We start from the raw sequence: 63,283 nt of genomic DNA, 5'->3' as shown, positions 1-63,283 counted from the left end.
ATGGTTAGAACAATTTATTTAAACTTTCACAAAACTTTTGGCAAAATCCCTCCTAAGAGACCTTTGAGGAATTGTAGTAGTGAGTGGCTGAGAGTTAAAGTACTGTCATGGGTTAGATTTGACTAAACAAAAAACAAAGAGTAAGAATAAATGGCTAATTTTCAACATGGAAAGATTAACAGAGGGGTGCCCGAAGTTCCATAGTAGGACCAGTGATGTTTGTTTATTAATGATCTGGAAATGGGGAGGGGAGGGAGGGGGGGAGAGGGTGTGTGCTAGTTATTTGATAGAACTTGCACAACACAAAATTATTTAGGTTAGTCAAGACTAAAAAAGACTGTCAAGCACATGAGAAGGACTTTTCAATGCTAGAAAAATAAGCAGCTGTGGCAGATGCAAGTAATTGTGGACCAGTACTAAGTAGCATAAAAAAATAACTGTTGACAAATTATCCTGCACTGGAATAAATAATTCCACACACAGATAGATTCTGAAATCCTGGTTCCACTAAAATTAGTTGAAGTTTTGTTGTTGATTTCAGTGAGGCCAGGATTTGATCCGTGGACATCATTACTGGCAGTGCAATGCTAACCTCTTCTCAATGTGAAGCAGTGGCCAAAAAAATTAAATAAAATATTAGGGTGCATAAAAACAAGATGGAAAATAATATGGAAAAATATAGTATAAGATAAATCAATCATTAAATATGTATTTGGGTTAACGTGCAGTATTTATGTTTGAAATCCAGAAAGTAAGACAATTTTGAACTGAGTTGATACTTTAGTAAGCAAGTAACAGCTTACATTTCTGAGTTTTTAAAATAACTTTTGGTTTAATCGTTAATGAGATTTTTTATAATATTTATTAATCTAAGGTTGATTTGCAAATCGATGAAGGCCTCTATTAAGGATCCATAGTTAGATCTAAATCAACTCCTCAGGACAGGAGAGAAATAGGATTAAAATAAATTTACATCTTTGTGATAAAGGGCTTTGATTTATTGCAGTTTGATAAGTTTTTACATCCTATGTTAAATTAATTCATTAATGTTTTTACACACTTGCATATTGCCATCTTTGTTTTCATTTCTGTAATTTCTTTTTTATCTCTAAATTCTATTTTGATTAATGAAAACTTGTAAATGTAAACTCAACAAATCCTTGAGAAACATACTATAGATAGCTAAGTAAATAAAATTACTTAACCAATATGTGTTTTACTCACTTAACGGTACTGTTCTCACAGGAAGAAGAACATCCATATTTTACAATGAAGTTAAAAAAATTATAACCCTCATGCTTCAGGACATATGTCAGTCCCTAGATGCCTGAGATTAGGAAGAAATTCATCTTAAATGCAAATTATTCCATAAATGAGACCGGGTACCAGACTACATGAATCACTACTTTGATTTAGTACAGTAATTCCTACATGTCTTATGTTTATTAGTAGAACTGGTAGAATACTGCAAATACAGTGAGTATTCCCTCAAATGCTGAATGGCTGTTCATTTTCACTAGGGCTGGTCGAAAACTTCCATCTAAACTATTTTTCAATGGAAAACTGGCCTTTCAATTACATACAATTTTTCATGGAAAGTGATTTTTCACAGAAAGTGGCTTTTGGCTACAAATTCACAGGTTTTTGATCAAAAAAAAAAAAAAAAAAAGAGAAGAAATTTGCACTGGAAAAAGCTCCTATTTTCCAATCAGCTCTAATTTCAACCCTTTGTTATTTATTATTTGCTAGCATTCATGTGAAAGGTTTCATTCCTATCCAGGAGGAGCGGCTATTCTTTGTATGAATACTCAGACCCCATGCAAAGAAAAGCATGCAGGTAAACAAGAATATTAACTTTTTATTCATCATCTGTTATTCATTACTCTCCCATTTTAGAGAGTAATGAACATATGCAGTTTTGAGGGCAACTATATCATAGAAACATCATCTGCAGCCCAGTATTGTGGAATTAGGCTCTGGGCCACTAGGTTTGCCTGAATTCACTATTTTCATGGCTTTTCTGTGGGATCTTCTTCTCCTATTGCTTTATGTCTGTCTATTGCTTAGATCCCATCACTGTTCTGCTCTCCAACTGTATCAAGTTTAAGCTACTTGTTCTCCCTTTCATGGCTCTGAACATCTCTGTTTCACCTTAATTGGAAAATGAATGGCTGAATGTGTAATATGTAGGTGGCTATAAAACATCAGGCTCTCCAGCTATTTTGCCATTTTGTTTTCTATTTTTAAAATGTGGATTCTCTTAGGAATTAATTCTGGGCCGTCAGGGCCGGCTCCAGGCACCAGCCTACCAGGCATGTGCTTGGGGCGGCACCTGGAGGGGGGCGGCGCTCAGGCCCGAGAGCGGGGCCGCGACTGGGCTCGCCGCCCTCCCCGCGGCGCTCCGGCTGGCCGGGGAGAGCGGGGCCGCCCTCCCCCGGCGCTCCGGCTGGCCGGGGAGAGCGGAGCCGCGGCGGGCTCGCCGCCCTCCCCCAGGCGCTCCTGCCGCTGGGGAGAGCGGGCCCGCGGCCAGGCTCTCCGCCCTCCTCCCAGCGCTCCAGCAGGTCGGGGAGAGCAGGGCCCCGGCCGGGCTCGCCGCCCTCCCTGCGGCGCTCCGGCCGGCCAGGGAGAGCGGGGCCGTGGCGGGCTTGCCGCCCTCCCCCCTCCCCGGCGCTCCGGCCGGTCGGGGAGAGTGGGGCCGTGGCCGGCCTCGGTGCCCTCCCCTGCCGCGCTCCCCGCCGGGGGGAGGGCGGCGGGAGGCTTTTTTGCCTGGGGCGGCAAAAAAGCCAGAGCCGGCCCTGTGGGCCGTAAATGTTCCAGAATGTAGAAGGAGTAATGCAGCTCCACTGTATGACAAAAAGGATGACATGAAGCGTCAGAGAAGCAGTGCTCAGCAGTTGGCCATAGAGAGAAATTTGGGGCTGGGAAGGGGAGAGGTTTGAGTATGACTAATGGATTGATGAAAGAGAGGATATATTGGCTCCACAGAAATTTCCCAGTGGGCCATGGATGGTAGAGAGCGGTGTGGCTGCTCCATTCTCTGCTTTTGAGTTGAGGGAAGATTTTTATCCCCTAAGACTCCATGTAATTTCCTTGGGCACAGCCCATTTACTCAGCCTGTGCTTGGGAGCAGACTGTAGCTCTTGAGCAGTGGCAATGATCACAAGACACAGGAAGTGGTAGGACAAATATAAAATACTTTATGGGTAATCGGAAGTCCAGCCTATAATAATACAATAAATTACATAATGACAGTCCTGTAACATTCTGAAGTTATTCAGACAGAACTCCCAGAGGATCAGGCCAGAGAACAGTACAATTTTTTCTTTGATTTTTTAAGATCTATTAATAGCTTAATACTGCATATAAAACAGTTGTAACACGCAAGAAGGAAATCAATGGAATTAATCAGCAATTAAACCAGCTATTGCTTTTCATGACACTGAGAACTCTCTTGACGTTAGGATCAAACTGGAACTGTCTTGTTCCTATGAAGAAATAGATGTATCCTAGAAATAAAAATAAATTGAATGGTTATATTTCATAGGTGAAATGTTTTCCAACAAATATTTCTATAAAGCAAAATATAAAATTGACAGTACCTACATATTCATTTGTGTTAATTTCTGATCTTAGTACAGTAGTGAAAATATGAATAATGATTGTCTCTTTAATGATTTCTTCAACCTAGAGAAGCACAAATATTCTAGCATAATAAACTGTTTTTAAAGATTTGTTTTACTTACTACCATGCTGGAAAGCAGCATCAATATTTTTGCTAATTCCTCGGAACTCATTGATTATCTTCTTTGGATAACCCTGATCCATGGACTGCCTGTTTTCATCATATCTGCATAGAAGAAATATATTTATAATGTATGGTAAATAAATGACATTTTAAAAGTTGAAAACAAACCCTGATACATAAATGAGACTATTCTTGGTAGAAAATCCACTAAGAATGAGCTAAACTAACTGAACCCTTAAAATCCTTGCTATTCTGTTTTCAGGTTTGCGTACAAAACTTCCATTGAGCTTTCACCTCAGGAGTGCATGTGTGCACATGTGTAGGAGTTTTGGCTGAATGGGCAGGGACAGGCAGGAACTGCGTGTCTGGTAAAGATAAGCGAGAGACTGAGCTGGTGAGTTTACTTGACAATTTTGCAAGGCTGCCCCAAATGAATAAAACTCTTCTTGCCTATATACAGCTTTGGCCACCCCATCCTAGCCAATCAGTGCTTCTTGGGAAAGTGAAGCACCAACACTGGGAAGCAGAAGGCCTGTATGTGTAACTCTGAAATCATATTTGTCTTAGTGTCAACTGCCTAGCAGATATATTATTTATTAAGTAAAAGTCATGTGTATCTTTGAGGGGTTTACTGTTATATTATGCAGGGGTGGCACCAGCTCCCAGTGGAGGAGCTGAGGTGGGCCAGACAGAAAATTGCCACAAGGCCCTGCCCCCTCCGTGGCACTTCCCCGGGGCCAGGTCAGAGGCTGGAAGCCAGAGCCGGGCAGTTCAGGGTGCTGGCTGCTCGCAGCTGGTAAGAGCTGCCCAGGCAGGGGGAACCAGCTCGGGGGCCGGCAGAGCCCTCGGGGAGCAGCAACTGTGGGGGGCCGGGAACAGAAGCCCAGGCCAGAGCGGTTCAGTCTGGGCTATTGTGGGTAGCCCTGGATCCTGCACCTGCCCTGTGCAGCGTGCCCCAGCAGGCAGGGACACAGGCTGGGGACTGCTCTCAGACACCCCAGTACCCCTCCAAGGCTTACTTCGCTGCTGCTGCCGGAGCTGGGCACCCAGCCAGCAACTGCCACTCTCTGCACTGTGCCTTCAGAGCTGGATGGCTGGAGAGCAGCAGCAGCTACGGGGTGGCTGCCGGAGGGCAAAGGCAAATTTTGGAGTGGCTATAGCCCCTGCAACCCATCTCCCCCCAGTGCCCCTGATATTGTGATTCCAAGAGCTCCATTCCACTGAATTCTAAACTATTTTCAGATGAGAAGCTGAAGAGCCATTGCAATGTGATGCAGGTATTAGTTCAGTGGAGTAGTTTATTGCAAAAGATTGCTGAGCTACTATGAAATATAAACAAACCGTAACCACAAACTACTGCATAAACACACAGCATAAACCCATTTGACTGTTCACACTGAAGGAACAAAAATCCAGTATATTAATACTACTTTTAGCTTGAAGTTTGAGAGAAGTGGGAAGTGGCGCGGGCCGAGGGATGTTCTGGCCGCCGCTTCCTGCAGCCCCCATTGGCCTGGAGTGGCGAACTGCGGCCAGTGGGAGCCGCGATCAGCCGAACCTGCGGATGCGGCAGGTAAACAAGCCGGCCCAAAGCGCCAGGGTGCTTACCCTGGCGGACCGCATACCAAAGGTTGCCGATCCCTGCTCTAGAATGTAATTACATCCCTGCCACAGATTTCTACAGGATGGTTCGAAAAAACCTATAGAAAGGTTAGAATTTTCTATCAGACTCCTTAGGTTTTAAAACTAACTTCCATCGAACCCTATTCAGTTTTGTGGAATCCAAATGGTTTAATCTCTATTACATTTTATTTTATGTTTCCATATTAATCCTCCAAGCCTAAAGAGAGAATATACCTTAAGTCTGTTGAACATGAAATCTTACCTCCAGTACTTGCCACCTACAAAGAAGTATGTTTTCCCTGACTTCTCATCATTGAAAGCTGCATTAATTCTCTTAACATTTTTTGGGAAGCCCAAGTCATAGATGCTTTTTGGGTGGTTATACACTAAGTCATACCCACTGAGGACCCAATATTTGTTCTCTGCAAAGAAAAAATAGAATTAAATGTTTCACCAGCAGCTTCTGCTCATACTAAACAACATCAGATCATTGCTTCTTGCTTAGTACTTTCATTACAATGATGATAACAAAGCAACTTAATTTTCAAGAGACATGCATAGCTGAGTAGTGATTCTGAGATTTCATTCTCCCCTTTACTTTCAGTAAATTAAGGAATGGCGCTGATCTTTGTATTTTAAACATAGCATAAATCCTAGGGGAGATGTCCTTCAGGTTCAGGAATTAGACCTTGGAGCAATGAGTCCAAGAAGAACCCTTCCCATACACTTATACACGTTATACATTTTGGGAGAAGACTCTTAGATTTCTACAAATTGTTAAGTAATCCACCAAGAGCAGTTTATTGGGATGCAGAAGATTAACAATACTTGGAATGTGTTCAGATACTTTGATGATGGAGGCATATACATGTCTAAATAGATATATATATACAGAAACTTAACTATTAATAAGTGCATATGTCTTATCTAAATGATCAGGTGATCTTATGTATAAAACCCTGTTCTTTTCTCTCTCTCCCTCTCCCTCTTAAGTGTATCGTTACAAGAGCTGGTTGAACTATTTCAAAGGGACAGCTATTCTTATCAACAAATGGCCTTTTTACTAAAACAAAACTTTTCACAAACAAGTGTCAGCATTATCAACATTTTGGGTCGGGAATGGGGATTGTGGAAAATTTTGTATCCCTTCTAATATTCTTGTCAAAATTTGTAATAAAAATATTATTGAAATGCTTCTTAAAATGTTTGCTTAACGAAAGTGGTCTCTTTTGAACACTTCCAAAGAAAAACAGGTTTGAAAATTTTCACATAAATAGATTTTCATTTTTTGACTACCTCTAGTAGTTACCCTCACCTGTATGTCCTGTCTTTGCCTAGATTCTAAGAGCTCTGGAGGTCTTTTGTTCCCTGTGTTCTGTAAGGTGCCTAGCAGACCTTTGGATGTGGCATCAATAATTAACCAATACCCTGCTGAATGCTTTTCAAAACAGCTGCTAGTTCTTTGACTTACTACTGAGAATTAGTGTATTAATTCAAGGCTGCTAGTGATCTAGTCCACAGCACATTTTGAATTTAGCCAAAGTGCTTCTTAATCGACACATGTTATTTCCTATGATAAAACTAGATTTGAAGGAAAAGTGAAGCCATTTTCATATCTTGCTTTTCAGAACATTTACATTAAATAGATAAGGAACCTTTAATTTCACTATTCACACATTTTCGGGGGCTTTTGTAATTTGAACATTTGAGTCGTTTCGTGCAGTGTCATCTAAGGAGAATTGCACAGTCTGTGGAGCAAAGTATTCCCAGTAAATTCATATATCAGAAGAACTAACAAATGTCAGATTCCGTTACCTTTAAAAAGAAAAACTTGATCCCTTTCAACATTTTCATAAGCAGCTTGAATTCCAGATGGCAGATTTGGCCAGAATAAAGAAATGAAATTGAGTTCGACCTCTGTCATCTGAGGATGCTTGCGCCAGAAATACCTGGTTTAAATAAAATTTGCATATTATAAACTGTTCGTGCACCTGCCATAAAGGTAATACAAAAGTGAAGTGTGTCTGATTCTGTCTCTCTTTAGTGTTTGATCCACAATGAGGAAAAGAGTCTGCTATGACTGCTATCTACTAGAACTAATCCTTTAGTAGTTTTGGTGCCGGAGGTCACAGGTTCTATCCCTGCCAGTGACCTACAATGTGGTGGGGTCATGACAAAGTAGTGGCACAGTATGTCACATAAACATACCATTGCAAAACAGTTTGCAGCTGCCCTCTTTTCAATTGAATTTAGACTGGTAACAAACCTATCATTCCACTGATTACAGCGGCAGAGTAGTTGGAATAGAATCTAGGGGGGAGTCCTGAATCACCTTCACCAGCCTTAGCCAGTAGACCACTAACATTTAAGTTCCTCTCCTCTGATCAGAGCTGTGCATAGCAGAATCTGGGTTATAGTTCCCATTGAAAACAATTAGAATTCCTTAGAAACTACAGTACAATGGTTGGTGCCCTTTAGCCATCTCACCATTTGATGCAGCCACTTTGGAAACAGCTAAAGCATTTTGTCATGCCTGAGAGAAATGTTAGGTAAAGCTAGGCACCCATCATCAGAGAATTTGGGCCACCTTTTTTTACGTGATTTTTATTGTTAGCGCTACATTTCTACGTGACTGTTTCCCCCCATGTCTTATGGAAATTAAATGATCTGAAATATTGTTTCCTTTTAAGTACTGCAGTTCAAAGAAGTAACTCAAAAGTTCTTTCTTGTTACCTGCCCTTAAAGAACAGCAGTTCTCCACGCATGCTAGCGACAGCATCAAAAGTCAATTTGGGGTCACAAGTTACTGGTGTTGTGGGTCCAGTTGGTTGAACGGGGTTATCTGAATGTCCTACATGAAGATTAAAGAAAAATTGGCATTATATAATATGGAGAAATACAGCTGAAAACCAACGTTATGAAGGACTTGGTGGGCGCACAAAATCTTCTCATGAAAAATTGGGGGGAGGTGGTCATTAATCAGGGTTCTGCCAGGTAACTTCAGATCTGTAGAGCTCCTAAACTCAGCACAGGTGAGGCTTAGCTCCTACAAAACTACTGAAGTGTGCAAGAATGGGCATGCAGAGGAGCTGAACTTCAGTGAAACCATCTTCATGGCCATTGCCCACCTCTAGTTAACAGGAGCTCAGCAAAACTGGAATTGCTCTGTGCAGCAACACTAGAATGTTTCTAGAATTAGTAGAATGTTTCTTAAAATATACATTTTTTATTGATTAAGCAGCATTCTGCATAAAAGTGAAATTAACCCAGCATATGACTAAATGTTTATTTTTCTTACCATAGACCCTTTGAATGCCGTTAATGTCATCCTGAGGAAGGCGAAATTCGCTAGGCTCAGTGTAGGAATAGGTGGGGTACATCAGGGCACCAGGATCAGTAGAATGAGACAGACCCAGTGAATGGCCAAGTTCATGGGCAGCGACAAAGAACAAGTTGTATCCTGCGGAATTAAAAAAAAAAGTACATTTAAAATAGGTGAACTGTGTTTGACTCTATAGTACAGCTGTCTAAATAGGAAATACCTATACATGCCAGCCCAAAGCATACTAGAGACACTTGAGATTCTTTCAGTAATTCTGCAAACATTATAATATAAAGAAATGTAGAAGGAGAAGATTTTTTATATGGACATATAAACCAATCAGGCCCCAGTTACTGCTTCCCTTGCCCTTACTGTAACCCCCCAACCCTTCAAAAATGCCCCAATTTTCCTTCTTAGACTGGTGTAAATCAGGAATAATTCCATTGAAATAAATGGAGGATCACTGACTTTAATAAAATGATTCCTTATTTACATGAAAATATATGAGAAGAGAATTGCAGTGGTGCCCAAAGACCCCAGTCAGTATCAAACCCCATTGTGCTAGCCCTGGGCATAGAAAGGCACTGTCCCTGTCTTGAAGAGTTTGTGATATTTTCAGCATGGACTGATGTTTCCTTGCTGCCAAAGAAAACTAACTTTTCTAAGCACCACAATTTCTTTAGTGTAACCCATCATAAAACGTGCCAGACTGAAACAACCTAATCTGAACCTCACCAAAACATGTCATATTACAGAGCCGTTTCCCTCAAATAAGTTTGTTGTATAAGCGAGGGAGGAAAAACCAGTCAGAGAGCCAGATTCTGCTACCCTCATTCACACTAATACCTGGCATCAAAGGAACAGCTCATGGAGTAAGGGTCAGGTCCATGTAAGGACTTAGGTGCCTAATTCCCACTTTAGGCATCTAAATCCAAAATTTAGGTGTCACTAAGATCCTCAAAATCCCTGTTCAGCTGCCACTTAACTCTGTAGGCACCTAAGTTCCCCCAGCACCGAAATTTTCACTGTAAAAGTCCCCTAGACATCCCATGTTTCTACATCTGGGCAGGCACATTGCTGCCTCAGGCAGGTACCCAAACACCTCTGGGGGCTAATTCAGTAGGTGTGCTCAGAACATGCCTAATGCCACACAAAATGGCCAGCGAACGAGGAGGAATCTTCCCAGAGAAGTTTTAGCCCTGTGATTAGGGCATTCATACAGGAGGAGAAAGATTCTGATTCAATTCCCTCCTCTGCCTGATGAGAAGGGATTTGAACATGGGCTTCCCACCTCTGAACCACTGGACTGTAGAGTCACGCTCCTCTCACCCTATTAATATATAATTATTTATACACAGTGGATCAACTTCAATAGGGGAGACTGAAAGAGAGTTGCATCAGAATATCCTATAGCCCAGTCTTTTGTGGCTCCGGGCCTAAGTTACAACTTCACATGAGCAAAGATTGCACAATCTGATCCTGTATAAACAGGGGTAGTGATGAATCTCCTACCATTTGAGCCTTTTGTCCAATATTCCGCCTCATCAAAGTGAACATCTCCACCAATACCATTGCCAGGCTGAAAGGCATGAGCCAGGAATCCATCAGGTCCATCAAAGGGAGAATTGTCACGATGATCTAAAAAAAGGAGAAAGGATAATTAACTTAATTCTTATTGCCAAGCACTTCTACAACTGATGAAGGCCAATGTTTGTATTAGTATAATGTTCTTACCTCCAGTTTCAAAAGACATCATTATATCTGCATTGCCATCATAGATCCTTTTGAATGTTAGTGGTGACACATCGCTCCAAACTTTAAACGCCTTTTGGATTGCTTTGTCCACATCTGCTGAATTCATATCTGGTGTGTAGTTCACAATCCTTTAAAATAACCCAAAAAATAAAATACACTTTTTGGTATCTACACTTGTAGTTTATGTTGAATATATTGTTTTATGCCAAAATATTTCAAATTTGGTGCCTAGCATTTACAACTCCCACAGACTTTAACAGTGGTTTCATCCTCCCTTTAAAAGTAGAACACTTATCTAGGTGTCTAAATATGGAATTAAGTGCCTAACTTTGGAACCTTTGGCAAATCATATGAAAATTTTGGCCTTAACTCTTTTGCTCAATAAATTCTTTAGACAAATGTTACCTGTATGTCAGATTCTTTCTTTCCCATTTTGGATTTCCATCAGTGAGGACATACTGACCAATATCAGGTACACCACACCTGGGCTTCTTCATCACCTCCAAAGTGTCAACATCTGGTTTCCCAGTCACTTTCAGCCCAAAAAATACCTGCATTTCCTTGAGTTTTTCAGTTAGAGAGTTAACGTTTTTATTCTTAAAGTGAGACTGCTTGTCTGTCTCAAGCTTGTAGAAATTTCGTAGATAAGTCTGACAAAAACAAGAACAGTGCTTTGGGTCATTTGTATTCATTAAGTCGTGCAGAACAGTTTAAACATTTACAAAATTACACCCATGTGCCTGGGGTCCGTGTTTTCGAGGAGTCAAGACAGGTCACTTTCTGCAGGGATTTATTTAAACAGTAAGAGATAATACAGTACAGTTTTCTTACTGACCTCTAGATTTCCTGTTTTACAATGAAAGCTTTTGCAACATGTATCTTTAAAAATCTAAAATTTACTCTTCAGTTATTTACTCTAAATTTGTATATTGCAACCTCTTCCCACAGCCCTTTCTCTCATGAGTAATCCAGTTGACTTCTCTGGGGCTGCTCAAATCAGTAAAGGCTAATAGGATCTGTCCCTCAGGCACTACTCAGTTACGATTTCCAATGAAACCAATGGAGGATGCTGGATGCTCAGCACTTTTGAAGCCATCTAATTATCAACCAAATATGGATTTAGGAGCCTAACATTAGTTACCCATTTAAAAAAAATAAAAAGTCTTATAACATCTTAACAAGGGTTATATAATTTAGTTAGTTTTTGTTCTGCTGCTCCATTAAGGCTCTGATTCAGCAAGATACTTAAACATGTGCCTAATTTTAAGTACTCCCATTGAAGACAATGAGACTATTTATGAGCTTAAAATTAGGCACAGAGTTAAGTACCTTGCTGAATTGGGGCCTACGTTTTTATAGAACAACACAATCTGGTTGCTAGATAACAGAATTAATGCCATGTTTCGGTAGTATTTTATTACTTTATTATATCACTTCTGACAGTCATAATCATAATTCAGACAAAACTAAGCTGGTGCCAAGGGGAAATATTTCCCTTAAAACTTCTGCAACTTGATACCTCTTGAACATCAGGACTGTTTCTAAAAAATAAGAAATACAACTGCAGTTTGACAATTATAAGGTAAAATTTTGTAAAATTGATAAGAAGGTTCCTTCCTGCCATTTAATTTAGAGTGTTTGAAATTCATAGCAAATATTTACCTCCACAAGCTGGATGTTTTTGTCTTCATCTTCTGTTTCTGGAGCCACAGGTAAAGCAGAGGAGGATGCTACATACAATAACAGCAGAAGCAGAAGGCTCTTCATTCTTATCGTCACTTCTGTGCCTTGTAACACTAACACTGCTTACTCTATAGCTGCTACATACATGTCTCTCAGATAGCCCTGTTTATATAGCAACTGTGGACATCATCTCTAAGATGACTCATCGTGTATAACTTCCTCTGATTAGTAAGCAAAACGATACATAACAATAGTTGCATCATCAAGGGGTGACACAACTAACAGAACTCCCTCCCCCCATTTTCACAATCATATAATATGATTAATAAGAAAGGAAGAGGTTTTCAAATGAAAGAGGTTTGGTGATTCCAAATTCCTTTCCTTCCTCTATTAGATTTTGTCCCATCCAAGTGGTCCCATTTTTTCAGAAAATTCAGAAAAACATGATGGTAGCCATAGTTATGAAAATAAACACAGCAACTTTCATCTAGAATGGGGTGGGCAAACTTTTTGGCCCAAGGGCCACATCTGGGTATGGAAATTGTATGGAGGGCCATGAATGCTCACAAAATTGGGGATTGGGATGCGGGAGGGGGTGAGAACTCCGGCTGGGGGTGCGGGCTCTGGGTTGGGGCCGGAAATGAGGAGTTCAGGGTGCGGGAGGAGGAGGGGGCTCTGGGCTTGGACTTGGGCTCTTGGGTTGGGGTGTGGAGAGGAGGTGAGGGATCGGGTTGGGGGTGCAGGCTGTGCGGTGGGAATGGGGATGAGGAGTTGGGGGTGTAGGAGGGTGCTCCGGGCTGGGACCAAGGGGTTAGGAAGGCGGGAGGGGGATCAGGGCTGGGGCAGGGGTGTAGGCTCCAGGGGGCGCTTACCTCAAGTAGCTCCCAGAAGCAGCGCCATGTCCCCCCTCTGGCTCTTATGCAGAGGCGCGGCCAGGCAGCTTTGCACGCTGGCTAGTCCACAGGCACCACCCCTGCAGCTCCCATTGGCTGTGGTTCCCAGCTAATGGGAGCTGTGGGGTAGCGCTTGGGGTGGGGGCAGCATGCGGAGCCCCCTGGCTGTCCCTACATGTAGGAGCCAGAGGGGGGACATGCCACTGCTTCTGAGAGCCATGCGGAGCCATGGCACACACGGAGTGGGCAAGCCCCCAACCCCGCTCGCCAGCGGGAGCTCGAGGGCTGGATTAAAATGTCTGAAGGGCCGTAGTTTTCCCACCCCTGATCCAGAAGATCACCTAAGTACAGGCTTAACCTTAAATTCAGAAGTAACCCAATTGACCTCAATAAGACAATACAGTACCTGCAACTATATTATACTCCCCAAAGTCTTTCGTTCTTTGGGACAGGGACAATCAAAATTTACCCAGCCAGGGCTTGATTCTGATCTCACTGCAGTGTAATATCCCAATCCTGCATTTAGAGCAGACCGATGTGCTTGTGTGGAGTCCTAGTGCACTCAGTTCCTGCTCCAGTAAAGCACTTAAGCAGACGCTAAACCTTAAGTAGTCGAATGGTCTCATTGACTTCAAGAGGAGTGCTTCAAGTTACTCAAGTGTGTACATATTTGCAGGATCGAATCCTAAATTAGGATTAACTCTACTGATGAAACCATTGTAACACATTGTAAGTGAAAGCAGAATAAAGCATCCCCATCCCTTGGCCTTTGTCAGAACTAATCTTTTTTTAAATCAAAAGTGACAGCTATCTAATCAAACTAAATCTCTCTGTATCTTTTTTCATTCTAACCACTGCAGACTAATACATCTTCTGTGAGGTAAACTGTGAGAAACTGGCACAGGAAGTTTCAGAAAAAGGGAAGGAATAAATTAATGCCAACATTTACAATTATTAGCAAAATGACGCATCATGACGGATCTCCTTTACAGCCATACATATCTTCAGTCTCAAGATTCATCATCCAAAGAAACACAATTTTTGATTATTCTTGTTTCATCATCATTTTCAGGAATCAACAAACAGTGGCATGTATATTGGACACAACTCCAATGACATTGCATTACGTTATGTGTTCAAAGTTGTCATGCTCTTATTCATCGACTTGGGGCTGAAAAGCCGTCTTTGTTTATCTAGTCTAGTCCTGTTTGTGAAAGAGACACTTTTCCATAAACACTTCTCCTTCTTGTGTTTTATACAGGCTATGGTGTTTTTAGTTTTGCTCAGCTATCCCATGGATAACTCACTGGTTTGCCTTCTTCCTTTCTTTTATCATTTTGCTTTTATTTGGTTTTTGAAGGAAAATTAAACACATTTAAAAACACACATACATGCAGCACAAAGGATAGACAAAGATTAATGAAAAATAATGCCAGTTATTAACTTACAGGGTATTAGCAAATCACAATGATGCATTCTAGATTGCTTGGAAAGACCCACACACATGACAGTTTTGGCACAAGATGCCTGGGTAAACATCAAAATATTATGACCAAAAGGATAATGACCAATGCAAAGGGAGAGAAGGAGACATGTATATTTTCCACAAGGTGTGATTGTTTTCATGCAATTTTCACAGCTCACTTAAATGTTTCCAGTAGCGCTATAGATTCTGAATATGTCACCCTTACTCACTTACAATGAGCAGCATTTGACCATACAGGTAGTCTCACTGGGTCATTACTAGTGTAGTAAGGTACTGCTGAGGATGATTAAGAGTAGCAGAGTTGGACCCATAATGAATAGCTCATGTAACCAGAATAACTAGAGGGGATTTACATTTTTCATTTCCTACGGATTCTCTAATATTACAATCAAGAACTTTCCACCAGTAACTCTTATTCCGTATGCCACATTTATATCCTATTATATCTGCATACCTTTTCATATGAATGACTTTCACAGACTCTGTTTGTCTGCCATATGCAGGACATTACACCATGCCACAAAATGCTACATATGCATATCCAAGGGTGTAGAAAATGTTATATAATAACAATGCAGTATTTGAGAAACAGGGTGTGATCATGAAAGACTGTGTTTTGATGCATACAAACACTTGACAGATATGTGCTTGCTAATTATGGAACTTGTCTTCCAACTTGCTCTTGTTGAAGTCCCATTCTCAACTGGGCAGAAAGTAGGGCTGGCCCGAAAACAGGAATTCTATTTTGTGAAATGTTTTGAAGTTTTGAAATAGGTGGAATAAAACAGACCTTTCAAAATTAAAAACACAACAAAAGAAAAGCAAGAGAGAGATCTACCCAAGAACAGCCAATGGACTAATATTTAGGGCACTCCCTGGAGATGTGGGAGACACAGATTCAAGTCTGTGCACTACCCAGTTCAGAGTAGGGTCTTGAACCCACATCAGAGGTGAATGCCCCAACCTCTGGACTATTGCCTCTTCTGGAGTGGGGCTTTCGCTCTCTCACTGAAACGGATACATTTCCACACAAAGTTTGGCTTCAATGAATCAGCATTTTCCACTGATCAAAACATTTCGTCAAAACATTCCTGACCATCCGTAACAGAGTTTCACTTAGTCTGTCCCCAGGCAATTCAGAGTCCCCTCTTCATATTTAACGTTGATCTTACTCTAGACATACATTTATTCGTTTATAAAGTGGCACCTCTGTTATGCATATCTAGGGCACAGCTCTTTAACTGGACCCATTCTTGCTGCATTAGCTTCTTATTCCTGATACGTTAGGACCCCATCTACATTGGAGCTCAAAATTTTGTTTGAATCTGCAGGCTACTTTCCTTTGTTCCTTATTTGTAACTGATAAAATCTTTAAATGTTCTAGTGATTTTCATCCCCAAAGGGCTGAACCCAGGGCCTCTTCCACTCAGGGGATCCTCCCCTCCCTGCCCCCCCCCCCCCGACAAAACAAGTCAGGAGAAATTCCTCAAGGGGAGCCACATTGGGGTTTCCTCCTACTGCAGGTTTTCCGGCAAAATTTGCAATTCAAAGAGCTGGTTTTAACAATTTCAGCATTTGCTGTAGCAAGAGTTATATTCAGTTTTACCTTTCCACCAGTAGGTGGCAATAGCAAGTTATGTATTTGTTCTAAGAGGACAATTTGTACATTTATGTTCAAACATCTTGCGCTGCCATTTGTACCCTACCGTGGTCTGCTTTTAATCTCCTCTGAAGCAATAAAAAGTAACGTCTTCATGCAAAATAATGTTATGCTGAAATAAGCTCTTTTGCTATTGAGTCACTTTTTTACGCACAAAGTTGTACACAAAAGCCATACACTGCTATTGTATATCAGTGTTGAATCAGTTATTATCATGCTTTCTTAAACTGCTAGAAAATTCACATTGGGGCCCTGCACATTTTGATACTAACTTGAGAAAAAGGAGGCCTCCCTATGAAATGTGTCTATTTAAGGCCTGGTCTACACTAGGAGCTTATATCGAATTTAGCGCCGTTACATCGAATTAACCCTGCACCCGTCCACACCAGGAAGCTACTTAGTTCGAAATAGAGCTCTTTTAAATTCGACTTCTGTAATCCTCGAAAACGAGAGGAGTAGCGCTAAATTCGAAATGGCAATATCGAATTAGGCTAGGTGTGGATGGAAATCGACGGTAATAGCTCCGGGAGCTATCCCACAGTGCACCACTCTGTTGACGCTCTGGACAGCAGTCTGAGCTCGGATGCTCTGACCAGCCACACAGGAAAAGCCCCGGGAAAATTTGAATTCCTTTTCCTGTCTGGCCACTTTGAATCTCATTTTCTGTTTGGACAGCGTGGAGAGCTCAGCAGCACTAGCAACGATGCAGAGCTCTCCAGCAGAGTTGGCCGTGCAATCTAATAGAAAGAGGGCCCCAGCATGGACTGATCGGGAGGTCTTGGATCTCATCGCTGTGTGGGGCGATGAGTCCGTGCTTTCAGAGCTGCGCTCCAAAAGAAGGAATGCAAAGATCTATGAGAAGATCTCTAAAGCCATGGCAGAGAGAGGATACAGCCGGGATGCAACGCAGTGCCGCGTGAAAATCAAGGAGCTGAGACAAGGCTACCAAAAAACCAAAGAGGCAAACCGACGCTCCGGATCCCAGCCCCACACATCACGTTTCTACGAGGCACTGCATTCCATCCTAGGTGCGGCCGCCACCACTACCCCACCACTGACCGTGGACTCCGAGGATGGGATATTGTCCACGGCCGGTTCCTCCTCGGAAATGTTAGGTGACGGGGAAGATGAGGAAGGAGATGAGGAGGACGAGGCAGTCGACAGCGCTTGCACCGCTGATTTCAACGACAGCCAGGAGCTCTTCATCACCCTTACCGAGATCCCCTACCAACCGTCCACAGCCCTTACCCCGGACACCGAATCAGGGGAAGGATCAAGCAGTGAGTGCTTTAAACATCTAAACATTTCATTTTAACATAAGTGGAATATTTATATTGTTAAGAATGGGCTTTTCAGTCACTCAGTTAAACATAGAAACTTTTATTTATAACAAAACAGGAATAATAACTATATCAGTAATTTGTTGTTCATGATTTAGTTGGCTTAGTGAACTATTTACTCCTAACTATGTATAGAAAATCAAGTACTGTCCGGATATTCATGATTAGTCCACAACACGGCCCCTCCACTCTGTAGTCCGTTATGCTCAACTTAAAGGAAAAGGCGGTCAATGTGCCCGGGAATGGACAGACAGTCCTCCTGTGATAGCTCCGCATAGCTCTCCTGGAGGTACCGCTCCAGCATGCGCACGAGGTTCAACGGCAGGGCAATCTTGTTTGGTCCCCCGTGGTAGCACACGTTCCCACGCCATGAGTCCATGAGGTAGTCGGGGATCAGTGCGCGGCACAGCATGGCGGCATATGGCCCAGGCCTCTGCATGCATTCACGCAGCATCCTTCCCCTCTCGGTCTCCGAGATCCTCATGAGGGTTATGTCACACATGACGCCCTGCTTTAAATTAGGGAGGGGAATGTTAGTATTTGGACTGCTTTACAGCCACGCGGTGGAGGCGGCAGAGGGGCAGCATACAGGGATCTTTCCCGGGGACAGCCGCGAGGTGGTGGGACAGGGGCAGAGCTCATGCTTCCCTGATTGCTGCCAGCAGAGAGTGGCCTTGCATTCAGTGCGAAAGGAGCCCGGTGCTACTATTACATGTTTAAGCTGCCACAAGTCTACGGCTTACCATGTTTTCCCGCAGCAGAAGTAGAGGTGTCCTGCAACGCTTCTCTGATCGCAACTGCAGGACCCCAGACACATAAGGCGAGGGCCGAAAATTCGACCTTGTCCTGAGTGCGCATGTGAAAGGTGCAGTGCATGGTGTTGTTCACAGAGAAAGACTATGCTCTTTGTTAGCAACTTCATTTATCTGTCTCAGGAATTTACTCCCTTTTTCCCATTCCAACAGACACATCTGCGACTGTCTCCCAACCCAGCCTGGCATCACACTCCCAGAGGCTAGCGCAGATTAGAAGAAGGAAGAGAAAAACTCGTGAAGACTACTCAAGACTAGTAGTCGTGAAGACTACTCAGGCTACTCAAACCCTGCTTGGACTAATGAGGGAGCAAACGGAGACGCTCCGGCGCCTAGTGGATGTTCTGCAAGACCGGAGGCAGGAGGACAGAGCACTGCTGCTGTCTATCTCTAACCGCCCTCCCCCGCCACCAAGTCCCACACCCCCCTCACCAAAAGTACAAAGAAGGAGGGGCGGCAAGGGCCGTTAAAACTGTCAGTCGGCCACTGCACACTGCTGCAGCAATGGAAGGCTCTCGTTCCAAAGTTTGAAAAGTCCTTTCCTACCCATCTCACACTAGCCCATGTCCAAGTTTCCTTCCCCCCCCCCCCCTTTTCATGTGCGGTTCGTAATAAAACATCGGTTTCTGTTAAGTACTGTTTCCGAGAGTGTCTTTTGGAGGGGATTCTGTCTGAAGGGGGGGAAGGGGTTTGTTACTTGGACAGGACAGTCACCTGTAGCAGGCTACAGAGGCGGGGGCAGGTCCAGCATCAGGACACATACACAGCACAGTCACCAGTTACCCTGGTCAGTCTGGGAGGCGGTTTTCTTGTTCTGGGGTGCGAGGGGGATTGATCTGTGACTTTGTGTCGGGGGAGGGCAGTTAGAGATCCTATGCCGCGGTCCTTATCCTGGATCACAGAGCCACGCAGCAGGGGATCTGTTACCCTCCGCCCCCTGCCAGAAAGTCACTTGGCCGACACATACATCCAGTCCCGCCCAGGACTGCTGGCAGGCTGCGTTGAAACAACCAATGCAGCACTGCGGAGCCTGTCATTCCCGGACTTTAGAAGCATCATTTGCATCAAAACAGTAAGCCCGCCCCCCGCCACAGTCTGCGTCCCCGGTTTAAAACATTCCCGCGAAAACAGTAAAAAAGAGAACCTTGTTCATTAACAGAACAGAACAGATTTTATTTGTTGGGAAGGTGGGGAAGGGGGTATGTAACTTGGAAGGATAGTCAACGGTAACTGGGTAAAGAAACGGGGGCAGGTTCAGCATCTGTGTCCACAAAGTAAAAAGTCACTGGAGACCCTGTTCAGTCAGGAACCTGGCTTTCAAAGCCTCCCTGATGCACAGTGCGTCCCGCTGTGATCTTCTAATCGCCCTGCTGTCTGGCTGGACGTAATCAGAAGCCAGGCTATTTGCCTCAACCTCCCACCCCGACATATAGGTCTCCCCCTTGCTCTCACACAAATTGTGGAGCACACAGCAAGCAGCTATCACAATGGGGATATTGGTCTCGCTGAGATCACAGCGAGTGAGTAGGCTTCTCCATCTGCCCTTGAGACGGCCAAAAGCACACTCCACCACCATTCTGCACTTGCTGAGCCGGTAGTTGAATAGTTCTTTCCCTGAGTCCAGTGCGCCAGTGTAGGGCTTCATGAGCCAGGGCATTAGCGGGTATGCAGGGTCCCCGAGGATGACTGTAGGCATCTCCACATCCCCAACAGTTACTTTGTGGTCCGGGAAGTAAATACCTTCCTGCAGCCGTCTACACAGACCAGAGTTCCTGAACACCCTAGCGTCATGAACCTTGCCAGGCCATCCAACGTAGATATTGGTAAAACGTCCCCGATGGTCCACCAGTGCTTGCAGCACCATGGAAAAGTAGCCCTTCCGGTTGATGTACTGGCTAGCCTGGTGGTCCGGTGCCAGGATAGGGATGTGAGTCCCATCTATAGCCCCACCGCAGTTTGGGAATCCCATCTCGGCAAAGCCATCTCTGATGAGCTCCACGTTTCCCAGGGTCACTACCTTAGATAGCAGTAGCTTGACGATTGCCCTGGCTACTTGCATAACAGCAACCCCCACGGTAGACTTGCCCACGCCAAACTGGTTAGCGACGGACCGGTAGCTGTCTGGCGTTGCGAGCTTCCAGAGGGCTATGGCCACTCGCTTCTGGACAGTCAGGGCTGCCCGCATCCGGGTGTCCTTTCGCTTCAGGGCAGGGGACAGCAACTCACACAGTTCGAGGAAAGTCCCCTTCCGCATGCGAAAGTTGCGCAGCCACTGGGATTCATCCCAGACCTGCAGCACTATGCGGTCCCACCATTCCGTGCTGGTTTCACGGGCCCAGAATCGCCGTTCAACAGTATCAACAAGACCCAGTGACAGCGAGATGTCCTGGGCGCTGGGTCTCATGTTCTCAGAGAGGTCGGAGCTAGTGTCCGACTTCATGCCGTCACGGTAGTGCCGTAGCCTCCTCTCATGATTGATCTGCAGCTGCCTCTGGTACAGGTGGAGGAGAAGCTGCGAGGCGTTGAGAACTGCCACAACTGCAGCGATGGTCGCAGCGGGATCCATGCTCGCACTGCTGTGGCGTCCGCGCTGTCAGTAATCAGAAAAGCGCGCGAACTTATTTCCCGCCGGCGCTTTCAGGGAGGGAGGGAGGGAGGGCTTGAGTGACGGACGGATGACGACAGGCGCCCAAAAGCACCCTCGACACATTTTTTTACCCAGAAGGCATTTGGGGCTCGACCCAGAATTCCAATCATAGAATCATAGAATATCAGGGTTGGAAGGGACCTCAAGAGGTCATCTAGTCCAACCCCCTGCTCAAAGCAGGACCAATTCCCAACTAAATCATCCCAGCCAGGGCTTTGTCAAGCCGGGCCTTAAAAACCTCCAAGGAAGGAGACTCCACCACCTCCCTAGGTAACGCATTCCAGTGCTTCACCACCCTCCTAGTGAAATAGTGTTTCCTAATATCCAACCTGGACCTCCCCCACTGCAACTTGAGACCATTGCTCCTTGTTCTGTCATCTGCCACCACTGAGAACAGCCGAGCTCCATCCTCTTTGGAACCTCCCTTCAGGTAGTTGAAGGCTGCTATCAAATCCCACCTCATTCTTCTCTTCTGGAGACTAAACAATCCCAGTTCCCTCAGCCTCTCCTCATAAGTCATGTGCTCCAGACCCCTAATCATTTTTGTTGCCCTCCGCTGGACTCTTTCCAATTTTTCCACATCCTTTTTGTAGTGTGGGGCCCAAAATTGGACACAGTATTCCAGATGAGGCCTCACCAATGTCGAATAAAGGGGAACGATCACGTTCCTCGATCTGCTGGCAATGCCCCTACTTATACAGCCCAAAATGCCGTTAGCCTTCTTGGCAACAAGAGCACACTGTTGACTCATATCCAGCTTCTCGTCCACTGTGACCCCTAGGTCCTTTTCTGCAGAACTGCTACCTAGCCATTCGGTCCCTAGTCTGTAGCAGTGCATGGGATTCTTCCGTCCTAAGTGCAGGACTCTGCACTTATCCTTGTTGAACCTCATCAGGTTTTTTTTGGCCCAATCCTCTAATTTGTCTAGGTCCCTCTGTATCCGATCCCTACCCTCTAGTGTATCTACCACGCCTCCTAGTTTAGTGTCATCTGCAAACTTGCTGAGAGTGCAGTCCACACCATCCTCCAGATCATTAATAAAGATATTAAACAAAACCGGCCCCAGGACCGACCCTTGGGGCACTCCGCTTGAAACCGGCTGCCAACTAGACATGGAGCCATTGATCACTACCCGTTGAGCCCGACGATCTAGCCAGCTTTCTATCCACCTTACAGTCCATTCATCCAGCCCATATTTCTTTAACTTGGCGGCAAGAATACTGTGGGAGACTGTATCAAAAGCTTTGCTAAAGTCAAGGAATAACACATCCACTGCTTTCCCCTCATCCACAGAGCCAGTTATCTCATCATAGAAGGCAATTAGGTTAGTCAGGCACGACTTCCCTTTGGTGAATCCATGCTGACTGTTCCTGATCACTTTCCTCTCCTCTAAGTGTTTCATAATTGATTCCTTGAGGACCTGTTCCATGATTTTTCCAGGGACTGAGGTGAGGCTGACTGGCCTGTAGTTCCCCGGATCCTCCTTCTTCCCTTTTTTAAAGATGGGCACTACATTAGCCTTTTTCCAGTCATCCGGGACCTCCCCCGATCGCCATGAGTTTTCAAAAATAATGGCTAATGGCTCTGCAATCTCATCCGCCAACTCCTTTAGCACCCTCGGATGCAGCGCATCCGGCCCCATGGACTTGTGCACATCCAGTTTTTCTAAATAGTCCCGAACCACTTCTTTCTCCACGTAGGGCTGGTCACCTTCTCCCCATATTGTGCTGCCCAGTGCAGCAGTCTGGGAGCTGACCTTGTTTGTGAAGACAGAGGCAAAAAAATCATTGAGTACATTAGCTTTTTCCACATCCTCGGTCACTAGGTTGCCTCCCACATTCAGTAAGGGGCCCACACTTTCCTTGACTTTCTTCTTGTTGCTAACATACCTGAAGAAACCTTTCTTGTTACTCTTAACATCTCTTGCTAGCTGCAACTCCAAGTGTGATTTGGCCTTCCTGATTTCATTCCTGCATGCCTGAGCAATAGTTTTATACTCCTCCCTGGTCATTTGTCCAATCTTCCACTTCTTGTAAGCTTCTTTTTTGCGTTTAAGTTCAGCAAGGATTTCACTGTTTAGCCAAGCTGGTCGCCTGCCATATTTACTATTCTTTCTACACATCGGGATGTTTTTTTCCTGCAACCGCAATAAGGATTCTTTAAAATACAGCCAGTGGGCAGGGGGGACTGCGGGAACTGTGGGATAGCTGCCCACAGTGTACCGCTTCCAATGTCGACGCTTGCCCCGTTAGTGTGGACTCACAAAGTCTCACAAAGTCGAATTACTGTCCTTAGTGTGGACACACACGTTCGACTTAGTAATATCGATTCCACATAGTCGAATTAACTAAAATCGAAGTACTCTCGTAGTGTAGACAAGGCCTAAGAGTTGATACAAGCTCCTGATGTGCGTTATTGTAAATGAGGTGATAGCTAATGTTGGACATTTTCTTTAACCAAATAGTATAGATTCTGCTTTAGGAGAATTATCAATCAATCAGATAAAACAAACAAAATGCCCAGTTTTACCAAAAAAGTCATGACTTCCGTGACATCGGCTCAGGCCAGCAGCAATGGCAGGTGGCTCATATTCCCTCAACTCAGAGAAGTGAGGAGAGGGCAGGGGAGGAGGGATACACACTGAATCAGTATAATTAATCTGTTGTACTAAAACAGTAACACTCCGACAGGTGATAGATGGGGCCAGCTCCTTAGTTACACCTCAATGACTTGCACAGTCTCAGACATAACGTCATCAACTGAAATCAGTTGGACTCTATTTTAAGGATAGGCAAAGGAGTGCCACCTTTCCAAGCCAATAAGCTGTTTCCTGAGTACACAAACTATATGGGGCAGATTAATCATTCTTGCAGGCACTCCTCTCTGTGCCAACCTGGTCTGCTGAATCCCAGGCTGGAATTTACCCAAGGGAAGACAGATGACGATCCCCTGGTGGAGTTTCCATCACAGTCATGCACTTTGTTTGCCACTACACTTCACAGATATCCCCAGATTTGTATACATTCCAGGGAATCGACAGGAAAATGAGCCACACTCTCTATCTATTACTCCCTCTGGAATACCCACTGCATTGAAAAGAAGATCTCTGCCATCTCTCTGAGATCTGGGTAACCTTCTGTGAGCCTGCGTCTACACTTACTGACGTGATATCTCCTTTCCTTACATCCCTAACCCAAAATCATCCCCAAACAACCACAGTAGGGGCCACTTTGTCTCCTCCCATCCCTCCTCCACTCCATTTGTCTCTAACCTCCTGACAGCTTCTCCAGTAAAACATATGTGCACCTTTCCCTATCACATCCTCAAAGCCCTTCCTGACCTGGTCTGCAAAACTGAACTTTTATGTGTTGTTTAGGAAAATGTAAAACATTGTAAAATATTGACATTTAACTTGTCATTAGGCTTCAGAGTTAATCTCTATTGAGCCAAATGACAGCAATATCTTATCTTTTAGAGCTATTGCTTCTGTCCATAATTATATTCAGACAGGGTTATTATATTATATTCTGCACTGGGTTCCATCTGGAAGGTCTTCTTCACCAGCAGCATGGCCAGAAAAGGAATTTTAATTAAAACTTAAATCCTATAGACAGTGAAGGGGCCACCAAAGCATTCATGAATGGCATATTGGCCAATACTGGCTCAACCAGACACATTCCTTCTATAGGGGAGAATATACAGTGTGAATCCCTGGCCCAACTCATGTCAGTGACAAAACATCCGTTAACTTCAGTCGGGCTAGGATTTCATCCTTAATGGTGAGTACTTTTGAAAATCAAAATGGTTATTCAATTCATGTTCTAGTTTTTATTTTTCTTGTTTCTATGATGAATGTAGACATAATTTAACATTGCCATTAACAGATGCATTTGATCGTCAGCACAAATACAATAGACAAAGGAAAATTACTATTTTATCTTGGGTTTTTAAAAGCTTTTTGGTTGTTGCAGTAAATCATCATTGCAAGTTAGTGTTTGAATGGACAAAGGTACAAAATAAGACCAACCTTTTTAACTGTGAGGGTGTGTTATCCCTGGAACAGTTTACCAAGGAAAGTGGTCAATGCACCATCAGCTGGAGTCTTTAATTCAGTGACTGGATGTCTTTATCAAAGCTATGGCCTAGTTCAGCCACAAGTTATTGCACTTAATAGTGCTCAGTTACGTAGTAGGAAACATAATTCCCTTCACTGCAGCATAAACTGGGTAAAATGTTATGGCCTGTGTTATGTAGGAGGTCAAACTAGATGATCACAGTGGTTTTGCATCCAAGGATCGCATTAGCCCTTTTGGCCAGAACATCGCACTGGGAGCTCATGTTCAGTTGACTATCCGCTCCCATTTCCCAAAATCTTTTTTAAAGTCACTGCTTTCTAGGATAAAGTCCTAGGAATATAGACTACATTCTTTGTTCCAACATGTATATCTTTACATTTAGCCCTATTAAAACACATCTTGTTTGCTTGCTCCCTGCTTACCAAGCGAACCAAATCACTCTGAATCAGTGACTGGTCCCCTTCATAATTTACCACTCTCCCAATATTGGTGTAATCTGCAAACTTATAATATATGGAGATATCCTATCTCCTAGAACTGGAAGGGACCCCGAAAGGTCGTAGAGTCCAGCCCCCTGCCTTCACTAGCAGGACCAAGTACTGATTTTGCCCCAGATCCCTACGTGGCCCCCTCAAGGATTGAACTCACAACCCTGGGTTTAGCAGGATGATTCTATGTTTTCTTCCAGGTCATTGATAAAAAAAAGTTAAATAGCATAGGACCAAGACCTCGCTAGCAACACACCTGCTCAGTGATAATTCCCCATTTACAATTACATTTTGAGACTGATCAAGTAGCCAGCTTTTAATCCATGCCATGCTAATTTTATCATTCTACTTTGTTAATCAAAATGTCATGTGGTACCAAGACAAATGCCTTAGAGTTGTCTAGAGAGACAAGGTGGGTGAGGTAATATCTTTTATTGGGTCAACTTCTGATGGTGAGAGACACAAGCTTTTGAGTTTACACAGAGCTCTTCTTCAGGTCTGGGAAATGTACTCAGAGTGTAACAGCTAAATATAAGGTGGAACAAATTTTTTAATGTAAGTAGTTAACATGTATTTGAGGGACCATTCAAGGTGAAGAGGCCTGTTAACACCTCTCTAGTCACAGGGGGAAAAGGGAGGGAAAAAAGCTGGATGGGGGGCGCTAGTGGGTTACAGATTGTTGTAATAAGCTATAAATCCAGTGTCTCTATTCAGTCCATGATTTTTAGTGTCAGCCAAAGTAATGACAGGCTCATCTTTTGAAGGTGCTGTGCAGGTTTCCTTTGAGGATGAGGACTGATAGGTCAGATACAGAGTGATTGCTTTGTGAAAAGTGTTCACCCACAGGCGGTAGGTGTTTTTTGCTTTAATCATTTTCCTGTGTGAGTTCATTCGGGAGTGTAGTGATTGTTTGCTTTCACCCACATAGTTGCTATTGGGACATTTAGTGCACTAGCTGAGGCATGAGTAGGACCCCTGGATCTTAAAAAGTGTGTTGTGGGGTGGTGTTGATCATTGTAGAAGTGGAGATATGTCTGCAGGTTTTGCATCTGTTGTTCTGGTGCCACTTTGTGCTGGTGTGTCCTGCTCTGTGGGGATCTTGATGACGAGCTTGGAGAGGTTGGAGGGCTGTTTGAAGGCCAGACGTGGGAGTTCAGGCAAGATTTCCTTCAGGATGTGGTCTCCATAGAGTACGGGTTGTAACTGTTTGATGATACCCATTTGGGTTCCAGGCCTTGTCTACACTGCCACTTTACAGCGCTGAAACTTTCTCGCTCAGGGGAGTGAAAAAATACCCCCCCGAGCGATGCAAGCTTAAGCGCTGTAAAGTGGCAATGTAGATACTGCACCAGTGCTGGGCGCCGTACTCCTAGTACTGGTAGCTACTCCCCTCGTGGGGGTGGTTTTTTTACAGCATTGGGAGAGCTCTCTCCCAGGGCTGGTGCTGTGACTTCAGAGCCATGTTAAAGCGCGGCAGCGCTTTATCTTTGGTAGTGAAGACATACCCCAAGTGTGGGGTGATTGGTGACAACTAGGGGTGTGCAGGTGCAGAGGCTAAGTATATTACATCAACACAATTACCTTTATCAACTAAACTAGTAATCCCATCAAAGTGAGGTATCAAATTAGTTTGATAGTAGTTATTTTCCATAAACCCATGTTGATTGGCGTTAATTATATTACACTCCTTTAATTCTTTATTAACCTAGTCCCATATCAGCTGCTCCATCAGCTTGTCTGGGATCAATGTCAGACTGAGAGGGCTATGATTATCCAGATCATCCCATTTATCCTTTTTAAATATTGGCACTTTTTGAGCTTTCTTTTAGTCTTCTGAAACTGTTAGTGTTCCAAGACTTATTGAAAATCAACATTCATGGTCCAGTGACCACCTCAACCAGTTCTTTTAAAACTCAAAAATAACAGGAGTACTTGTGGCACCTTAGAGACTGGTGCCACAAGTACTCCTGTTATTTTTGAGGATACAGACTAACACGGCTGCTACTCTGAAACCTTTAAAACTCAAGTTATCTGGGCCCACTGATTTAAAATGTTTAACTTTAGTAGGTGCTGTTTAACATTCTCCTGGGATACTAGTGTAATGGAAAGAGTGTTATTATATGTTAGGACTACATTGTCTGTTTTTTCCCAAACATAGAACATAAATTTTGATTCAACACTTCTGCCTTTTCTGCATTAGTACTGATAATTCTACCCATCTAGTAATGGGCCAATACCATTGTTAGGATTCCTTTAGTTCCTAATATATTTTTAAAAACTCCTTATTGTCCTTAATTTTGCTGGCCATAGATCACTTCTTGTGTCCCTTTGCTTCTTTTATCAATTTTCTATAATTCCTACCTTCTGATTTATATTCATTAATATCAACTTCCCCTTTTTTCCATTTGATATATATATATAATTTTTATAGCTCCCTTCACTTCCCCTCTAAACCACGTTGTATGTTTTTTACCAATCGTCCTTCTTCCTCACATATGGGATTTTGATTTTTGGACATCGAGTACAGTGTTCTTAATCAATCCCCAATTATCTTTCTCATTTTTGTGATTAAATTCTTCCTCCGAGCTGATCTGGCTCATAATTGTTTTCAGCTTTCTGAAATTGGCCCTTTATAAAGCACTGGAGAGATATATATATTACTGGTCTGGACTTTATTCTATTTGCATATTATAAATGTGATCAAGTCCTCAGCATTTGTACCTAAGATACCATTCGTTTTTAGTTCTATGAATCAGTTCCTCTTTATCTGTCAAGATGAAATCTAATATAGAATTCCCGTGCTGGATGCAACAATTTTTGAGTTTGGAAATTATCATCTTTTGCAAGTAAATACATCATCTGGCAAATAAATACAAAATCTCTAGATATGATACATATTTATTTACATATACACATATTCATGCTAAGTATTGCATTTCTGTTATTTACAGAACTGCAGATTGTACCATAGCTATAGTTTGACCAGTGGACGTACACTGAAATCTGCAGAATCCTGACTACATGTTTTAGAAATTAATGAAAAGTAATCCCTGGTGTATTTACAGTATTGTTTACTTCTTTTATACATCATCCAGGACTTCATGTTCTTAGCATGGAAACCAGAAGTTAGTCTTTAGGACACGAGTAACTTTCTTGGTAATTGGATCAAACTCAAACTGCCGTGATCCACTAAAGAAATAGAAGAACCCTAGGAATAAAAGCAAGTTGAATTACTATATTGCACAAATAAATATTAAGCTGTTACAATAAAGGTTGCAAAGGGCTAGAAAAGACTATCTGAGTCACCCACTCTAGCAATTTGCAGAACAGTTCTATCTAAATAATATCCTATCTGACATAGGGGAAAAAACAAACTATTCCTGATCATTAATCTCAACACAGTAACTTTACTACCTTAGGGCCAGACTGTGATATCCTTATTCATGTTGAGCAATACCTTACTTCACAAGTGTTTCTATTGACTACAGTGGAACTACTTATGGTGTAAGGTCCAAGACAACATGAGTAAAGGTATCCCAATCTGTCCCTTAGTACTGATCTTTTCATAGCCCTGTGCAAACATTAATTGATTATCAATACACCTCGGGATGTATTTTTATCCCTATTGTACAGGTAGGGAAACTGAAGCACAGAAAGGTTAAGTGACTTGTCCAAGCCACAGAGGAAGTACCGGAGCCAGGATTAGCATGCAGATATTTCTGGCTCTCAGTCCTATGCACCCCATTTAACCATGTCTCTTATCACTTCTGAACCATTTAATGCTTCCTTACCTGAGAGTTTCCACTTACTTTTATGCTGGAAAACAGCATCAATCTTCCCATTAATTCCTGGAAATTCATCTTTTATCAGCTTTGGCTTCTTGTCCATGGACTGTCTTCTTTCATCATAACTGAGGAAAGTTAAAAACAATATGAAGACAATTAAAAATAAGCCAAATGCCACGTAAGCCAGCCCCACTCTTTACAGAGAGCCTGTTAACAGTGAACTAAGTGTAACCCACACACCTTCTGGGTGTGGTGTTCTGGCCCCTCTAGTGGCACCAAGACCACCTTAAGAGAGAGCGATAAAATGAGTCTGCTCTACAGCCTTAGCTAACAGCCAGTTGGCTTTTAGCTCATGCAGTAGAGGCTCATGCACTAAGCTCCAGAGATGCCCGGTTTGATCCCGCCCACCGACAACTGGGGTCTGTTGGCGTTACATAAGCTCACTGAACACTTAGCTATTCTTAAACCAGATCCATAGATGGCATAAATCAGCACACCTCCAATGACCTCAGTGGAGCTACACCAAATTACACCAGCTAAGGAGCTAGCCCCTTGTGTTAATTACATGTGCATCTTTGAACATCATTCCTGATCTGCAAAACGTTTATTGTTTTTCTGCCTAATAGGCAGGATGTGGAGAAGTGAATGATCAGCTACTGTATGGGAAACAGGAGTCTATAGTCTTACCCTTAAAAACACATCATTGAAATGTCTACAAGAACTGTTTATCAAGAAAAATCCGCGTTTTGTGGGATCATTGTTATAGCACATAAATTGAGGTGCCATACGACTACCATCACTGTACTACCAGCACACAGACTATAACAAAGTGTTTGCTGTAATATTTGTACTTAACGTAGAAATTAAATCACAACCAACTGTGTTCAAACAAGATGAATGGCTTGACCGAAGCTCTCCAAGCAGTGAGTTTTAGGAGCGGAGGATCAGATTGAATCCTTTACTCACCCTATACATTTTACAAACTGTAACAAATCTGAAATCTGTGGGAGCTAGACACCTAAATAGCTTTCAGGATCTGAGCAATCATCACTTCACAGTGATTACTATGCTGCATATTATGACCACTTGGAACTATCCCACAGTGATACAAATCACATTGTTGTGCTCCACATGTATAGGTCACCTATTACTTGTGCTAAGAGAGAATCTCCTTTAACTGTTAGAAGTATATGGGCTATGACACACAAAGATGAGCAGTTTTGATTGCATCCAATAGAGAGAATGGTAAACATGCACACTAGCCAATTCACCGCAATATATAGCACATGTTTAGTGGCATAATAATGCCATCTGTTCGTAACTGGACAGAGGAATTGGGGATAATAATCTGAACTTTTTTTTAACCCCAAGAAAAAGTTCTGATAAAAGCATTGTGCACACTTATGACTCCGTATAATTAGGAATTATTGTTTGCTTTAAAATGTGCAGTAAAGCTTTAGATGTCTTTTTTCTATATGTAAGTAAAATAATTTAAGCAAAACTTTCTGTATCTTTAAAAGAACTGTTTCACCTGCCTTTAAAGAATATTATTTTTCTACAGGCAGCGATGACAGTGTAAGAGACTGGCTAGCCAGTGTGCTACTAAAGCATCATAAGGCAAATTAAGGGTACAGTTATTGGTGATGTGGGTTTTGTTTGCTCAGAGGTCCCTATTACCTCATACTCAAGAATGTTGAACATGAAATCTTACCTCCAATACTTGTTAGACACAAAGTAGTATGTTTTTTTTTTAATTGCATTATGAAGAGCTGCATCAATTTTCTTCACAGCCTTTGAGAAGCCCAAATCACGGATTTTCTTTGGGTATCCAGACAGTATAGCATCTCCTTTGACAACCCAGAATTCATTTCCTATCAAGAAAAGTTGTTGAAAACATTTTGCCAGGAACTTCTGTTGAGAATTATATTCCTGTGGCTACAGTAAACAATGGACCATCGCCTTCTGTTGTATTTTAAACACACCTGGCAAAATCCATCCCTCATGTAACTCTTCTGAATGCTAAGGATGAATTTGGGCTACTATTTTTAATTTAGACAAATAGTTCTACAGAAAAAAGTGCCATTTCACATTTCCTTGGATAGAGCTTGATTTGTTAGGGAAATTTAGCTTCGTTAACATTAATCAAATAAATGACAGGCATTTTGATGCCGAGTGTGGTTTTTGTTAGCAATTTAATTGCAAAACAATACCAGTAAATTGGATTAGATCAGAGTTCATGAAATCCCATTAAAAGAGTACAAGGTTCAATTTCCTTAACTACACCTCTACCCCGATATAACGCAACCCGATATAACATGAATTCAGATATAACGCGGTAAAGCAGCGGTCCGCGGGGGCAGGACTGCGCACTCCGGCGGATCAAAGCAAGTTCGATATAACACGGTTTCACCTACAACACGGTAAGATTTTTTAGCTCCCGAGGACAGCATTATATCGAGGTAGAGGTGTATTTTCAAAGCAGGTAAATTCCATTTGTGTCACATGTAAGAAGAACGTAGAGAAATTCAGATACTTACCTTTAAAAAGAAATGTCTCATCTCTGTCCGTAATTTCATAGGCAGCATCCAAGCCAGATGGCAGAGGTGACCAGAATGAAGATATTAAATTAAAGTCAACTTCTCTGCTTGTAGGGTGTTTGCGCCAGAAGTACCTGATCCAAATACAGTACAACTTGCTTATTAAATCATATCTTTATACATAACAATATGTGAGATTCTAACCATGGCAATAAGAGTTTACAACTTCTACAGCCCAGAGAGTATTGTATATTGGCACACATACAAATCCCATTGCCCCCAAATCATGTCTTCTATGCATTTACTTAGATTTTTGACTTTTGAATCACTTAGGGCTAAAACCTGCCTTTACCACTGAGGTTAGAGAGGGTTCCCTGGCATGGAACAAATGCAGTTCTGCTACACGAAAAGGAAATGGGACTCAGTTCTGCAGCACACCACTGAGAAAGGGAGGTGGTAGAGTTGGGTGAGACCAGAGGATTCCCCAAGATCTACTCCACATACCCATGCTAGGCTCTGGGCTGTGGATTTTCCCCTGAGAGAGTTTATCGCTGGATAAATCTCTGGATTTCAGGGAAAGCAAATTTCACAATACTTATTTGCCTGCTCTCCTGCCATTAGTATATTTTGAATGTCAGAATACAACATTATAAACTCCTTTAGACTGTGAAGTCTTTAGGCAGAAGCAATCTATACCTTTGTGCAGCACTGAACAAATGATAAAATATAACGATGGTAATTGGTTTCATTATCCGAAATCATCGTTGCAAAGGATGTGCATGTAGACTTGGTATTTGGGATGGCAAATTTTCAAAGTTTAGAAGGCTGCAGTTAAAGATGGGTAAATGGCTAACTTCAGTGTCCCAAGTAATGGGTTCAGAGTCCAAAACTGAGTTCTCCTGAATTCTGAATGTTGGGACCTATTCTAATTTATCCATGTCTTTTAAGGCACCCTTTCTAACTCTCTCTCTGTCTTCTCTGCATCCCATCCCTCTTCCTCTCCCTCCCTTTTCTTAATACAACCAGATTTGTCTCTTTACCCACCAATACTTACCTCTATCCTCTTCCTACCATACCATATCCCAGGTCTCCACTAGGACCTCCTTTTATCCCACTTTCCTCTTTTTGGGTCCTCAGAACCCACAATCTATTCTCTTTAAGCCCTTGAGAGCAACCTAGTATTAGTGATTTTCCATGGAGGAATGCTTCAGCTTGGCACACTTACTGCTCATCTCTGGTCAGTTGTTTTAATCAATGAATTGTCCTGGGAATACTGCAGAACCCAAGTACCCAAGTAAAACTTGCCAGTGTTAGATGTCATGATAGAGTCCAGCATATAGAGGTCACAATGAAGAAGTCAGAATTTGTCAACAGTTACCACAATCTTATCTAAATTTGACAAGTTTTCTCCTATGATTAGACTGGGAAATAAGTCTGGCAAGTGTGTGTTGCTGTTATTATTATTATTATTAGAGTTTATCATTTGCATTGTGGTAGTACCAAGGACCCCAGCTATGTATCCTGTTGTGCTAGGTACTGCATAAATAACCAGAACAGAAAGATGGCCCCTGACCCAAAGAGCTTACAGTCTAAGGAAATATCCCTTGATGATCACTTCTGTGCAGGTAAGTAGGAGGTCTGTTGACACTTGGGAAGAAAGATTGGTGATATTTATCTGAGCCTTTTTTGAACATAATAAAAGGTATTGGTTTGACTAACATGCTGGACAAAATTTGGAATGTTTCTTATTTTTCCAAACTATTGTGCCATCAAAGGAGGATTTAAGCAAAAGATATGATGTTGCTTTAAGCCAGTCAGCTTACTTGTCTTTAAAGAACATTATTTCTCCACGGAAAGTGGTGACAGCATTGAAAGTCAGATTAGGGCCACAAGTGTTTGGTGGTAGCGGTTCTGTTGGCTCCAGGGGTTCTATGGAGACAGTAGATTCTGTTGGATCTTCAGGGGGGTTAGATGAAGGTCCTAGGGAAAACAGTTTAGAGAAGAAATTAAAACTAGGATTTGATATTATAAAATTCAGGTAACTTCAGTGGATCTGTCATTTTTATTCAAGCTATAGTTAATATAACCATTCAACATGGATTTCATTAAAAGTTATTTGAACTTGTTAGAGGCCATAAACATTGAGCGATTAATAATGTTTGATTACCATAGAGGTATTGAATGCCATTAATATCATCCTGATGAAGACGGAAAGTCTTGGAATCAAAGTATCTATAAACTGGGTACATCAGTGAATCAGGGTGTCTAGAATGGAAGAGTCCCAGTGAATGGCCAAACTCATGCGCAGCCACGAAAAACAAGTTGGAACCTAAAAACAGCAAACAAAATGTATAAAAGAAAGGTAAGTCTTTTCATGTTCTTGCCCATCAATGTGAAATACAAGCCACCCAATTGCACTCAATACAATAGAGGTTTTTAGTGCTTATAGTAAACTCAGATGTAGTTGAAATACAATGAAAATACATTGAAGCGCATCAAAAGTGCAAAGGTGCAGTGCTTGTAGGCCTGATCCAGCACCCAACAACTCCAGCAGAGATCAATGTGGGTGCAGGAGTCCAGATGTTGTGATGCCTTTGGAAAACTGGGGCCCGAGGAAGCTAATTATGTGGGATGGGTTTTCAAAAGTGCTGAAATCCTGTTGGTTTTTCAACACTTCTGAAAATCAGCCACTCACTTAGGTATCTAACTATGGATTTAGGAGTCAAAATTTAGGTGCCTCGTTTTGAAAATCCTACCGAGCCCAGGTATAAAATATTAAGAGTTGTTTTACATACCCTGTGAGCCTTTGGTCCAGTCTTCATCCTCATCAAAGTGAGCATCTCCACCAATACCATTGCCAGGTGCATAGGCATGAGCAACCGTCCCACCAGGACCATCAAAGGGATTGAAATCGTTGTGAACTAAGAATGGAATAAGGTGCAATAGAACTCTTTGTGCATTTGCAACACTCCAAATTCCTCTGACATGCAATTTGGACAACCCCATTATTTGTCAATTTTTACTGAAAAGCGGAAATTTTTGACTTTCTAGTAGATCTGCAGACACTAAACAATTGGAAGTGAAACAAAAATCTGTCAAAATGGAAGAGATCATGAAGCAGTCAGTGGGAATTGAGTAAGGATTGGAGATGGGCATGAATGCAGGTACAATGGCTTGGTGGGAGGAGAAATGCAAAGGAAAGGAAGGTAAATAAAAATAATGGCGAGCTGTTGTACAACTTGTATTTATATAGTCGAACCACAAGACAAGCATGTGAGAAACCAAAATAATCACATGACCTTTTATTGTTCCCTCCACCATCCTCCACTACTTTCTGTTCTCTTTACTCACTGCATCATGTCTAATTATGATCCTGCTACCTCCTATGCACATAGAAGAGAGCTTTGGTGGGAGAAATCTCCCTGAGGATCCACCCACATCATCCCAGTTGGGGGTGGAGTTTGCCCTCCTCCACCACAGAAAAGCCCCCGAGGGGGAGCCAGCCCCAAGCACAGAGCTCTGTGGCCCTTATTTAGCAAAGCACTTTAACCTGTGCTTACCTTTAAGCATGTCAGTAGTCCCAATGACTTACATGGAACTACAGTCATGAGTAAAGCTATGAGTAAGACCCACAAGCCCTGATTCTGTGCAGATGTCTGCCCAGGCTGAACATTATACACTATGCACAATCCCGTTGAACTACACACAGTGTGTAAAGTTATGTACAGCTATAAATCTTTGCAATATCAGGGCCTTAGATTGTAAACTCTTTCGGGCAGGGACTGTGTTTTTGTGTGTGATTGTATAATGCCTAGCACAATGGGATCCCCATCCTAATACAAATGATAATAATGAATAATAATTTCAGGAAAAATAATTCACAGACTTCTGGCTGGTAATATTTACAATGATTATATATAGATAGATAGATATATTTACCTCTGGCTGCAAAGGAGATCAATATATCTGCATCACCTCTGTCAACCCGGGTAAATGTCAATGGGATCACATTGCTCCAGACTGTAAAAGCTTTCTTGATGGCTGCATCTACATCAACTTGGGCCATATCTGGTGTGTAGTTCAAAATCCTTTCAAATATAATATAGAGAAACAGCTGAGTTCTTTACAATATTGATCATCTACTTGGAGCAACTTGTTTCCCTTTAATTCAAGAAAACCCCTCTACTACTGCATAGTTACCTGTATGTTAGAGTTCTTTTCCCCCATTTTGGTTGTCCTGCAAAGGTAGAGAAATCAGCAACATCAGGGACTCCACACCGGGGTTTCTGCATCACCTCCAGAGTGTTAGAATCCAATTTCCCAGTCACCTCCAATCCGATGAATTCTTGCATTTCTTTGATTTTGTTGACTATGGGACTATCGCTTTTCCATCTAAAAACAGGCTTCCCATCTGTCTTAAAGCTGTAGTAATTTTCCAGGTACTTCTGATGAAACAGATATATATTAAGACACTAGATTCTTTTTTAGATCTTGCAAAATAATATTAAATATTCTGACATGAGATCTACCCTGGGCTTCTGCTGCTTGTTCCCTCTGTGTCTCAGGAACTCACCTTGTTTAGAAACTTTGTAAAACTGAAATTAGTTCCCATTTTCCATTTATATTAATACCTTGACGTTATCTTGTTGTGTGATAATGTGGCTACAAGAGTTCTGCATGAATGTTTTGCAATTGTACAATAGGATTAATGCTCAGAACACATTCAGAATAAAGATTTGCCCTGTAAATGGAACATTTTGTGACAAAACACCTTAGACTTACTATCTGTTCCAGCACTCCATGCAGTATCTAAAAACTGACAATGACAGATGTTTGAAGAACATGATTGAAAGCATGATTTGCCAATAGCATTACATTTTATCATGTGCAATGATGCAGCCAAAAATGAAGATCCTGATCCTACAACCACTTATGCATGAGAATATCTTTACTCCCCTGAGAAGCCCCAAGTGAGCCAAGAAGATTACTTGTGTGTCAAGTTATTCACATGTTTAAATGTTTGCAGTATCAGACCCTAAACGGGTGCACTGTAATTTTAAATTGTTTCCCGCAAAATAATGTAAAACAAAATAATAATAAGATGCTTCCTGGCAAATGTCTACGGTTCATGATGTCAGCGCTGAATTATTCTTCAGAAATATTGCCTCACTTTGAGCATTGCACATCCATTAAAACAGCACCCAAGGCAAGCACTTTCCAAGCTTTTGAAACCAAGAGCCCCCTTCAGGAAAATGAAACAAGTCCTATCCACCCTTCCACCCCACCATTTTAGAAGGGCTGCCTTGGGGAACCTTTCACGGCCAGTGTGTCACACCCCTCTAGGAGGGCATACTTCTATTCTTTGGGAAATGCTGAACCCAGACTATTCACCCCATCAGCATGTATAGGGTCAGATCCTCAGCTGGTGTAAATCAGCATAGCTCCATTAACTTCAATTAACTCCAGCTCTGGATCTGGTCCTGTGTGTCTGCAATCATTACCTGAACAAGCTTCGTCTCTTCTTCCGCTTTCCTTTTCGGATCTATAGGAAAAGCACAAGATGCGGCCCATAGTAACAGCAGAAACGGAAGGTTCTTCATTCTTTTGCTTCTATGTCTTGTCTTTATGAAGATCTCAATCTCCGCCCGCTACATACAAGTCTCTCACATATCCCTGTTTATATAGAACTTGTGTGCTTCATAAAGTCAGGTGTAGCCTGACTCACAGTTTAGAACAGCCTCCAATTACCAACAGAAGATATGCAAACACTGGTTTAGGCATGAAAAGCTTGACAGATTTCATGTGAACTGCCTCCCATCCCACTCCGCCCATTTGCAAATTTTGCAATCGGGCAATATGATTAATGCTCAGGAAATAGCTTGATATTCCTTTCCTTTATAAACTGACTGTTTCTTCAGGTAAGAAAAATGTTATTTTAGCTACTTAAAAAATCCAGCCTTGAGCCTCAGAACATTTACGAATGTCCTTAATTTTAAGCATCTGAACAGTCCCATTAACTTGAAACCTCTCAGGTGCTCAAAGGTAAGCACAGATGTAAGTCTTTGCAGAATTGTGGCCTCTAATAAGAAACAAAATGAAACCTTGGCAGGTTCCAGTTTTTTTGTAGACAACTGAAACAAGTGTCTTCTACAGTCACATGTATTTTGGGAGAAATCTCATTGTTAATGTAGTGCCATAATCTGCTCACTTTGCGCATTGGAATAGTCCTTGTGATGTAAGACACTGAAAAAGCAGTGCTGATTATTTGCATCACGTCCAGGTTATCTTTAATAAGGTTCTTAGCTCTATTGGAACCACCCATGTCTCTCTCTGCCCATTGCTCCTGCCTGTACTACCAAGCAACAATCCCACGCAGCAATTACAACTTGAATCTCAGGCCTGGTTAAGGTAAACTGAATGCAGGAATTGGGGATGGGGTAAAGGACTGTTGCACCACCACCTTAATTTTGGAGACAGTGACGGAACAGAACAATAAAAGCTAGAACAGTCCTTAGGAGCTGCTCTATCTTACACTGTGCTGAACATGGTACGGAATAGCAGGAGTGCGCTGTGCTCTGACTATATCTCCTCCTTCAACATGTCCCCCCATAATCTACCACCACAACCCTGGTGCTCCCTTCCACTGGGGGCTGTTAGCAGGGTGATATGGGAATGTCCTGCTGGCTCTATCCTAACAGAATCTCCCTTATGCCAGGGGTGATTCCCAAATGGCCAGTTCGGCCTGCTTTGTGGCCCTGGTATACCAGCAAAGCCAGAGTACTGAGCCACCACAGAGCCCAGAATCCGGGCCTAGCTCTTATGCTTTGGATAATATGTTCCCCGCTATTGTCAGTCACACATTGTCAGGAAGCTTTCTCTCTGCTTCATATGGTGCATGCACCAATCAGCATCAGCATCCTGGATATTGGGCATGAGGCCTTAGAAAGTCCCCTAAAATTCATAAGCTCAAATTCTTCACTAATGGTTTAACACCACCGTCTCCACCTCAGGGTGGAGAATTATCTTTTGTTTCATTCTCCACCACAAAGGGCACAGGCTGCCACAGGAAGTAGGCAGAGGGGCCTCCATCCAAAACATAGTGAGAGATGGCAATAGAGGAGATTTCTGAAAGGAGAGGTACATACATTACAGAGACATTTGCTGAATTATTTCCCTCTGGGACACATCAGTGGAAACCAGCAGAAAGCAGCGCCAGGAGATAGACATTATGAAGAAGTCTCGAGTATCTGCTTTCTCCCTCTGGATGGTTGGTTGGTCTTGTTGAAACAGGACACAGGACAGAGATTCAGGAGGAAGCAGACACTTGGTCATGGGGCCTAAATTTTCCACACTCATCATTGTTTGCATTAGAGTGCCCATCCACAGAGGCACTGGGAAGGTTTTAGTGAGGTTGTTGTGGTACTTCGATTGGCAGGACTCAGCAATATTGTCAAATGTGCCCTGTTGCTAACTTTTGCCCTCTTATTCTGTTCCCTCTTTTCCCCCCATTTCTTGGTGCTGTCCATCACCCACTAAAATCATTCACTTTTCTTAGTATATCATCCCATATAGAAACTTTCCTAGCCACAGAGATGTTTTTTGAGGCCTTGCCCATGAAGCGATCGAACCTAGAAGTGACCTCCATAATGAGAATCTCTTGTTCTTCCACAGAGATTTGACTTGCTGATTGCTACACTCTCCTGTCTCAAAGCCTCTTTCTCAGGAATGTCTCATACCATTGTCTGGCCCTTGCTATGCCAGGGTCGATACCCCCACCAGCAGCATTCCCTTGGCCAGAACCCCTAGTAACAGCACCAGAAGAAGACTTCATCCTCCCATGGGCACAATGCTGAGTAGAAGTCTCAAAATTTGGCCCTTTTCAACTGTGTCCATGCATGCAAGTTGCCAATCAGCATATGTAAATGCTACTTTAAATTGCAACCTGAAAGGCAGAAGATAAGAGTGGGGGTCTCACACGGCTTGCCTGTGAGGTAATGAGTACGGTTTGTTCTGAAAATGCTTCACACACCCAGCCCTGTTCTGGCCACAGTGTACTCTGGCAGCAGTGTGGGAGCCACAGGCTAAAGTACAAGAGTGAGGACCCACACACGAGGAACTTTTGAGCTGTAAAACTGCAGCTCTGGCTGTGCCCCTGATGAGTGGCGTCTAACAGAGAGATGTTTACATCTCCCGCCTGTCTGCGTAGTTTACTGCCAAGCCCTGAGGCTAGTATGTGTAAATATGGAGCCATATGTATGTATTATGTTGCTGAGAATGCCAGCTGCAGAGGGAGAGGCATGTACCCCTCTTCTGACAGCTGCATAATGACAGCTCATATGAATGAGATAGTCTTTGTTTAATGGCAGGGCTTGCTGTCTTGCTCGTGCCTTTTTTGTGGCTCCTGATGGATCTCCCTTCCTTTCCAGCCTAGAGTGTGTGTTCTTCCCAGAAGCCTAATCTGCCATAATTTCCTCTACGACATTAAGGATGCTGGATCCACTAACATCCCTTCATGCAGGAATCACTTCCAGGTCAGACTTGATTCATTTGAAAATCTCCATGTATGTGTGTCTATCTAGAGAAGGGACTAAACCCTGCCAGGCCGGGCAATGATGGAGCTGAATTTCCAAATCCTCTGAAAATTCATCTCCTATTCAGGCCACGCGAGAGCATTCTTTTCTCCAGCAGGTATGTCCACATGGCACCTCCTCTGAAAATTGCCTGCGAGGAGCATTATAACTTTTGTTTCTCTTTCCTATGAAGCAACTCAGACTGGCCACTGCTGCATACTGGACTAGACTGAACAATGATCTTATTGTTTATGGAAAATATCGACTGTGTATATGCATTTGTTACAGTAATAAGCAATGAGATACATTCATAGAATCATAGAATCGTAGAAGATTAAGGTTGGAAGAGATCTCAGGAGGTCATCTTGTCCAATCTCCTGCTCAAAGCAGGACCAACCCCAACTAAATCATCCCAGCCAAGGCTTTGTCAAGCAGGGCCTTAAAAACCTCTAAGGATGGAGATTCCACCACCTCCCTAGGTAACCCATTCCAGTACTTCACCACCCTCCTAGTGAAATAGTGTTTCCTAATTTCCAACCTAGAAACTTGAGACAATTGTTTCTTGTTCTGCAACTTGAGACAATTGCTTCTTGTTCTGCCATCTGCCACCACTGAGAACAGACGAGCTCCATCCTCTTTGGAACCCCCCTTCAGGTAGCTGAAGGCTGCTATCAAATCCCCCCTCACTCTTCTCTTCTGAAGACTAAACAAGCCCAATTCCCTCAGCCTCTCCTCATAAGTCATGTGCCCCAACCCCCTGATCATTTCCGTTGCCCTCCGCTGGACTTTCTCCAATTTGTCCACATCCCTTCTGTAGTGAGGGGGCCAAAACTGGATGCAATACTCCAGGTGTGGCCTCACCAGTGCCAAATAGAGGGGAATAATCACTTCCCTCAATCTGCTGGCAATGCTCCTACTAATGCAGCCCAATATGCCATTGACCTTCTTGGCAACGAGGGCACACTGCTGATTCATATACAGCTTCTTGTCCACTGTAATTCCCTGGTCCTTTTCTGCAAACTGCTGCTTAGCCAGTCGGTCCCCAGCCTGTAGCGGTGCATGGGATTCTTCCTTCCTAAGTGCAGGACTCTGCACTTGTCCTTGTTGAACCTCATCAGATTTCTTTTAGCCTAATCCTCCAATTTGTCTAGGTCACTCTGGACCCTATCCCTACTCTCCAGCATATCTACCTCTCCCCCCAGCTTATTGTCATCTGAGAACTTGCTGAGGGTTCAAGTAATCCCATCATCCAGATCATTGATAAAGATGTTGAACAAAACCGGCCCCAGGACCAACCCCTGGGGCACTCCGCTTCATACCGGCTGCCAACTAGACATCGAACTGTTGATCACTACACATTGAGCCCGACAATCTAGCCAGCTTTCTATCCACCTTATAGTCCATTCATCCAATCCATATTTTTGTAACTTGCTGGCAAGAATACTGTGGGAGATCGTTTCAAAAACTTTGTTAAAGTCAAGATTTATCACATCCACCACTTTCCCCATCCACAGAGCCAGTTATCTCATCATAGAAGGCAATCAGGTTGGTCAGGCATGACTTGCCCTTGGTGAATCCATGTTGACTGTTCCTGATCACCTTCCTCTCCTCCAAGTGCTTCAAAATGGATTTCTTGAGGACCTGCTCCATGATTTTGCTGGGGACTGAAGTGAGGCTGACTGTTCTGCAGCTCCCCCACATACCCTGAGGCACCCCTCCCCCCGTGGCAGCTCCCCACACCCCTGGCCCGGGGAGCCGTGCAGCAGCTCCCCACCCCAGCTACCCTCTGCTATGCCCCCTCCCCAAGCACACCATTGCTGCTCCACTTCTCCCACCTCCCAGGCTTGCGGCGCCAATCAGCTGTTTGGCACCGCAAGCCTGGGAGGGGAGGAGAATTAGAGCGGGGGCGGCGTGCTCAGGGAGGAGGCGGAGCAGAGGCTGAGCTGGGGTGGGGAGCTGCCGCACGGCTCCCCAGGCCAGTGGGGTGGGGAGCTGCCGCGGGGGGAAATTGGGAGCACCGCTTTTTGGCGCCCCCAAATCTTGGCACCCTAGGCAACCACCTAATTCGCCTTAATGGTAGCACCGGCCCTGCCCCATATTGCCACGATTTTTCAGAGATAATGGCCAATGGCTCTGCAATCACATCAGCCAACTCCCTCAGCACCCTTGGATGCATTAGATCTGAACCCATGGACATGTGCACGTCCAGCTTTTCTAAATAGTCCTTAACCTGTTCTTTCACCACTGAGGGCTGCTCACCTCCTCCCCATACTGTGTTGCCCCCAGTGCAGCAGTCTGGGAGCTGACCTTGTCTGTGAAGACCGAGGCAAAAAAAGCATTGAGTACTTCAGCTTTTTCCACGTCATCTGTCACTATGTTGCCTCCCCCATTCACTAAGGGTCTCACACTTTCCCTGACCTTCTTGTTGCTAACATACCTGTAGAAACCCTTCTTGTTACCCTTCACATCCTTTGCTAGCTGCAACTCCAGTTGTGCCTTGGCCTTCCTGAATACATCCCTGCATGCTCTAGCAATATTTTTATACTCCTTCCTAATCATCTGTCCAAATTTCCACTTCTTGTAAGCTTCCTTTTTGAGTTTAAGCTCACCGAAGATTTCACTGTTAAGCCAAACTGGTTGCCTGCCATACTTGCTGTTCTTTCTGCACTTCGGGATGGTTTGTTCCTGCGCCCACAATAAGGTTTCTTTAAAATACAGCCAGCTCTCCTGGACTCCTTGCCCCCTCATATTATCTTTCCAGGGGAACCTGCCCATCACTTCCCTAAGGGAGTCAAAGTCTGATTTTCTGAATTCCAGGGTCCATATTTTGCTACTCTCCTTTCTTCCTTTTGTGAGGATCCTGACCATCTCATGGTCACCGCTACCAGCCACTTCTACTTCCCCTACCAATTCTTCCCCTTTTTTTTTTTTAGCAGCAGGTCAAGAGGAGCATGGCCCTAGTCGGTTCCTCCAGTAGTTGCCCAGGAAGTTGTCCTCAACACTGTCCAAAAACTTCCTGGATTGTCTGTGCATTGCTGTATTGCGCTCCCAGCAGATGTCAGGGTGATTGAAGTCCCCCATTAGTACCAGGGCCTGTGATCTGGAAACTTCAGTTAGTTGTCTGAAGAAAGCCTCATCTACATCATCCTTCTGATTGGGTGGTCTATAGCACACGCCCCCCACACATTCTCACAGTGTGTGTTTATTCAGGGCCTGATACTACTCTGAATGCAGTCATTAGGTTTGCACATGACTTTTGTCATCAGTGAGAGCAGGGTTGGATGCACACTACATAGACAAGATTTTCAAATGTGACTGGTGATTGTGGGTGCCTTGGATTTTGGGTACTCAATTTAAGACATCACCTGATTTGGGTAAGTGCTCAGTGCTCTATCTCTGAACAATTTCCACCTGGTGCTAACATAGCTATATTCAGTTCCAGTCACCAACAATAGAATTCTAGAATCATAGGACTGGAAGGGACCTCGAGAGGTCATCTAGTCCAGTCCCCTGCACTCACAGCAGGACTAAGTATTATCTAGACAATCCCTGACAGGTGTTTGTCCAACCTGTTCTTAAAAATCTCCAATGACGGAGATTCCGCAGCCTCCCTAGGCAATTTATTCCAGTGCCTAACTAACCTGACAGTTAGGAAGTTTGTCCTAATGTCCAATCTAAACTGCCCTTGCTCTAATTTAAGACCATTGCTTCTTATCCTATCCACAGAGGTTAACGAGAACAATTTATGTCCCTCCTCCTTGTGACAACCTTTTATGTACTAGAAAACTGTCCCCTCTCAGTCTTTTCTTTTCCAGGCTAAATAAACCCAATTTTTTCAGTTTTCCCTCATAGCTCAGACTGACCTGAGCTGCATTCAGATTAGAGGCCTGAAGGATATATCCCATTGTCACTCCCCTGAGCCACCAAATCTCCCACTTTTGCCATCCTACACCCCCATCTTTCGCAATACCTTTATCTAGGGTTATGTCAGTCCCTTCTACTTCATTACAAAAGACACAAAGAAATTATAACAGTTCAGGTAGTGCGTGATGATAGGATCAGTTTTTTAGAATAATATTGTAATGAATAGGGGGTGTGACTGCCCTCTACTGGATGGAATCAGAACTACTCAACTGCGTGTCATAGGCCCTGTGCAAAATAGCTCACATAGTCGAGATGTGCTTTAGGAGTAAACATACCAGAGCACAGTGAACTTCCACATGATCACAGTGTCCAGCATAACGCTGACTGTCAAGGTCCTAGATGGTCATAGCTGTCTTAGAACTATCAACTCTTATGAAGCAGGGAGTGAACGTCTAGTGCTGTGCTTCTATCTTCTTCTTCTTCTTCTAATGTCTTTCCCCTTGCTTCTACCCTGGAGCTGTCCACTTACTTCTGCCTCCCGCTTTGCCTCTCCTCTACAGCTAGTGCAGTCTCTTAAAGTCATCATATTGTCTGAAAGGCTGAGCTGGGAGTTCAGCCTGCAGGGCAATTAAATTAAATTCACTGGTCCCTTCTCTAGTGCTGCTGACCAGAAAGACCAGGAGTCTGGACCAAAAGAACCCAAGACTGTTATATACACAAACATAAAATAGCTTTATTGCTGAGTGACAGATTAATAAATAGCCTAAATACAATACGAAGATAAGTTAAAACCATATATTACATTTAACATTTCTCTGTTATTTAAAATAATATTTGTCAGGGATCACAGCTCTTATGTGACTCAGACATAAAGTAAAAGATAAATAACACTGATTAGAAACAAAAAATTGATGAAAAGCCATCTCTAGTGCATACAAAATTGGGTTCTGTTTCTTTTGCACCATCACCTTGTGTGTCTGCTCTTATTTGCAGTCAAACCAACTATTGCTCTGCATTTCACGAATAACTTTCTTGGACTTGGTGTCTATCTCATACTGCTTTGATCCATGGAAAAAATAGAAATTTCCTAGAAATAAAAACAAAATGAATAATTACTTTGTACAAATGTATATTCATTCCCTTTCCACAAACAATGCTGCAAATTAAAATGTGTACACATAAAGAAACACCCTTACTAATGTCTGTAATGATTCTTGAATCTATGGAAATGCACATTTTCCAGTATATTCAACTATCAAAGTATTTTTTTCTATTTACCTTTTTCCTGAAAAGCAGCATCAACCTTATTGCCAATTCTTGGAAAGTCAACTGATATGCGTCTTGGATAACCCTTTTCCATGGATTCGGTGACTTCATCATAACTGAATGAAGAAATGAAATGAAAATAATACATAAGCATGGGATATTTAATATTGACTCCAACTGACCTTTACAACAAGTAAGTCCTGCCCTTAGCTAAAACTCACTAACCATGAGCTACTGTAAACTCATTGAATTGTATAAATCCTTACTATATGAATACTTTCACCTTTACTAATCTATGCATAGTTGTCCATAGCTATTCTGACTAAATAGTTTGTTTTTCCTACTTGATAGCTGTAGGAGGAGTGGTGTGGGGCCCAGGTGTGCAACCTTGACATCTCGGCCCTCATCCTCCAAAGACATTTCTGTACCTGACTTGCTTTGTGCTTATGAGTTGTCAATGGGACTAGTCACCTGAGTGAAGCTAAGCATACGCATAAGACTTTGCAGGATGGGGCCTTGGTGAGCACTTAGTTATGTGATAGTCTCACCCAAGAAGAAACAGGGGTGTGTTTTTTTGTGAGGAGGAGTGGTTACAAAACCTGTCCATTTGTAGAAATATTTTCTTAATTTAATTTTAGAAAATGATTGAGTAAAGTTCCCCACTGCACAGGACAGCAGCAGTGCTGTAAAGGCCAGCCTTGCCCCAGCCCTGATCAGGTAGGGGTTGAAATAAGAGGAGGATCTGGTCTTTCCACCCTCACACAGCTATTGGTGGCTATACAGCTGATAGGAAATCCTACCTGCTACTGTAACACCAACAGGCCCCAGTCATCAGAATCAAACCTGGGACCTCTGGAGCTAAATGCATGAGCCTCTACTACATGAGCTGAAAGCCATATGGCCATTAGCTAAGGCCATAGAGCAAACTCATTAATCTCTCTCTAAGTGGTGTCAGTGCTACTTGATGTGACAGAACACCACACCCAGGAGGTGTGTGGGTTACACTACCAGCTCTCCTACCACTGGAGGCGGGGCATACCACTTGGGGGAGGCAGCTCATGGTAGGCATGAGCTGCAGGGACACCGCAGGCACAAATAGAGAACTAAGTCAGGGCCAGGAGATGGGCACAGGGAGCTGCCAAAACATGGGGTCCCTACAGGCCTGCATCACACACAAGAATCAGCCAATGCTGAAAAGGAGGGGGGTACCTTAAACTTGGACTAAGGACAGAGACTGGAAGGGCAGTTGAGATTTTTACTGATGGATTTATGATGCACTCCTATTAACTGTTCTTTGAAATGACACCGGGGCTCAGCCTGTGCTAATAAAGGTGCTGGGATGGAACTCTGCAATAGAGTATTGGTCACAAGAACGAGAAAACAAAAATAACTAGACACAAAAGTGAAAGTGACGTGTCTATTCCCATTGACCCAAGTGAGAGAAGGGCAAGGAAAACAAATTTAAATGGCTGTGCTAAGCTCTGTACAAACCTGTAACACAAAGCCAGTCCCTGTCCAAATTACACTATTATACTATAATGAACTGGCCATTGTGTTGGTGTACCCTACCTTCTGCTGGATAGAATTGGATATGTTCACCTATGCTATAGGAACATACTACAGTAAAAGCTCTGTTATTTGGCCTTGTACCAGCCGGAAAGATCTATAAACTGACATTTCTAATCTGCACCGGAAGTCCAGTTTATACTCCAGTTGGCACGGGCCAGCAGGCTCCATACCTGGCTCCGCATGGTTCCCTGGAAGCGGAGACATGTCCCTGCTGCTCCTAGGTGGAGGAACAGCCACGAGGGGTTCGTCATGTGGGAGAGGGGAGGGGCATGGGCTCTGGGAGGGAGTGTGGGTTCAGGAGGGGGCTCCGGGTAGGGGGTTGGGGCATGGGAAGGGGTTCAGGGTGACGGATCCAGGGTGCGCTCACCTTGGGGGGCTTGCTGCAAGCAGCGACCTGTTCCTATTGTTCCTAGGTAGAGGCGCGGCTAGGTGGCTCTGTGTGCTGCCTCCTCCCGCATGTGCCACCCCCGCAGTTCCCATTGACCGTGGTTCCCGGCCAATGGGAGCTGCAGAGCCAGTGCTCGGGGTAGGGCGGGGGCAGAGCACGGAGCTGCCAGCTGTGCCTCCCCCTAGGAACAGCAGAGACAGGTTGCTGCTTGTAGGGAGCTGCCCATATCCCCTCCCGCACCCAAACTCCTTCCCTCTTAGTTAACCGGAATTTTTCACTTACCGGCACCCCCCATTCCCCCAACATGCCCGATAAAAAAGCTTTTACTGTACTAGCAGCGAATGGAAAATGTTCTTTAACTCGAGTGTTTTAAGGAAAAGGAAGATCTGAGTTCTATCTTTGTTGTCATTGAAATTCAGCTTAATAATGGGGTGTGCAATATACCAGTCATGAAATCCTACTCAAGGGAGCCACAGATTTGTCATAATTCCAAATGTAAAGGCTTAATAAGGCTTTAAATAAGCTGCATGGATTATTTGCTGGGAGAATTTAATCTTACCTCCAATACTTGTCACCTACAAAGAAGTACGTTTTTTTTGTATTCTCATCATAAACAGCAGCATCAATTGTCTTAACATATCTTGGAAAGCCCAGGGTGTGGATGTTCCTAGGAAAACCTGGATGTACAGAGTATCCACTGACAACCCAGTATTGGTTGCCTGTCAAGAAAAACAAGATAGAAAAGCTCGATATGGACTTCTGATGAGCTTAAGCAGTATTTAATTACAGTTGTGGAGCTTCCCCAAGGAAACTTTTCTGTTCCCTGAGGGGTGTATTCCATTGATAGCATTGAATTTGAAGACACTCCTTTTTTTTTTAATATATGGAGATATACCTATCTCATAGAACTGGAAGGGACCTTGGAAAGGTTATCAAGTCCAGTCCCCTGCCTTTACTAGCAGGACCAATTTTTTTGCCCCAGATCCCTAAATAGCCCCCTCAAGGATTGAACTCACAACCCTGGGTTTAGCAGGCCAATGCTCAAACCACTGAGCTATCCCTCCCCCCTTTCTTGCAAGGCAGCTGGGATGTTTAAGGTTTCAGGACACTTGGATTTTTTGCTTTATAAATTCATTAGAGTAGTTAAAAAAAACATTTCCCCCCCATGGGAGCTGGGATTGTTCAGCACCTCTGGAAATCAGGCCACTTAGTTAGGTGCCTAAATACGAATTTAGCTGACTAAATGTAAGCACTCCATTTTAAACACTTTAGCTCAGATATATAACTGATCCTCTCACCTGCCTTAAGCACATCATTTAACTTCACTCTCAGTTTTCCTCTCAGTTATAAAATAGGCACAATATCTTATTTCACAGGACTGTTGTGAGGTTTAATTAGTTAATGACTGTGAAACTGCACTTTGAAGTGAAAAGTTATGTGCTAGGTGGTGGTGGTTATTATTAATAATAATAATTGCTTCTTCATTTCCACATGTAAGAAGAATGTCTAGAAATTCAATAGAAATACCTTTAAAAAGAAACACTTGATCCTTTTTGTCAATTTCATAAGCAGCTTCAAATCCAGATGGTAGGGTTGGCCAGAAGAAAGAAATTAAATCATGCTCAATACCTGGGAAATAAGGACTCTTGCGCCAGATGTACCTGATTGAAAAGACAAGTTGCTTGTTTATATAATCATATTTTATCATTAATTCATGAGATCGTCAACAGAGAAATGTAATAAAAATTCCTACTACATGAGCTGTACATTTGTTCCTTAGTTGCAGGTGGTGGGACATGCCCCCAACCCACAGATCATGTCCCCTTGGAGATGCAATGCCCATTTCCTAGTGCCCTCTTCAGCGCTACAGAGAAATCCTGTCCTATTTCTTTGCACTGTGGTTCTTCCACCCTGCCCTTTTACCTCACCCTTTCCCTCCCATTCCTTTGGTCCCCAGTAAGGCACAGGGAAGAGCTGAACCCTATCTGTAACGCTGTGTCAGGAGGAATCCTTTTGCCCACCATGTAAATGCAGCCATCTCTTCGGTGCAATGTATCAGCTCTTTGACAATGCACAGCAACACTAAACTGCACTTTTTAGGAGGGACATTTAAGAATAATTTCTTCCACTGAAGCTTCACGAAGTATTTATGCAGGCAGAATGTCATTCCCTGAGTTGGTATTTGGCCAAAACCCTGGGGATGCCACTTTTATTCCATCTTGCAAGAAGTGCATTGGGATCTTTAAATGACCTGTTAAAGGGTTAAGTATCAGATCTCATTGAAAAGATGGCGCCTCTAACAGCAGAGTGTCGCCAAGCACTGCAGCCGGAGCCTTGATTCAATGCTGTCTGGAGGCTAAGAATGCCACCTACTGAATCACCAACAACACTTTCGATAGCTCCATAGTTTTCCCTTTAGATCTGCCATCCGCAGCCTGACACCAGTCTGTCAAGAACAATGCTTCATGTGATATGGCTTCAGGCCAAAGTACAATGCTCTGATTGCACAATTGCCATGGAAATGTAACAGACCATGCACAGGATGACTAAGGATGATTTAAAATACTAATATTTACTCACCTGTCAGAAAGCCCAGTTACTTTGCCCAGGTTACATGGGCAAGTAGAAATTTGTGAGGTTGTGTTGACTATACATTTGGAAGGAAATCCCCCCTCTTGAACTAATTGTCAAAGCATTGCCATTACAAGTGTAATCTAAGCAAAACTTGATGTTGACAAAACAGAAATAATTTACCTGTCTTTAAAGAATATTATTTCCCCACGGAGGGTGGTGATGGCATCAAAAGTCATGTGAGGGTCACAGATGCCTGTGGTTGATGTTTCTGTGGGTGTTTCTGTGGGTGGTATGGAAGCTGGTGGCTTAGTAGAGGTTGGGGGTCCTTAGGGAAGAGGTTAAAAGCACAATTGGAAGGTCAGTTAGTATTGCTATTATAGCGCTTGGAGAACAGCAATACTGGGCCAAATTCTCAGTGGGTTTGAAACAGTGTTTTCCCATTCTATCTAGGTAATTATATGGCCACCACTGCCATATTTTCTGAGCGCTTCACAATCTTTAATTTATTTATCCACACAACACCCCTGTGGGGTAGGACAATGCTATTATCCCCGTTTTACGGATGAGGGAACTGAGAGGATTAGTGACACAGAAGCTCTATGGCAGAGCAAGGAATTGAACCTGGGTTTCTGGAGTCCTAGCCTAGTGCCCTCGCCACTGCCTCTCTGAACTCCTCCTTGATATTAATGGAGCTGTGCCAATTCACATCTGCTTAGGAGCTGGCACAAGACTGTCACAAAGTTTCATACAGAAACATATTTAAACCTTTTGGATTAGTGATGCCCAGGAAGCACTCACCTCTGCAGGGGGGCGGGGTATGTGTGCCTAATATGCACGAAGAAGGGGGCCGCACTACGTGCTCCTCTTCACAATGAGGCAGCTGAGCTGGCTCATGCAGATGGAGTTAGAGTGAGCCATGGCCTTACCTGCTTCTCATCCCTTTGGCTATGATTAGCACCCAAGAGGACACAAGAGGGAACACAGTCCCCGTGTAAAGGTAAGAGCAAGGACTGCAATTACAGCCAGCCCCTGTACACTGCTCTAAGGGCGGAGGCGCCTTACCCCCTTCACACCCCACACAGGTAGGCCACAGTATGGCTCTTGGTTACACATTCTCATCAGATTGTTTGTAACCTGTATGAGAGAGACTTTAAAGAAAAAGTGATGCTTCCTCCTTACCATATAGGGTCTGAATGCCATCAACATCGTCCTGAGGGAGCCTGTAGTTTCTGGTCTCTGTCTGCAGATAGGCTGGATACATCAAGGAGCCAAGGACATTTGAATGACCAAGACCCAGTGAGTGGCCAAACTCATGAGCAGCAACAAGGAACAAGTTGAATCCTAAAAATATAAACAGCGTAGAATGCATGTAGATTAAATAAATGTCCCCGTAAACAGTAGGAAAGGACGGGTGAGGTCCCAGAGGAGCGGAGAAGGGTGAACATAGTAGTTTAAAAAGGGAAACAAATTTGGGTATGTCTACACTGCATTGTAAACCTGGCTCTGTGTGACCTGGGATTGTGAACACAATGTTTCCAAGCCCATGCTTAAGTATCCATACTGCATTGTAAACCTCACAATTGCTGGACCCAGGCCTCACAGCCGTATTAGCGCATCCATATGGCACTACACACACCTTCTGACTCTGGTCTGCAGCTTGAGCTGTGTCCACCCTGCAAAATGACAGGGCTTGGATCCAGGTCACAGTGGGACTCAGGCTCTGAACCACCTGGGGTTATAGTGGATCACAAACGGAACATCAGCAACCAATGTGATGTAGTTGCAAAAAACGCTAATATGATTCTAAGGTGTATTAACAGGAGTGTCATATGTAAGACACAAGAGGGAATTGTGCTTCTTGTGAGGCATCAGCTGGAGTAATGTGTCCAGTTATGGGTGCCACACTTTAAGAAAGATGTGGACAAATCAGAAAGCATCCAGAGCAGAGAAACCAAAACGGTAACAGGTTTACAAAACATGACCCATGAGGAAGGGTTAAAAAAAGCTGGGCATGTTTAGTCTTGAGAAGACTGTGAAAAGAATTAGTTTTTGACTATGTAGAGGTTATTACATTTTTTTTCCTTCAAAGAAACAAATATGAGGCCAGCCAACATTAAAGCATCTGTTCATACTGCAGAAATATCCCTTCTTACGTATAACCAAGGTTTTGTTAATATTGATGAATTCAGAGGCCAGGAGCGGCTATTATGATTGTCTCGACTGACTTTCTGAATAACACAGGCCATGGAATTTCACTCCATAATTCCTGCATTGAGCCCCATAGCTTGTGATTCCATAATATAACCCACGATAAAGCACACTAGACAGAAGCACCCAACATGCACCACAAATACACTCATCCACTGAACACACATTGTTTTCCCTGCACGAGGTTATTAAAAGTTATCATCACTCTATTATTTTATTTTGTTTGTTCAGTATTTTACAACTGCTAAGAGCCTCACCCTGAGGGCACAATTCTATGCCGTACACTAGTAATGCATATTGTCTAACTCAGTCAAACCAGTCCACATCCATGGTAATTCCAGTCACTCCACGGGAGCCATAGTTGTAGTCATTGCATTGACTTCAGTGGAATTACTATGGATTGTCATGGGTGTCACTGAGCTCAGAATCTGAAGCACTGATTTCAAGGAGAATTCGGCTGAGAAGTACAGCAGGTTCAGACCCTTTATATGTAGTTATTACTAAGCTGCCTTACTTTTGTGTCCCCATCTCTTTCCAGTGTAAAAATGAGATAATAGCTCTTAAAATCAAATACTGCACAGCAGAGAATGCTAATGAAATAGTAAGGGATACCTACCTTTCAAATCTTTTGTCCAGTATTCATCCTCATCAAAGTGGGCATCTCCACCAATACCTTCGCCCGGTGCAAAGGCATGAGCGAGAGTTCCACCCGGTCCATCAAAGGAAAAGAAGTCACCATGAACTAGAAAAGGATACATAAAAGTATGATTCTTCTTAATCAGAACTGTAAGTAAAGGAATCAATACTTATCCTTGACACATGGGGATTCTCTTACATCCAGCCACAAAGGAGATCATTATATCTGCGTTGCCTTCATAAACTCTGGTGAATTTCAGTGGGGTCACGCTGCTCCAGACGTTCCAAGCCTTCTCAATCGCTTCATCTACATCAGCTGGTTCCATGTCTGGTGTATAGTTCAAAATCCTTTAAATGCATAATAAGGAAATAAATTTAGGCAATTAAAAATGCAACTAACAGGACATGTACTTAAAGTTAAACATTTTGCTTCCTTGTTGTCTGTATATTACTATTTGTATGTCTTGTCTTTTTAGACAATATGCTCCTTGATACACGATATATGTCTACCTCTGTGTTTGTTTTGTGCCTACAACAATAGGGCTTTGATCCTGATTCAGGCTCCTAGGTGCTACCATAATGATAAGAATAAATAATAATAAACATATAAAACTAATTCTCTCTGTAATTCCCAGAGGCACTCAAGGAAACACATTGAAATATTACCTATATTTCAGATCTGTTTTTGTCCATCTAGGAGACCGTGGAAAGGTGCTGAACTGACCGACATCAGGTATTCCACACCTGGGCTGCTTCATCACCTTCAGAGTATTGGAATCCAGTTCCCCAGTCACTTTCAGCCCAAAGAATTTCTGCATTTCTTGGATTTTGTCAGTTATGGGTTTGCTGTTCTTCATTTTAAAGATAGGTTCTGCCTCTGTTTTAAGTTTATAGTACTTTTCCAGATATTTCTGACGGGAAAAAAATACCCACATTTTATGACATTCATGTTTCTTTTAAAATGTATAGAATAATCTTAATAGATATATAGTTATTGCTGTGATCTTAATATGATAAAAGACTAATTCTTCCTATCAGCTTTATGCATATATACTGTCTACAGTCATTACCTCAGCAAATTGCATGTCTTCTTCATTTTTCTTCTCTGTTTCTGGAACTAGTGGTAAAGCATAAGAAAATGCTACACAAAGTAAGATCTGGAATGAAAGACTCTTCATTTTCAAGATCACTTCTTTTTCCTGTCACTAGTTTAACAAAATCTCTCAGTCTCTATCTTTTCTGTGCATGTCTCTTCAGTGTCCCGGTATATATATCACTTGGGTGCTCTGTAAAGTCAACAGTGACATGACTCACAGTTTATAACATCCTCTGATTTTTCACAAAACATACACAATGCTACTTTTAGCAGAAGTATGACACACTACAGGTGACCTCGTCTGAAACCCCCTGATTTTGCAATATTGTCAGAGGATGTCCAGGATACTTTCCTATTTCTTTCCATCCCATTTTTCCCCCTTTCCTTCCTAAATTAGTCCAACATTTTCAAACTTGAGTTCAGCACCAAAAGTTGTATCTAGGCATCTGCATAAAAGTAGTCTGATTTTTCAGAGGTGCTAAAGGGTAGCTGTATGAGAAAAAACATTATGTTAGCAAATGTCTTAATCTAGTAAATTGTTCCAATTTGTTGTCAGTAGTTGTCTTGTTTTATAAGCTAAAATTGTAATATGAAATTGTTTTGCTTTAAAATCATTTTATTTTTGCTCCAAGTCTAGGCTGCTTGTTAAAAGATTGTTTAACTGTTCACTTTGCTGTTCCCTTTAATTGCTCGTTAGAAAATTGTTTAGCCATTCTTTGTATGAGTGAGAATGCAAGTGTGTGAGTAAATAAGAAGAGACGCCAGCAACGGATGTGATAATCACCAAAGAGGAAGTGAAGAAACAAAGATGCCAGTATTATCTTGTCCTGATGGCCAAAGAGTGCACATTAACAACCCTAAAGTACAAAGGTATCCGCCCAAAAACAAGAACAAAATACCAGATAAGAAGATAAAAGATGGTTATGTATACAACCAGATCGGTGATAAACAATGCAAGTATGACACAGCAAGACCCATAGACTTGCATGAGAACTAACTACTATAAAAGATGGGCGAGAACAACAGAGCTTTGGGTTCGTTCAAGAACGGAGCATTTGAACTTAAACTGCAGCAAGGGAGGTTTAGGTTGGACATTAGGAAAAAGTTCCTAACTATCAGGGTGGTTAAACACTGGAATAAATTGCCTAGGGAGGTTGTGGAATCTCCATCTCTGGAGATATTTAAGAATAGGTTAGATAAATGTCTATCAGGGATGGTCTAGACAGTATTTGGTCCTGCCATGAGGGCAGGGGACTGGACTCGATGACCTCTTGAGGTCCCTTCCAGTCTAGAATCTATGAATCTATGAATCTATGAACTTGAGGCCTCACATTCAAAAATGGCAAACTTGTTTTTCAGATCAAATTTCCACTCCGACCCTCTCCTTCCCAAACCATGTTTGTGCACAAACTAACCATGGGAAATGTCAGCTTCCAAAAGTGAATGTTTCAGAAAGATGCAAGCAACTAACGACAGGACTAAAATGGAAGTAGTTGTGCAACGTTAACTCTGGCACATCATGATTAGCACCCCACTATAAATAATTACATCCCCTCTGCAAGGACCAAGCATATCTATTAATGGGTGTTGCCACAATAGGTCCTGGGGAAGGTATGAATATCCATATCATAATCTTTTCCCAGTTTGATTGCTAATCCATGGGCCATACCATAGGACTTTATGAGGGAGAGTAGGACTTTGACCTCACTTTCTTCCTGCCTCTCCACAATGCTTGAAATGCTGTATCTCATTCAATGGCATTTGACACATGGGACCATAATATTCTTATCTGTAAACTTCAGTCCCTAGGATTGGCAACTGAGCATGTTAGTAACTAAAAAATTACAGACCAGAATGTGCCTGGCTCTTGCCCAAGGCTCTCAGAAGGGTGAGGTAGGCTAATGAACAAGTCCAGTTGCTATGCTCTGCAGACTGAAGCTTACAGATAATGATTTTATGGTTCTGCATATCAGATGTGATGAACTGAGAATTGGCATGACTGTGAAGGCCCAGATATGCAAGCCAGGTCAAACTGACAGCCACAGAGGTGAGTTCTGCAGGTTGTCAGAGAACAGTTCACACATTTCTAAGTAATGGTACAGGAACCATGCCAAGGGTATCCAGGAGACATTGTGACTCAAATCGTCCCTCTGAGGCAGTGGTTTTCAAACTTTTTTTCTGGCAACTCAGTTGAAGAAAATTGTTGATGCCTGCAACCCAATGGATCTGGGGCTGAGGGGTTTCGGGTGTGGGAGGGGATCAGGCCTGGGGCAGAGGGTTGGGGTACAGGGGTGAGGGCTGCAGGGTGGGACCAAGAATGAGGGGTTCAGGCTGTGGGAGGGGGCTCTGGGCAAGGGATTGGGGTGCAGGAGGGGTCAGGGCTCTGGGCTGGGGGTGCAGGCTCTGGGGTGGGGCCGGGGATGAGGGGTTTGGGGTGCAGGAGGGGACTTCAGGTTTGGGGGGACTCAGAGCTGGGGCAGGGGTTTGGGCCACCATGACCTAGTCCCTTCCATTCTGCAACCCAGTACTGGGTCGCAACCCACAGTTTGAAAACCCCTGCTCTGAGGCACAGGTCCTTCTTTGCTTCCCCATTACTCTGGGGATAGACAGGGAGAGATAAGTAATCTGCTACTGGCCTATACCAGTAGCACCATTACAATCAACTGCACTGCCTGATGCATGTGTCTGGGGGGGAGGAGACCAGGAGCCACCCTCCTGCTCCAGATGGGAGATGTACAGAGTTTAAAACATATATTTGTATAATACAGAAGTGCCTTCTTCTGTATCTTCTTTGGAGCAAGGACTGTGCTTCCCTCCAAAGTCTTTGAGGAATCCCTTTACCATTTCCAGAAGTGGAACTAGAGTGCATATGCTCTTGGTCTTTCCTATCCCCACTGGACATGGTGTGCATCTGTGTATACAATAAATTACAAATCATAGAATTGTGGGACTGGAAGGGACCTCAAGAGATCATCTAATCCAGTCCCTTGCACTCATGGCAGGACTAAGTATCATCTAGACCCTCCCTGACAGGTGTTTGTCTAACCTGTTCTTAAAAATCTCCAATGATGGAGATTCCACAACCTCCCTAGGTAATTTATCCCAGGGTGCTTAACCACCCTGACAGTTAGCAAGTCTTTCCTAATGTCCAATTTAAACCTCTCTTGCTGCCATCTAAGCCCATTGCTTCTTGTCCTATCCTCAAAGGTTAAGGAGAACAATTCTTCTCCCTCGTAACAACCTTTTATGCACTTGAAAATTGTTATCATGTCCATTCTCAGTCTTCTGTTCTCCAGACTAAACAAACCCATTTTTTTTCAATCTTCCTTCATAGGTCATGTTTTCTAGACCTTTAATCATTTTTATTGCTCTTCTGTGGAATTTCTTTTTCCTGAAATCTAGCGCCCAGAACTGGACTCCAATTCAGGCCTAATCAACACAGAGTAGAGCAGAATTACTTCTCATCTCTTGCTTACAACACGCATAATACGTCCCAGAATGATGTTTGCTTTTTTTGCAACAGTGTTACACTGTTGACTCATAGTTAGCTTATAACCCACTATGATGCCCAGATCCCTTTCTGCAGTACTCCTTCCTAGCAGGAAGGCTGCCAGCTTTTCCGCCACCCTAGGCGGCGGAAGGTCCTGCCCCAAAATGCCGCCCCGCTGCCAAAAAACCGCTGCGGTCGCCGCCCCCCAAATCGCAGCGCCCTAGGCGACCGCTTCCCTGCTTCCTAGGCAGTCATTTCCCATTTTGTATGTGTGCAACTGCTTGCTCCTTTCTAAGTGGAGTACTTGGCATTTGTCCTTATTGAATTTCATCCTATTTAGTTCAGATCATTTATCCAGTTTGTCCAGATCATTTGGAATTTTAATCCTATCCTCCAAAGCACTTGCAACCCTTCCCAGCTTGCTCCAAAGAAGATACAGAAGAAGGCAATAGTCCACCTTCCTGGCAGGAAGACACCATTATATAGGGTAGAGGGAGACTATGTGTAGAGAGAGCTGTGAGACCTGGTGCAATATCTTCATCAATTATTTAGATAATGACATAGAGAGTACACTTATAAAGACTTATCACACAGAGAGCCAAGCTGAAGAATCAAGGCCTTGGCGGGCCTAAGGATGGAAGAAGTAGCTAGGGCCAGGTCTACACTACCGCGGTAGTTTGACAGCTGGCAATCGAACTTCCGGGTTCGATTTATCACGTCTGGTCTGGACGCGATAAATCGATCCCGGAAGCGCTCGCCGTCGACTGCGGTACTCCAGCTCGGCGAGAGGAGTACCGCGGAGTCGACGGGGAGCCTGCCTGCCACGTGTGGACCGCGTCTGAACCGCGGTAAGTTCGAACTAAGGTAAGGTAAGTTGCGTACCTTAGTTCGAATTTGGGGGTTAGTGTAGACCAGGCCTAGGTCTTTTCACTCTGTCAGAGGAGGTGGTGGCCTGTATGAGAACAGGTTCCCATTGCTTTAGTGCTGTTACTACTTACTGGGCATGGGATGAAATCACACAGGCTTTGAATGACCAGAAACTCTGGCTGCCCACCTGGAGAGACAGACCCATCCTACCATTATGCAGCCAGATTCCAAAGACCCTGCAGATGACTGAGGTGTCCATAAGAATAGGGACAATCTTATTTATTGGAACCTATGGGGACCCCACCAGGTCTCACAGCTCTCTCTACACATAGTCTCCCTCTACCCTATATAATGGTGTCTTCCTGCCAGGAAGGTGGACTATTGCCTTCTTCTGAATCTTCTTTGGAGCAAGGACTGTGCTTCCCTGCAAAGTCTTTGAGGAATGCTAAGCAGGACCACTGCTTGCCTACAATCCCAAGGGATGGAGATAATCTACTCTCTCCACCATACTGCAGCCAGGAGGGAAATGGATCACCCCACCACCACCGACAACCATTGTTGCTGGCTGTCTGAGAGAGAACACACTAAATGCAGCCACTTCATCTGAGGAAATGAATTAAAATGGCTTTTAACTATTTGTCCTGCGGACTGCCTAGGGTAGACTCATCCAGTCAGGAAAACAGGCCCAATTCCATGCGGCAACAATGAACACCAACTAACCCAGTGCAAAATTTGAAAAAGCAGTCTGAAATGTTGTTTCTAGTGCACAGAAATTTTCAAGTTTCTGAAAAATGGCTTCTCATTTAATAAAGGTTCCATAAAATTCAAACACAGATACGTCTTAATAAAACAGTCTGATATCAAAGAGACTACAGCTGGACAAATCATCCACTTTAAGTAAATTGCCTGATGAATTTAACCCTTTTTGTGTGTGTATTTGAGAATTTTGTGTGAACAAATTCTGATTACTACAAATATCTTCGCTATTCACAAATACGACCCAAATAGATGGAATTAACATGAGCCAGGCTATGGCTTGCTGGCAAACCCTTCATTTTAACTACCCATTCATTGTCATGTGATACTGGTCCGCTGTCACATGGCATCTTTTCGGCTTCCTAATTGGTTGACCGAGACTTTAAAAAAGGAATAAAAAGTAACAAATTGTGAATAACAAGCAGTGAATAATGAAAAGAGGACCATCTTGGACACACATGTGAATGTGGGCATTTGTATGAAGAAGAGACATTCATATGAACAAAAGCTGCTCATGTGAATGTTCCTGAATAGCGATTACTCATGTAAGGGTCTAAATGTACTGAATGAATGCTTCCCTGACAGCTAGCTGGGAGGGGGAGAGACTTTGGGTGTGTTTATATAAATACAGTTTGCTTCTGCTCTACTGAGATATCCAGCAGATAGAGCAGTGTTTTGCTCAAAGTAATCAACTTTGGCTGGTGTTGGATTACAAATTACTTTAGTACTGAATGCAGGGGTAGTGAAATGCAGTTACCAATGTTGTAATTATTATAGGAATACAGGGAAGCAGGACTGTGCTTAACCTGTCCAAAATGAGGTGGGGAACCCTTAGCTGAAAGGACGTCGTTTAGCCAGGGGCTTGAATGCCAGAGCCCTGTAAATATAAGAGGGATGGGGATAGGTGTCTCAGCCAGGAGGATTGCAAACCCACCCCAAGGGTTCCTCATAGAATACTAGGGGGGGGGGGGACTAGAGACCTCGGGAGGTCATCTAGTCCAGTCCCCTGCTCAAAGCAGGACCAAAACCAACATCCTGGTCTGGTTTAACCTGTTCCTCCCCACTGATCAAAGAAAGAGCTAACTAGGCTTCATTAGGAGCCTCTTTTATTATTTTACATGGTCAATCAGAGCCGAAATCACTTTAGATGGGGCAACGTTTCTGCCCAGCCTGCAAAGAGCTGAAAATCATTAAGAGAGTGATGTACAGTGATCACAGCAGAAAGGCAGGTGGTAGCAGAAGGTGACTGACAGTCAGCTGGCGAATGAGTGGCTGGAGAGGTGCAGCGAATGGCCAGCAGGGCGGCTGGTGGAGAGGCATAGGGAGTAAGGTGCCTCCTTACCTCCACCGAGTGTGGGAGGTGAACTCTGCAGATGCACCTCTGAACTCTGGGTCTGTACTGACCAAGGTTTCTCGCACCAACAGAAGTTGTTCCAATAAAAGGTACTAAGTTACCCACCTTGTCTCTCTAATTTCTTAGATAGTCATCATTAAAAAACAGTTGAAGAACGAGTGAGGATTTTGTTTCTCTACCGACACACAGACAGGATGAAGAACAAATCCATGACTTTTAGCTTCTATTATTGCACACACTTTAAAGTAGCCAAAGAATATTTGTTAGGGTGATTTATGTGGCTGAAGAAAGCTGACTCACTTTCTGTCCGTATTTTTGGTGGTACTGTGACTATCCCAAAATTCAGCCTTAAATTAGTATTGGTCTGAATTCCAGTCAAAATTCTGACACCCAGCTTTAGGTAAATACATTTTTCAGTACCTGTTTGAAAGTGAATGGTAAGGAGGCAGCACAGCTTAGTCCCTGTGATAACTGCACCCTGGGTCTTTTCCTGATGGCAAGTCAGCATGGTTTGGGTGAGGAAAGGAGGCTCTGTTCCCTTTTGGTCTCTCCTCACATCACCAACTATTTCTTCTCCCCTTCTCCTTATGGTTTATTAATGACAGCTCCCCTATTGTGCAGTTCCCCTGTCCCATTCAGGCACTTCTTCCTCCCTTCTCACGGTTATTGCTGTACCACTCCCTTCCCCAATGTCAGATTGCTCCCTACTGAAAGGAAGCTGTGTGGGAGGGGAATGAGACTAGTTGAATGAGACATAGGAAAGATGGCCTATGATAAAACCAATGGTGTGGAAGTCTGGATCTGGGTTCCATTTCTGCCAACTGCCATAAACTTCCTGCATCATCATGGGCCACTCACTCCGTCTTTCTATGCCTTGATTCCCATGTATGAAAGGGGGTTAATAATACTTCCTTTCTCTTGCAAGCATTTGCGGACAGGAACTGTCTTTTACTATGGATTTGTTCTGTCTCAATGTTAGCTGGAGCCTCTCAATGCCATTCTAATAGTAAATAGTGATATTAATGTTTTGTATTTATTCAAATTCCAGTGGGCATATAGGCCAGGTTTCATTGTAATGATACATAGAAAAATGATCTACGTGACTATCAGTGGCTGATCTCAATTATTAGGGATGAATTCCCAGCACTGTCTTGTAAAGTCAGTTTCCTCTCCTCAAGTAACATCAACAGTAACAAAGAGTAAAGCTGTTCCATATTTGTATTTAGTGGACATGTATAAACAAATTACTAGAGCCACATTCATTTCCCAGCAGAAATGTTTCATCAGGAGTTTTTTTCCCCCAAATATGTGATCTTAAGTAGTGTTATAATTTGTTATGATTATGTCATGACTCTTAAAACCAGAGATAGGCCTAAGCCAAACACCCCACAACTTTGAGGAATGGGGGAAGGAAATCTAGATCCACATTTTGTAACTTGAGACCTTTCAAGAGAGCTTTTCTGTGAAAAGATCCTGTCATTCATTTCAGAAGATCAGTTTATTGGAGCTAGGTATTGACTTTAGGCACAACCTGGAGAAATGGGTGGTGCAGAAAAGCAACAGGAGTTGCCTCTGAGACACAATTCATTTGCTGCTTCCTTCTTGCTCTGCTGGCCTCTTCCAGTTTCAAACTGTGACACCCTCCCATCAAACCAGTTCAACTTTTCTGGCCACCAGCTCTGGGGTGCAACCAAGTCACTGCCCACCTTCTCCAGCAGCAGTGGGGAGTAGGTAAACATGCAGCACCCATTTAATTTTATATACATGAATCTGGGCAGCCTGTATAGATGGGTAAGGTGAGTTCTTACTTCGCCTCACTGGCTTACAGTCCATCTGGAAAGTCCATTAGGTGGGGATGGGCTTCTTCCATGGCCCATTGTGTTCGTTGATGGGCCATCAACTTAAACATTCCCTTCACAATGTGCTGGCTAGACTGGATGTAAATACCTTGTGGGTGTTACCAGGAGCAAACACAGTTACATAGTCAATATTCAGAACTCCAGATACAAAAATGATACATGCATACAATTAGGATAATCACATTAATCAAACCATAACTTTTCCATTGACACCTTACATGGCATACTCTGTATAAGATTTATTGCAATTGTATAACAGTGGTAGCTACAGTGATCTACATTGTCATATTTTACTCATATAACATCATACCTTGCTCTTAGATTCATATTGTTTAATGCAAAACTGGTAACTGATACAATTCCCACCATCCGTGACTTAATTATTGATATGGTCTTTAACTCAATGGCCCCTGAGTACTGGTCCATGACTGAAGCGCCTAGGTGCTATCACAATATGCATATAAAATAATGGTAAATGGCTGGTGAGTTGCACCCTTGTCCTTGGGGCTAGTGACAGGAAGTGGCGGGAAGCATTGGGCCCACTTGTTCCAATAAGGTGGTGCTAATATCAGCAATAATGGTTGACATTAATGCTTCCCTTCAGGTGGCTATTTCCCTGAAATGAGCAGCAGTTAGGCCATTATTCAGGAAGCCATTACTCGATGCTGGCAATTTTGCCAGTTATTGCCCTGTTTTTAATCTTCCTAACTGGGGGAAGAGTACTGCATATTGATAACCATAGTTGTCAGCTGAAGCCCTCAGATTTCCTTGAGCCCTTTCAATCCTATTGTAGCTCTGGGTATGGGACAGAGACCATATTGTTGTTTGTAGTTCTCCATGTGGTGGGTCCACACTCACGGTTAGAAAACTGTCAGTAGCCTCTTATACCACTGACCATGGATAACTCACCTATAGTCCCCACCTCGTAAACAGG

At 43.2% G+C, this 63,283-nt stretch overlaps 3 protein-coding genes across 3 annotated transcripts; all 3 read right to left on the bottom strand.

Moving 5' to 3' along the window:
* Window positions 1–3,174: 3,174 nt before the first annotated feature.
* LOC135879502 (interstitial collagenase-like) lies at window positions 3,175–12,265 on the bottom strand. Its single transcript, XM_065405515.1, has 10 exons — window positions 12,108–12,265; window positions 10,851–11,095; window positions 10,425–10,573; window positions 10,203–10,328; window positions 8,667–8,828; window positions 8,102–8,219; window positions 7,184–7,317; window positions 5,631–5,790; window positions 3,744–3,847; window positions 3,175–3,506 (listed from the first exon to the last, which is right to left on the bottom strand). Exons 1-10 carry the CDS (start codon window positions 12,210–12,212, stop codon window positions 3,406–3,408), a joined length of 1,404 nt encoding a protein of 467 aa, XP_065261587.1. The 5' UTR covers window positions 12,213–12,265; the 3' UTR covers window positions 3,175–3,405.
* A 16,372-nt stretch (window positions 12,266–28,637) lies between these two features.
* Window positions 28,638–37,452, bottom strand: LOC135879492 (stromelysin-1-like). Its single transcript, XM_065405504.1, has 10 exons — window positions 37,354–37,452; window positions 36,053–36,297; window positions 35,792–35,940; window positions 34,648–34,773; window positions 34,020–34,181; window positions 33,676–33,832; window positions 31,853–31,986; window positions 31,027–31,186; window positions 29,340–29,440; window positions 28,638–28,738 (listed from the first exon to the last, which is right to left on the bottom strand). Exons 1-10 carry the CDS (start codon window positions 37,450–37,452, stop codon window positions 28,638–28,640), a joined length of 1,434 nt encoding a protein of 477 aa, XP_065261576.1.
* A 7,817-nt stretch (window positions 37,453–45,269) lies between these two features.
* On the bottom strand, window positions 45,270–54,111 carry LOC135879479 (stromelysin-1-like). The gene is made up of 10 exons (XM_065405476.1): window positions 53,998–54,111; window positions 53,594–53,838; window positions 53,127–53,275; window positions 52,908–53,033; window positions 51,263–51,424; window positions 50,264–50,408; window positions 49,037–49,170; window positions 48,069–48,228; window positions 45,565–45,668; window positions 45,270–45,373 (listed from the first exon to the last, which is right to left on the bottom strand). The coding sequence occupies exons 1-10, from the start codon at window positions 54,103–54,105 to the stop codon at window positions 45,270–45,272; spliced, it is 1,437 nt and encodes a 478-aa protein (XP_065261548.1). The 5' UTR covers window positions 54,106–54,111.
* Between the last annotated feature and the right edge of the window lie 9,172 nt (window positions 54,112–63,283).

Source organism: Emys orbicularis, chromosome 1, assembly GCF_028017835.1.
Source record: "Emys orbicularis isolate rEmyOrb1 chromosome 1, rEmyOrb1.hap1, whole genome shotgun sequence".
NCBI lineage: Eukaryota > Metazoa > Chordata > Testudines > Emydidae > Emys > Emys orbicularis.
Note: the sequence above shows the minus strand (reverse complement) of the source record. Positions and strands in the feature narration are given on the sequence as shown.

What these genes read in the sequence shown, in the direction of transcription:
- LOC135879502 (XM_065405515.1), bottom strand. Translation starts at nt 12,212, where the DNA reads ATGAAGAGCCTTCTGCTTCTGCTGTTATTGTATGTAGCATCCTCCTCT. An exon ending in AGAAAGAATCTGACATACAG is followed by an intron (nt 10,574 to 10,850) that starts GTAACATTTGTC and finishes GTTATTTTAAAG; the next exon opens with GATTGTGAACTACACACCAG. An exon ending in CGGCATTCAAAGGGTCTATG is followed by an intron (nt 8,220 to 8,666) that starts GTAAGAAAAATA and finishes ATCTTCATGTAG; the next exon opens with GACATTCAGATAACCCCGTT.
- LOC135879492 (XM_065405504.1), bottom strand. Translation starts at nt 37,452, where the DNA reads ATGAAGAACCTTCCGTTTCTGCTGTTACTATGGGCCGCATCTTGTGCT. An exon ending in AAGAGACGAAGCTTGTTCAG is followed by an intron (nt 36,298 to 37,353) that starts GTAATGATTGCA and finishes CTGTTTCATCAG; the next exon opens with AAGTACCTGGAAAATTACTA. An exon ending in GTGTCTAACAAGTATTGGAG is followed by an intron (nt 29,441 to 31,026) that starts GTAAGATTTCAT and finishes AACTTTCCTCAG; the next exon opens with TTATGATGAAAGAAGACAGT.
- LOC135879479 (XM_065405476.1), bottom strand. Translation starts at nt 54,105, where the DNA reads ATGAAGAGTCTTTCATTCCAGATCTTACTTTGTGTAGCATTTTCTTAT. An exon ending in AAGACATGCAATTTGCTGAG is followed by an intron (nt 53,839 to 53,997) that starts GTAATGACTGTA and finishes TTTTCCCGTCAG; the next exon opens with AAATATCTGGAAAAGTACTA. An exon ending in GATCTCCTTTGTGGCTGGAT is followed by an intron (nt 53,034 to 53,126) that starts GTAAGAGAATCC and finishes ATCCTTTTCTAG; the next exon opens with TTCATGGTGACTTCTTTTCC.